The 72,089-nt window shown below is 31.5% G+C and overlaps 1 protein-coding gene across 1 annotated transcript; it reads right to left on the reverse strand.

The window, feature by feature from the left end:
- Nucleotides 1-26,139: 26,139 nt before the first annotated feature.
- Nucleotides 26,140-49,399, reverse strand: LOC127733169 (homeobox protein Nkx-6.2-like). Its single transcript, XM_052242520.1, has 3 exons — nt 48,750-49,399; nt 44,567-44,736; nt 26,140-30,246 (listed from the first exon to the last, which is right to left on the reverse strand). The coding sequence occupies exons 1-3, from the start codon at nt 49,186-49,188 to the stop codon at nt 30,061-30,063; spliced, it is 795 nt and encodes a 264-aa protein (XP_052098480.1). The 5' UTR covers nt 49,189-49,399; the 3' UTR covers nt 26,140-30,060.
- Nucleotides 49,400-72,089: the final 22,690 nt, after the last annotated feature.

The raw sequence follows: 72,089 nt of genomic DNA on the forward strand, positions 1-72,089 counted from the left end.
AATATCCGTATTTACATGTCAGTACCAAAGTACTGAAACGCTCAGAGCAAAATGGCTTTGTTTGTGATACTTTGTCTTTAGAAGATACATTTTACCATGAAATAGTTCATAATAAATACTGTAAATCTGTGCTAGGACTGAAAAAAAAATAATGCATGTAATATTTCAGTCAAAACAGAACTAGGCAGATTTTTAATGGCTTCATTTATTAAAGTTATGTTATATTTCTGTAGATTTCATACCCATGGTATTAACCCGCTGTGCATTAAATAAGTCCCGGCATAATGCTGGTAGTCATAGTTGTTAAAGTTGCATTTAAAGAGACAGAATTAGATGCTGCAGATTTTAAAACCTATGATAAACCATATAGTAAAATTAGATATTCCATAAAGATGAAGTTAAAACAGATAGCACATGAAGTCTACACATAAAAGGTCTTAAATAAACTTTCTTCTATTAAAGATATTTCAAAATCATTTCTTTATAGCCAAAAAAAAAATCTGATATACAAATAGAGGACAACTTGTTAAAAGAATTCAATTTTAAAACCAGACAGTAAATCTCTAAAAAATTGAAGTGACTTTAACCTAGAAGTTGAAATTGGAAGATATAGAAATATAGCCAGATATCAAAGGTTATAAAAATTTGTAATAAAATTGATGATGATTACCATTTTTTCTAGATTGTAGACTTAACACAACTTTAAGAGATCAGTTATTATAATATAGTAATATAAAACCTGGTTATACAAATTCTCAATCACTTTTCAAGCTAAAACAACTATTAAATCCTGAATATGAACTTTTGACAGCAGTTGGGGACCTTATAAAACAATTTTTAGAGTTGGGAAAATGAAGTCCATGGCCATCAAAATATACATTATCATAACTATGCAATTGTTTTATGTTTAAACTTGTAATTCTTGACTGTTGTGTCAGTTTAATACTGTTATATTTTTCTTGACCAATATGGGAGTATTTTGCAAATAAAGTTATTATTATAATGATGACTTACAAATTCAGTTTGTGTTTCGTTTCTGTTTCTGAATTACAGCTCGTGGACACGAAAATTTGCCTCCCATATTTTCGTATGTAATGTCTGGCGATCTGCAGCTGAGTTTCTGTACATTATTGTAAAATGATGACTTAACAAGTCGGATAGTCTGGACCATATTTTGTGCGTTGTTGTTTGTCTGTTTGTCCGTCCGTTTTAAAGGGGAGTCGGGTTGGTGGTTTGTATAATCTGCTCTTCTGTCTTTAATTATTGGTAATTCCTGTTACCCTTTATGTCCGCATTTTTCAAATTGCCTGTAGATGTCGAGCTAATTTTTAGTACATTATTGTAAAACGATGACCAGTGGAACGATTTTTTGCTATTATTGTTGGCGAAGGCATTCATGGCGTAACGGCATATCAAGTTAAAACTTGCGTGCCTGATAATGAGCTATGTTAATTTTTTCAAATTTTATATGAACAACGTCATTCATTAAAGTTGGATGGTATTAAAAACTTTTTATTTTCTCTCTCTACTTAATACCATGTACAAAATGTCTGTTTCAATTGACGAAAAATTTTCAACAATTGCTTAGTTCTAATACATGAATTCATACTGCAACTTAAAATGTTTGTTCTATCAAGAATTGTAAAGGCCTATTGCACTTGCATGACAAATATGTTGTTATGTTGTTCCAGCCGACAAAGCCTCGAAAAATATTGTTATATATGCAAAAAAAACATTATTAAGAATGTCTAACTATATATCACGGAAGTCAAAGCAAAATTGGAAATCTCACATACTAGTATACATCTACATCATTCAGGAAACAGAGATTTTGAAAAATCACAAATCCGTTCTTCTTTTGATGAAAACGAAAATTTCCCGTTTTTATATAGGATACCTAAGCTTCTTAAAAAAATCTTCATAAAAAATGCCATAGCCGGGTCGTCAATATGTTCGACTAAACATCTTTTTAAAGTTCTCACCACCATTCTTTCTACAGTTAAAGATGGCCTTCGTGAAAATTATGATGTGGTTTGTTCAACAAACGGTGTCATCCAGAAGTGGCTTTCAAACAATTCTAAAGATCTACTGCAAAATTGTAAAACGTTACAGTACTATCAAAACTAATGACTTTTCTACGCTTTACATTACAATTTCCAAATGCTTAATTGAAAGATTGAATAAATTGTCGAATTAAATAGAGCTTTTTCTACAAAAATGCAAACTGAAGATGCAAATTTCTTGTGTAAGGTCATGAAAAATCTTACTTTGTGAAGGACCGCACTGATTTGAAAAATAAATACTCTAAAGTTGATATCATCAAAATGCAGGATTTTTTTTCGACAACATATTTGTTGAGTTTGGTGGATTGTATATTTCAACATATATTCGGCATTCCAATGTGTACTAATTGTGCACCCCTACTGGCCGACTTGTTTTTGTACTCATATGAAGCAGAATTCATTCAAAACCTTCTCAAAAACAAAAACAAAAAAGTCTGGCATACAAAATTTTAATCCTAGTATCTATGATTAGTTTTTTTGCAAAATTCTTTCATTTCACTATCAGATATATGGATAAAGTCCAGTTACTTAATAGCCCACTTTCAGTTTGTGCTAGCAAGTCATATATCAAACTTATATGAATCTGAGATTAAGGATGCTACCAAAACTTCATATCTTGATCTTTTCCATGATATTGAAACAGATGGACGACTTCAAACTAGAATAAGTGTGAGCAAGTCAACTTTCCAATAGTAAACTTCTAATTTGTCAGCATGCAGTAATAACATTAACGGTAGCAGTTATTATGCACCAGATGCGCATTTCGACAATTAATGTCTATTCAGTACTGCTCGAGGCCGAAATATTTGAAATCCAAAACCTACTAAAACGATGGAAGAGCTAATCAATACAAAAAGGACCTAAAGTACAGCCAAATCCACACATGGAATCAGAGCTTTGCATGAGAGATGTATTCCTTAATTTAAAATTATTTCAAAAATTTTACAACATCTAATTTGTCAGCATGCAGTAACATACCCTCTGCCAAATTGTATGGCGTTTACATATCTTAATTGAAACGTTACATGCTACATGTTCATGCTATACAGACTTCATTAGCAGGAGTATGCTCCTTTCACCATAACTACTCTAAAAGAGTTATGGGGTAAAGCGACTGAAATAAACACTATAGAAGAGTATCATCATGTTAACGACATGTTGTCGTAGTCGTAGATCTTTTGATACCATAAAAGTCGTCTAAACTTTAATTTTATCGATTGTGTACTTCTCCAGATTGAGAAAATTTTGACTGGCTGTAGTGGCAGATGATGCATGCAAAGCAGGAGACCCTTATCCTGCCAAAGAACCTGGTCTCAGTCCTTTTGGAGTGGTTCTCTAAGTTTTTGTTAGTTACCTTGATTTTTCTTCTTAATCGATTTATCAGATGTTTAACACCAGTAAACTATTGTTGATATCATAGATAAGCAGAGCTAATATCTAAAAATAGGTTTGTTCCTATTTATCTCTTGGTGATCAATTTCAGTCTATGGTTGCAGGAAAGGGATGTCTTTAAGCATTTACAGAACACTTTTGTATCACCAACCCAGTAGTCAGCACTTCTGTATGAATTACCATTAATATGGTAATAATTATGAATTAACTGATGTTCTACCCCAGGAATAGATAACCTTAGCTGTATTTGGCAAAACCTTTCAGAATTTCGGGTCCTCAGTGCTCTTGAACTTCGTACTTTATTTGGTCTTTTTAACTTTTTTTATTCGAGCGTCACTGATGAATTTTTTGTAGACGAAACACGCGTCTTGCGTTCACAATTTTAAGCCTGGTATAAGTTTATTGTACGTTTCTACGCATTTATACAACTATGACTTTCATGTTTAGCTTTTAGCGGTCCTGATATAGTTAAACCAAGAAAAGCGCTTCAGAGGCCTGGAATCTGAAAAGTATTATCGTCGTAATAAAGCTATGATTTCTATTATTTACCCTTAGCACTGTGTCGGTAACGCAGCTAGTGGACTATTATAGTCATCGGTGGTATCATCAGCTCAGTAGTTAGTGCTTCGGTACTAACATGATTTATTGTCTACTATTCTAAAATTCCTTTTTGATAAAATAAGAAATTATTGAGAAACTAAGGTTCAAACTTCCTAAGGCATAGTCGACCTATTATGAATTTGTCCCATTGTGTGATATGGCTCTTCCTATTTATGTATACATCCATGTAATTCAAATGTTTAGGTTTACGCGTTCCTGATGGGAAAGCGCTATATTTACAAACTGTTATTGTAATCTTAAAAATAAAAGGAATCGCAGCTTTTTCTTTTAATTTATTACTTACAATAAGCAGGTATATATAGATTATTTTATATATACGGATATATATATGGGGTCATTTATTAATTTAATATTCGTTGCTTGAAGCGCATACTTTGGCATATTGGCATGATTTAAATGATCCATTTTGACACTTTAATTTCAGTTATTGTCCTAAATTAAACTTAAAATTAAGGTTACAAATCTGGCATCTTTGATTAGTCTTTACAACCACTGGGTCATTGCCACTAATGGTGGATGTTTCGTCTTCGAGGGTATCACCAGCCCAGTAGTCAGCACTTTTGTGGTTTACATGAAATATCATTGATAATTTTATGGTAATTTTTAATGCTCTTCAACTTCGTATTCTGGCTCTTTTAACTGTTTTAATTTCGAGCGCCACTGGTGAGTCTTGTGTATATGAAACGCTGACGTACCAAATTATAAGCCTGGTATCGTCGAGGAGTCGTTACAATACATTCAGACACAGTTGACCATACACAGTTTTGGATATTTTATTCAGGCTCTTTTAGGTACAATACCCACAAAAGTGTTATATATATATATATATACTGTGTAGCTATAAAAATGTTTGGTATTAACGTACCTGTTCAGGGTTATTCAAGAGACTCGTGTCGCACGCATTAGACTCGATATCATTCGTTAATTGTGCTATCAATATTGTTTGTAAAGATTAACAAATAACCGTAATTCTGATATCGTTTTTTGTTTGTGGTCAATTTCTAATTTTGAGAGTAGCTTCGTTTAAATATATTTAATAATATATTGTTAACTTGAACTTTGTGAAATATTTCTAACAAAGTAAATAAAATGTCTACCTTTTGAAATTCTGTTTTTAAAACCATAAATATAGATATATACCCATTATTACAACGACGATAGAAATGACCTCTTGTGATAATTTTATCTACAGTGATTGATTCGTCCTTCTGGTAATCTGCTATATTCAATATTAGATCAGGCTACCGGAAGTTGGTTACATTCCTGAGATAGATCAAATATTGTAATCATTCATTGATAATCATCAAAAGGATGAACATGTTATGACGATTGTTTGGACTAAAGTTATAAGAAATCTTAATCCTTTGGCACGCGTTAGTTTTCAATATCCAATAAATTCTTATTAATACATGATAAGTCTGATATTAATAGAGACCTGGAGTCCATTCTTAGCTTAAATGTGACTTAACCAGGCGGGATTTAATTTGTGTATCTTGTTGAAAGAGATATAGTCAAAACGGAGTCGCTTTATATTTACACGGCAAATAAATTTGTTAGCTTGCCTTGTAATTAACTTTCGCTCTTAAACATTCAATTTATAACTGTACAGCCGATTAGATAATACCTTGGTTGTCACGAATACGGAGCGACCCTCTCCGGATACGATTTCCAAAGTTATGTTAGATATGCTATAAATCGCTGTTATAACACTTTATATTTGTTCATTAATCACATTGGTGTCTAGGGCGGGAAATATGGCTGACAAGCTAGAGAAAGAGACATCTGGTGGCCATGTAGACTTTAGTTCGAAATCTTGTTCATCTTGGCGCTTTTGTTATTTGTTTTCATCAACAAACATAGGTCGTTAGATTTTGACAAGTGCGTCAACACCACGTTATCATTATCATTATTCAATCAGACATATTTTTGTCTCTTCTGGAAATGTTTCAATATCCGTCTCATTTTAGTTGACAGGAAACAAATTTATCATCCCTCCCCCTATGTTTGCATATATGATACAACCGAATTAATGGAATTATGACAGCATAGATAGACATTGAATCATTCACTCGCGTATCGGGAGGACAATCATAACAATAATAAGGTTAACCATAATCATTAAATTTGAAATTGAAAAATACATACTTTTGATACAAAGTATACCGGGGTTATCCAATAAATGCACAATAATGTATCACCAAATATAACCAAACAACTTACAGACACTTATGTCAAGGAGATGAACAACAATTCGGGCATTAACGAAATAGTAAAAGATATGTTGAAAAGTAATCGTGTCGGGTGTATAGGTACTTTATTATGTCTCGTTGAATTATTGGCATTGCCAGGCAGTACCAATATATTGTATAATGTTTATTTACACGTTAGATAGTTTGAATTTACAACTTTCATACACTAAATCCATCATACTTGCTGAAATGTACGAGGAGGTCATTTAAATAAATATTGAAAAAACTAGGATTAAATGTTTTCCCTTGTTTCTATCTGTCATTTTTCAATTTCATATGTCATTTTAAAATGTTGATATTGTATATCAAGGATTTGATTACTGATTCTTTGTCAAAAGTATCAACATTCAAATTTGATATGAGTCTAAATGAAGTGTTTAAGTGAAGTTGTAAGTTATATTCAGAAAAGGAAGGAAATTTCATCAAGACTAAAACAAAATTCATGAATGCAAAAGTTTGAGCAGTTTTAAATTTATTTCAAGCATATGATATACTAGCATAAAAATAGTAATGTACTTTTTTTCAAATAAAGCAGTGTGTGTGTTTTCAGTTAAAACGGTCTATATTTAAAACTTCATTTACGTGATTTACAAAAACAAAACATTTAATTCTAGCACATAACAAAGTAAATGTATTGTCTCCTAATTTTTTTTTCTCGTTTCCTATAAGGCATGGATGTATGAGATTGTCAACCGACATATAATACGTAAAAGCATGGAATAAAATGTATTACATCAACATTTCACAAACACATATATTGTATTGGAATGTAAAAATACAAGACTTAACTATCAATAATAATGGTATTAAATTGCATCAAACAAAATCGTCTATGCCGATTATTCAATTTGAATATGACAAAAATTAATAGCAACATCGCAAAACTCTCAGACCAAATGATGGAATGTAATTTGAACGTATTTAACCTATGGTCAAAGAGGGGGAAACAAATATAATGAGTCTTTGTTTAGCTAAAAGATGTGTAAATACGGAAGACATCGTCTTAAATGCTAAATTACCCTCAATATTTGCTTCGAATAATGTTTTCAATTGAGTTTGACAGATATCTTGATGAGCTTGTTCCATTTCATTTTTATTCAATGAAATGTACATTTTTCAACGTCAAAGAAATAATCTTCTGTATCTTTTTGTAAATTGTTTTGAGATGAGTTACAAATACCATGCTTCCGTTAACACCACAGCAAATATATTTGACAATGATAAAATGGAATTTTATAACGTGAGCAAAAACAAGGCGAACCATAACATATTGAGATGATTGAAATTTATCCTTCTATAGAAAATATTTCAATTGAAATAATTTTCTCTCTAAATGCTTTGAATACATTATATATATTTAACAAATGTGTCAAAGTCTTTGAAATAAGTCTATTGTGTGTGACTAATTCTCTTATTTATCACCTATATAAAAGTAAGTTATGAGTCTGACATTGCCTTTTCCCTCTTTAAAAAGAATAAAATTGAAACCTATACAGCATCTATACCAAATTTGATTTATTTTTGTATTAAACACGTGCTCGTAATCTTTTTACAACAAACAAACTCACGGTCCTTTAAATGTTTTCTTTAGTATCATCCTAACATATTAGATAGATCTTGGTGAAAGCAGCTCTTGAGAGCTTTGATATTATCCGGAAAGGCAAAGTAGTTTTTGATGTTTTTATTGGTAGGAAGAATTTACTGTGAGAACCGAAAGCAGTTCATTGTTATGTTATTTTCTGTCCAATATTTATCATAAAGTAAATGAAAAGAAAGGTAAAACTTATCGGCTGGTGCCGTTTGCTAGGTAACTGACTAAAGCCGATTGAGTATGTAGCTTTTCCGTCATACATAAATCACCTTCCGTAAATGTTATCTCTTATTCATTTGTTTGGTTCAGTGCTTACTATCATTCATAATTGCTAATAAACATCTGGAGGGTTTGTCAATTCAAATTCACGACGATACGTGAAATATTTGTCCTCACCACATGAGATTTTTGTCCATTGATTTTTCACAAGAATTGATATTCATTGGCTTTAATTTACAAAACTATATCCTTTCATGCAGATAATCTAAACTTTTCTCTTTTACAGTAGTATTTTTGTATCAGAATAAAGTTTAAGAACTACAAAATTCATACATTTATATGAAAACTTAAATCTTAAACACTTAAGTATTGAGGAACTATAGCTATTTAGTACGATCTATCCATTTAGAATATTTAACAGGTTTTTGATATATTAACACGTTCATGATCTTATTAAAAGCTTATTGTCATTTTGTTGGCTTAAATGATTAATATAGGTTGATTGCCATTTAGTTGGCCATTTTACCTTTTCGATCAGCTGTGAAAATTATTCTTGCGATTTGTAATTACTTCTGAATTTTCCCGCTATTACTTTCAGTCGGTAGAACATTTTCCATCTATGACACTTCTTTAAAAATTGTGAAAGTAAGTCTAAAACTTTGGTGGATTTTCACAATAACGATTCATTGCTTAGTTTTTTAGCGGTGTTCTAAATAATTTTATAATTTTCCGGTGAGGTTCTATTGCAAAACTAATTTCCTACTTAGAAGAAGATCTAGATTTAACTTTGATACGTCGGCGGCTATGCCAAGAAGACTCGGTGAAATAAGTAAAATAAAATTAGGAATGGAAATGGGGACATATAATAGTTTTAATTGGTTCTTTTTACCGAATAGTTCATTCTTCAGTCGACAAAAAGAGTCCATGGTGGACTTTTATGGACATATTTTGTATTCAAATGAACGCAATTGAACTTTTTGCTACATATCGACCAACCATTCCATCTGTGAATTTTTGAAGACTTTACACAGGACACTTGACTGTCACTCAGTGATATCGAAAGCTGATATTACAAACATGACACACGACATATTAACAAAATGCTATACAAGTAATGACTTGGATAATGTAAAGCCGTCGGCGTATATTCGGAGGCCCAACTCGCTTCTTAAAAATGACCCACTAATTTTGCAATTCATTTAAGGAGAAGTATAGAAGTACAGATACACTTATGTGTTGTATACGTCAATGAGACAGTAACATCCATATATTAGATGCATACATTTGAAGGAAATAAGATATTCGGGGCTTATTTTTACCAAACATACGACTAAAAACCTAAATACCTAAATGTATGGTACTAATTTTAGTATGCAAGACATCTACATGTTTCCTGAATAATCTTCATGAAGTACACTAAAAGACCAAAAGAACGGGAACAAAAAATACAGAACATTTTGGAAAATTAAAAAGGACATGAAATACCGTTTAAGTTGACTTTGCATGAGAAAATGTAATAGAAAAAGCTGTTATCAGAACGTTGCAGTAAATTACAATTGCTGAAATCATAACATTCTCACATTATTAAAATTCGGTGACCAGTATGATTATTTATAGCCCCTGAAATTGCAAAAATTCTACAATCGTTTAAAATTATATTAGTTTTAATGTTTATTAATAGGATGATATATAATCTCGACTTTTTTGTACAGAAACGGTCAATTGAAATTGACAAATTTGACAAAAAAATACATGTAGAATATGTTTAAATCTAAGGTTATCATCCTCTCATTGTACAGTTGTTCATTATATGGCTCTTTTTAGCATTCATTTTGGTATTATGTTTGGTTTCTTGTACATCAACGATTTACATAGTTTCGGATTTTCACTCTTTGGTGTTGGGCCCAAATGACGAGAAATTAATTTTCCAAATGCATATTAACATTTACATAAAATTCCAGTATCTCGTAATTTAAAATTACTATCATTTTGACGATTTGTTTTGTATATTTCCATGCACCGACGTCAAATTGCTAACTGCATTTAAAAAATAAAAGTTGTTTTCATAAGTATGCACGCAGACGATTATTACAATGCAAATTTAAGTAAAAATAGACAACAATAGTACAATTTTCGCACTTTCAGAAAGAAAGATAGAATATTTAGTAGGCTTTGTAGGCGTGGAAAGTCCATAATTTCGAAAATCAATTTTTAGCCATGTTAAGGGCGAAATAATATGTCTCCCCCTTGTCCTTTAGATGTTATATAAATTAAACATTGTTGTTTCAAGATTTTCAGTAACAATTCAAAGCTGAATTGTTACAATATTTAAATGCAAACCTATTCTAAATACTTTTCGTTGTTTAAAGACATTAACAAAGAATTATATTTTAGACGAAAATCCATAAAAAGCGTTAAACATGAAAAATGGAACACAAAGAAAGGGGTCAATCTTTAGTAGTGATGAATATTCATTATTTTCGCATTATGAAATTACAAAAGTCATTTAAAATCCATTTCTTGTGCAACAAATGTAATATGGTTATAACGAAATATACTTCTTTATTATGTTTGTATCAGTTAATAATAATATTGATCTCTTTTCAGTGAAATGCATGCCATTATTACATTTATAATATGTGAAGGATAATGCAAATCCATGACAAATTGATTTCAAAAGCTTTAAATGGCCGTTTAAGTCATTTACTTTCTCACTTCATTGAAACAAAATCTAAAATTTATTCAAAACAGTTCGTTATTTCCAACAAAATGTATTTCATAAAATATGAAAGCTCATTCTATCTGTTAAGAAAATATTCATTAGTGATATAAAAATTTTCTTCATGACTTTTTTATTCAGTGTCATTGTACTTGTAATTTGTACAAAAATATTGAGCACTGTAGGTATCTCAAAAGACACATTAGAAACCATATAGAAAATTCTCAATTAATAAGATCTGTTGTTTCTATCTAAGTTTCCCATTAAAAACTTGACCAAAAGAAAACTTTGTGGTGATATGGGTCATGCTTTATAGTGTTTTGTTATAACTTTTCTGCTTTTCTGCTGTTTCATCATGTTCTTTCGTTTTGTATGCTAAATTGTATCTTTCCTTAACTCCATGCACTCTGAATGGATCATTCCCATCAAAGTCCACCCAAAATTCATAAAAAAAAAATCAGGATCCCATTGAAGTCCGTCAAGGTTTCCGATCAAACATTTCTATTCCGTTGTCATTGTCAATTTGTAATAAAAAAAATCTTTGACCAAGTATTCTCGATTAAAGAAATCTTGCACATTTACAACAGGGCTTTGAATATAATATAAAAATGATATTTACGAAATGAATGCTTCTTTCGTAATTATATTGGGGTGTAAAAGTGTTGACCGAAGCACATTTTGTATTTCCGCGCTTCATTCTAAAAATCTGTGCACGATCAACACTTTCACACCCCAATTAAATTACAAAAAGAAGCATTCATTTCTTATAAATTACATTTTTATGCTAATAAGACCATGAAAAAAAGTTTTATCAAGTTTTCTTTTATTTACCTGTGCACTTTTTTGTGGAAGCACGTGTCATCACGAATGTAACATTTCATTTTGATATGAAGGTTAATTTTTGAATGGCGCGCGACTGTTGTTAGCCAATTAAACTAACGGATTCTCGGGAAACATACATGTAATGTAATTATATACATATAACCTTAGTTAATTTATTAATGATTGTATCTATATGAAATATTTTGAGGTCATGAAAACAAGCAGAGCCTAAACAGAACACAAAAATACCCATAAAAGGTCAACTGTGCTCGATGTAGTTGTAACCTCAGTTTCAGTGCTATTGCATAATTAATGAAGTATAAAGTAAGAATGGCCGAAATCCCCACTTTCCATGTAAAACAAAAATAGTTTTAGAACATTATAAGACTCATGGTATCTCGCTTTATTGCTAATGGTCATTGACCATTACTGTAATTTATATTTGAAGAAATCTGATAATAAATTATCCGACAGAGAAAAGACGATTTAAGTATTTACTATTTTCTTTATTCAAATTATGTAACATTTTCTCTTTTTTGTCAGGTGGTATTAGACAGCTTTGGCTTTTTCTTTTTTTAAACAAAAATATCTATTTCTTTTTTTTTTTTTTTCATTTTGTTTGTTTATTGTTTTTTGTTTGTTTGTTCTAATTTCGTATTGAATTTCTTTTTATATACAATTGTATATACAAAATACCTTTATTTATGAAGTATGCTGACTAAACAGAAATTAAACACCGAGTCAGAATTTCTTGGTATGTGTAAATTCAGCGTCAGCGAGCACGACAAATCCTGTTAAAACAATAAATGTAGACAAAAGGATTTACTGTAATTCGACCAACTAGTGTTATGCATATTGTAGTTAAAGTATCTAACAAAAGACCAAGTCTGTATAGAATCTTCAACAAAAGGTTACAAAATATTTTTATTCTATTTATCATCAAAACCAAACGGGCTCAAATAAAACAGCTTAAGCCGTTTAAAATTAGCATTGCACGGGGGAATTGCAGCATTAGTACATTCTTTTCAACTGAAAAAATTTAGCTTAAAAAAATGGGCCAATCGTCGAGTTGCAATTCATGCTTTTTAAACAACGAAGAATGAACATGAGTATTGAAATAGGTAAAAACTGAACTCAATGATGGGAGGCGCACAACTTCAAAAGTTTCTTTTTTTGCTGAAAAAGTATGGAAAAATAGAGAAAAATTTACCAAACAATTCCGTTATAGCAGAAGCACAACTTCAATATGTGAACAGTCCGGGAGGTTTCAATAATATGGGCTTAAAACTGAAGGATGAGTTGATTACACAATATTGTTCTCCTTCCTTTGAAAATGTCATGAGAAAAATACTGACTTTCAAAGAAAGAAAATTTTATAATATCAGTTCCACAATCTGAATATGTGAGCAATATTTCTGTGTAGTTTCAAGGAACTGTATTAAACCCTGAAAGAGTGGTTGAGAACACAAAATAGTGACCCACTTCTTCCCATCTGCAGACATCACCATATATTAATAAACACTTCGTGCAACCCGGTCAAATATGCATCATTGAATCCGAAACCGTATTGGTGTCTTGCTATGTTTTCCTTAAAGGCCCGTTGTCACAAAGTTTTCTTCGGGACGAATTTTCTTGATCAAAGTTTTTAAATGATTTTTTTTTATAGTGACAACCGACAAAAACAAACTTTGATAAAAAATGTTGACGGACTTTGATGAATTAAAATCTCATCCTATGTTTCTTGAAACTTGGATGGACTTTGACGGGAATCAGTCATTTATAGTGCAGTTTAGGAGTGATTTTGTTTACAAAACGAAAGCACTTGATTAAATTGGCGGGGAAAGCAGGATGAGTTCCAGTAAGATTACAGAAAATTGCTGTGGACAAATGAAGTGACTTACATTTCTATTCTAAAATACTTTTTGAATTAAACAGGGTCCAACTATGAAGTTCTTGAAGGAGTGTATAAGAGGTACTTTGTCTTCCCCATAGCAATCATTTTCTTATCTACTTCTTCTCCCTCTCAAACGATTTCTTATTTTCCATCTCAAGAGAGTAAAACACAAAATACACAGAGCTCAATGCAGTTATTATGTTTGAAGATTATTGGAGCCAGTTTTTTTTCTTTGTAAACATTGAACTCCAACCTGAATTGTCTTTGACCATGTTTTTGGTGATAAACTTTGATAGTGACAGCAGATGACTTTGACCAAGTTTTCTTAAAGTTTTCTTTGACCAAGTTTTTGATGGAAAACTTTGATAGTGACAACGGGCCTTAAGTGTTTATTAAGCGTCTCTCAAAACGTTACTTTGTATTAAAGGATCAAAATTATATTTTCCCAGTGTATGTTACAAAATAGATTTAAGACTAAAGAGTCATTTCATCATGGCCACAATTAAATGTCCCAAAAAAGACATGGGTAGAGCGTATCTGCTAAAGGGTATTCCAGATGTAGCCCTCACCGACACCATGCCACTTTTTATTACATATGTTATCACTTCAGACAGTTTTGCATCCACAAAAGTGTAAAAAGGATGGAAAATCTCAGTATTCATCTAATGTGCAGATTTTATATACCTTCATTTGATTTTGGGGATTTCAATTTTGCAAAGTGTTCATAACCTTAGATCATAAAATATTATTTTTGAGTTTATATTTTTTTAATTTTCTGCAGCGCTAGCTGTAATTGAATTGGCCTTCCAATCGTTTTGATTTGTGCAAAATCACACGTGAGTCTTATGCTGAAGAAACGCGAATCTGGCGTAGAATATTATAAGCCTTGTATCTTTTATGACTTTTAAACTACCATAGCCCAAATTTATAATCCACGCCCAAATCTACAAACGCATAGACAACAGGTTGTGCTCGTATCAAGCTACGCGGGACAGTTTTAAATAGTTCATGATTGTAGTATAGTCAGTGTTCAAAAAATCATTTTGTTAGTTAGATTTTCACTGTTTTGTCATATTAGATAGATATAAGTATAAGCAAGGAAATTGTGTAATACGATTAATTTTAGGGTCAGACCTTTCACGAAAGTTACATTTCAATGAAAAGTATATTAAATATATTTCGTTCCGACATCTGTTGTTCACAATAACCAATGTCGAAAACGTAAACATTTGTTTTGTTTCATCATAAAAGAAGTTTTATTTTACATAATGCGTGTAACTATTATGAGCTTGACAGAATGAATATCGTATTGTATTACTATCGATAAATTTTCTCATATAATGCGAAATATATTCATATTTATATCAAAGGAAAAGACTTTTCAAAAATGAAAATTATACGGATTAATGAAGAGAAAAAGGAAAAATAATCACAATAGATGCTAAAATACCCGAAAATTGAATTGATGTGAAAATAAAAAGAAAAAAATGAGTTGATCAAAAGAGAGATTATTTTCATAATGTATCAATTTCCTACAATCCTCTCATTTGGAGAAGAAATAAAATGGCCAATATTAACATTCTTGGTTAAGAGAGGCGTTCCATTTGGGCTTTCATGTCAAATGCATGAAAAGAAAGCTAAAAGTATGTGACATTGCCATCAAAGATAGGTACTGTTTTGGAAACGTAGTTACAAATATGTGGTCAAAACAGATGTTCATCAATATCTGCAAAATCAATTATAGTGTTCAAAGTATTTCTACTATTTAAAAGTACATGGTTTCAGATTTGTACACCAGTGCACAATACACGTTTAACAAACCAATAACGCTTTACAGCTTACCTGCAAGTGACCTGTTGGGTGTCTTGTTCACTAAAAAAAAACTGTCTTTAATTTATGGACTGTTCAATTCTATTGCACATAAGTATTTCAGTCTTATTCATCAAATACTATTTACTACAGACTTGAACCCAATATGAGTCGTTAATTATTTAAACATCAAGATATCACGTTCTGGTTCCTGTTTACTTGATGCCAATGTCTGTTGCTTTGTATTGATTCTTCGTGAAAGTTTCTATTACAGTTGGAACCTTTAAAGACTGAGTAGGAGATCTGACATTGAAACACCTGATTCGACAAGACAATTTCCAGAGGAATGTATTTGTAATTTGTAGACAAATATATATATATATTATATAAATATTATATTGTTTTGTTTTTTATTTGGAGGAGGTGTGTTTAACCTTGACATTTACAGCATTCGTTGTTTAGCATTCATAGGCAATAAGAACTTTTTACCTGTGGAAAACCTTAAAACTGAGCAGGCATGATGCAAGGCACAAGATAATAGACCGGTATATATTGTATCCATCGTTAAAATATATCTTTTTACATACATACGTACATATAACTAATAGGAAGACTTTGTTGAAAATTGGAAAATGTTTGAAACGAGACTTTCACCAAAAACGGTATTTTTGTACAAAACAAGTGGCTCCTTATCTGATTGTATATAATTAGAAATTGACATAGTCTTGTCACCAATAATTGACATCTCTCCCTGATCTGCATAGAAAGCACTATCAGGAACGACCACATTTTATCCGCAAGAAATTGTATATGACTATTGTGTAAAATTCGAATAAAATGAATCAAATAAACTGACAAAAGGATCATTAATTTAAAGTGTTAGTGCATCAATTGTAATGGAAACGTTGCTAAATACACTCTAGAGGCGGGCCATTAATTGGCGCAATTTATCCTCAATAAGGTCAACGCATTGATCATTAAAGAATATTTACAAGAGGAAGGAATCAATCATGAATTTTATCGTGGCTAATATGTATTTTAATTTCATTTATTACCCCGGGGAAATTAGTTTCACGAAAAACGACCAAAAACAATCACCTTTCAGATTAAAAACAGAGAAAAAGTTTCTCAGCGGAAAACAATTGTTCATAAGGTCTTGTGCTTAACATGATGTCGACTGCTCTTTTGTTGTCGCTCTTGGACTTTAGACATCTACAACATGTCTGGCAGATGATGGTGATATGCAGAATGTTTAACTTATATCACTCTGATTTAAATACAAACACTGTGTCCACGCTTCGCCTTCAAAGGTCTGACAACGCTCTTTTTTTACTTTCTGCATGTTCTCAAAACATTTTCGAGATTCTCGTGTTTTGTTTTAATAATACACACCTTCAAAGATTTGGAGGCAGAAATTACATTGGTTGACATAATATTTTCAGAACAAAAGTATAACAAAACAGATTCGAACCTTGAAAATTTCCTCGTAAAATATTCGAATGATTCTGTGTTTCTAGGGACAGTTGTTTTTACAAATAGAAAGGGGTAATAAGTTTGGCAAAAAAAGAACTGAATATCAGAAAGCTAACAAGTTTGACAATAAAAGTGCTGGATATCAGAAAGCTAACGTTTGACGATAAAAGAGCTGGATATCAGAAAGCTAACAAGTTTGACAATAAAAGAACTGGATATCAGAAAGATAACAAGTTTGACAATAAAGGAGCTGGATATCAGAAAGCTAACAAGTTTGACGATAAAAGAACTGGATATCAGAAAGCTAACAAGTTTGACAATAAAAGAGGTGAACATCAGAAGGCTAACAAGTTTGACAATAAAAGTGTTGGATATCAGAAGACTAACAGGTTTGACAAAAAAAAAACTGGATATCAGAAAGCTTACAAAAGATTGACAATAAAAGAGCTGGATTCAGAAAGCTAACACGTTTGACAATAAAAGAACTGGATATCAGAAGGCTAGCAAGTTTGGCAATAAAAGAGCTGGATATCAGAAGACTAAAAAGTTTGACAATAAAAGAGCTGGATATCAGAAAGCTAACAAGTTTGACAATAAAAGAGCTGGATATCAGAAATCTATCAAGTTTGACGATAAAAGAACTGGATATCAAAAATCTAACAAATTTGACAATAAAAGCGCTGAATATCAGAAGGCTAACAAGTTTGGCAATAAAAGAGTTGGATATCAGAAGACTAACAAGTTTGACAAAAAATGAACTGGATATCAGAAAGCTGACACGTTTGACAATAAAAGAGCTGGATATCAGAAGACTAACAAGTTTGAAAATAAAAGTGCTGGATATCAGAAGACTAACAAGTTTGACAATAAAAGAGCTAGATATCAGAAAGCTAACACGTTTGACAATAAAAGACCTGGATATCAGAAAGCTGACACGTTTGACAATAAAAGACCTGGATATCAGAAGACTAACAAGTTTGAAAATAAAAGTGCTGGATATCAGAAGACTAACAAGTTTGACAATAAAAGAGCTAGATATCAGAAAGCTAACACGTTTGACAATAAAAGACCCGGATATCAGAAAGCTAACAAGTTTAACAATGAAAGAGTTCTGAATATTTAAAGGCTTACACATTCATCTATAAAAGAGCTGGATATCAGAAGACTTACAAGGTTGACAATAAAAGAAACGTATATCAGAATGCAAACAAGTTTGACACGAAGACTTACAAATTTGACCATAAAAGAGCTGGATGTCAGAAGGCTAACAAGTTTGACAATAAAAGAGCTGGATATAAAAAAGCTAACAAGTTTGGCAATAAAAGAGATGGATACCAGAAGACTAACAAGTTCGACAGAAAAATAACTGGATATAAAAAAACTAACAAGTTTTACAAAAAAAGAGCTGGATATCAGAAAGCCAACACGTTTGACAATAAAAAAAATGGATATCAGAAGACTAACAAGTTTGACAATTAAATAGCTAAATATCAGAAGACTAACAAATTTGACAATAAAAGAGCTGGATATCAGAAGACTAACAAGTTTGACAATAAAAGAGATGGACATCAGAAAAGCTAACACGTTTGACAATAAAAGAATTGGATATCAGAAGACTAACAAGTTTGACAAGAAGACTTACAAATTTGACCATAAAAGAGATGGATGTCAGAAAGCTAACAAATTTGACGATCGAAGAACTGGATATTAGAAGAATAACAAGTTTGACAATAAAAGAACCGGATATCAGAAGGCTTACAAGTTTTACAACAACAGGACTGAATATCAGTACGCTAACAAGTTTTGAAAACAAAAGTACTGAATATAAGAAGACTAACAAGTTTGACAAAAACAGGGTTATATATCGGATTCTTAAGGCTTACACGTTTGACAACTACAGGTCTAAATATTAGAAGTTTGATAAGTTTGATAACAACACTTCTTATAAGTTTGAAAGGGTGTAAGCATTCCTATGGGGCTAATTGCACCCTTTAATTGAAGACTTGTATAGCGATACTTATATTTTGGCATTGCACAAGGTCATGGTTTTCTCTGACTGTTAATAACGTCTTTACGTTAAATCCATTGGACTGATTGATATTTTAGTCTAGTCTTAGATGCATGATGTTTTTATTATTTGTTATTTTTATATTGTTCCTGTGTTGTTATGAATAACAGTTTAGGTCCAACTTAACAAATATTTCCGTCTACATTACAATTTATTGATGAATTAAAAAAATACTTACTGTTATCTTGATGATATGTTTGCTTTAAATAATCAAGAATTTTCTAATTGTATCGAGGAAATTTACCTAGTAGAACTTACTTTAAATATATCTAATACAAACAGCAATAATTGTCCTTTTCTGTATTTGAATATTTCAGTTTCACACGGGAAACACAAGAATTTACTATTAAAAGAAACGATTTTTAGTTCCCTATTGTAAATTTTCCCTTTTTGGACGGTGATGTTCCTTTGGCACCTTATTGTATCTGTAGAGTTCTTATTTAAAAAACGGGATATCACAAACTAATTTGTTTATAGATTCGGTAAATTTAGATACAACACCGTCGTAAAATATTTAGATATTGCTTTTATCGGTAATTAACAAAAATAATGTCAGAGGCTAACAAGTTTTCCAAATACAAGGCTGAATTTCAGTGACAAACCGCTTGAAGTTTGATAACAGGACTGAAAATCAGAAGGATTAACAATATTGACAACAACACGTCTGAATATCGGATCGCTAACAAGTTTTATAACAACAGGGCTAAATATCAGAGGCTTACAAGCTTACCAAAAAACAAGGCTAAAAGAGAGACGAAAGATACCAAAGGGACGTAAAGACTCATAAGTCGAAAATAAACTGACAACGCCATGGTTAAAAAAAGAAAAAGACCAACAGACAAACAGACAAACAGCAGTTCACAAAACATAACATAGAAAACTAAAGACTGAGCAACACGAACCCCACCAAATTTGACAACAACAAGGCTGAATATTAGACAATGGTCAAGTTGATACAATCGCTGTCACCTGTAAGGCATTACAACAGTCTTTTTGTTGTAACACATAGAATGAGATTAACAAACTTTAAAATCAAATTATAACAAGGAGTTTGAAATGTTTTATTTTTATCAGAGATGTTGAAAGTGGCTGACAATTCTTTACAGTTAAGAAGCAAACTCTCCAAGATTTAAGGATAGCAATTATAACTCTAGCAAAAACAACAATCAATCAATGAATGTAATTTTTATCCGTCAATACCTATGGTTTTGGAAGTTATTGCCAGTAACTCGCAGTCGTTTGCAGTTGAGGGACGACTGAACCATATATTTTTTAATAGAACAGATTTATGATAAAGGATGTCGGCCAAACTAAATTCTAGCCTTATTATGGATTCATTGCCTTCTGAATTACCCTTCTGAGATTATTACATTTATAACTCCCTATTCATTTAGGCACACTACTATCGGTTGTTAAAAATGTTTAAAAAACTTTATTTTCACCTATTTACCTTCAAATAACATTGACTGTGCAGTTATAAAATTGTATTGTCATGATTCAAATGAAGTCTTTATGTATGACAATGTAAGTATTTTTTTCATGTCATCAAATATTTTGTTGTAAAAGTATTAATTTTTTTTTTATATACAGTTTTAGTAAAAAAAAAAACTCTAAAATAAACTTTTTGTATATTTTGTTTATTTTCTTGCATTAAATAATTTTATAAAGCATTGAACTATTACTTTACTATGTTTACAATCAATGCAAACATTATAGCCAATGAAATATGACTTAACCTTAAAAGTCAATGAATTATACAATATTTATGTGTGTATATATGGAAGCTTCACATCTATGTCCAACATTAAATATATGTCATTTCCTCGGATCTGTGTCATATTTTATATAGCGTCATAGACGTCACAAATCTATCTCCCTTCTTGGCTCAAATGTGTGTCTCTTTTAACAATGTTCTGTGTGTTGATGTCAGAGGAAACATTTGTGTTGTCAAAAACATCAACATGACTTTTATATTCGAATTAAATCGATATCACTCAAGAAGGCCATTGAAATGTTGATGCGTATTGGATTAGGTACATCGGAGCTTACAATTTATTGCAATAAAAATTGTAAATAACTCATACTTTTTGTCTTTTAGTCGGTTATTAGCCTTATTATGAAGCTTTTATTGTTTTAATCAAACAAATATTAGTGAAAACTTTCAGAGTAAAAAAACTGTTATTTCTCTCAATATAGACACGTTAGTCATAAACGTTTTTTAGCAATAACGTAAAGGATAAACTGTAAAGTTAATTTGATTTCTCTTAGATCAGTCATTTGAGTCTTATTTTATGTCTTTTAGTTTGTTAAATTTTGAACTCTGTGCCGATCTTATGATACAAGTACTTTCCAACTAAATTTTACAGTTTGTTCTTATGTTTTATTGTTACCAAATTGTACCAGGTCAAGTTGAGCGCTTTAACCCCGATGCCTTCTATATGTGTTTGTCTAAAGTCACGTTACATTGCTAAAAAACTACTTTATAAAAAAAAAACGCGGATTTGAATTATCGAAGGGTCACACATTTGAGTTCCTTGACGTCACAGGACACAGATTTAAGGAAAGGACACACATTTGAGGCTAGACATGAATTTTACTATTACATATATATGTTATTAAAAAAATGCAATACATGAAAAATGCCATTTTGGTCTAATTTCAACACGAGAAAAAATGTTTTTATTGGTATCATTAATAAATAAAAAAAAAAGTGATACCGTTAAAATTTGATCACAAGGAACCGAATGTTTATTAATGTTCTTCATTTCAAAGTCACAGTGAGGCCTTCAACATCGAGAAACACTTTCACCTTACTGCAAGTTCAAGGCGGGTCACTAAGTACCAGTTTGAGCTAGATGTTTTAAACGGGCACTAGCTGTCAAATTCATGTTCACCGATTGGACTCAAATTCTCATATTTGATTTATAACAATGTAAAACATTTATCCAAAGTATAAAAAGTCTAAAATAAACAATTTACAGGGCATGGGCTCGAGAATATGTAACTTCGTTTCGTGTGTATTTTAGTCTAGACGCCATCTAATTAACTATCGAGTTGACCTACGTGGACCTCCGATGGTCATATAAGCGATATAAACACAAATATAGATATAAATAGAAAGTGAACTCGTGCAATTGGATTTTTCTAGGTCTGTTTAATTTTATATTATAGATTAAAAATATATGTTAATCATTGTTTTTACCTGTATAAGAATGATGTTTTGTGGATCGAATCAGTCAATCAAATGATTTACCTTTGTTTCACTTTCAATGTTGACATTCTTTTCCTTTAAATAACTCAACACGCACAATGCATGCGTTATCCATCTCTAGTTAAGGGGTTAAATTGAAGTTCACATGAATACGGATTCAATGAGGTCGAATTATTCAGTTGCAATTGAACAATTCATCATCAATGTTTCTTAGCTTATTTTGACAAAATTGAACAATATTGGTCGCTAAAAGCGAATAATTATTTCACTATTTCACTTTCATTAATGATTGAACAAAAAAAAATCATATTTCAAATTTTTATATATCTCGTAGCTAGTGCCCCTTTAAAAGCACGCTACATATATGCATCACAAATTAGTAATTATACCTGGCAAAGAAATCCAACAAATGCTGTCATAAATTGACGACAATCTCAATATATATATGTCGAAGACATCTCATGGTAACATTTGGTTTTGATCAAGGCTGTTGCTCAAATCTAAATGTCAATTGGAAGGCCTCAATGATAAAATTTTCACTTTTGCAGTTTTTTTACTTAAAGTTTTAAGTTTGAAGACCCGAAACAGATATGAAAGGCAACGTTTAGATATATCGAAGGAACCAAACATTTTCTTATCGCAAACCTTCACCGTTAGCGCATGTAATAGTACATTGAAATCAAAATGTGTCGATAAGATAATAAATCAAGAGAACCAAGATAGATGTTCGGATTGTTCAAAAATGCAATATCATTGGCAACCATACCACGTCTTCTTATCTTATATATAAGCATCGCTTTTGTCTTTTCGAAACCTGCTACATACATGTAGATATTTTTATACTCACAATTTGAAGAGTTTTACCTTAACTATTTTACTGGATATACTCCTGATTTAAAAATTTGATGTATTTTTTCTTTATTTCATGATTTTTGCCATATTTCTTTGTCTTTATAAAAGCAGTCATTAGAGTTTAGAAAAATGAAGTTCTGTCTTATACTGTATTTTGAATACCTGATAGTTTTTAACATCTTTCATGTTTGTTTTCATAGTATAATGTTTCAAAGTATATGTGCTTTTGATCTTGTAGGAGTAAATTTAAAAAAAAAGACAAATCATGTGTCAATCGTTATTTAATATTTCTTTTTATCATTCATAAAACGTATTATAAAGTTAAATCATGGAAGTAGTATATATATATATATATATATATTAATATAATACTTCCATGACAAAATCAATAATTCTTTACCAAACATTTTTAATACAATTTACATGCAATTATCCTTATAAAATATACAATTACAATTACAAATATAAAAAAAAAACAATCATGAAGTGATTGCATGAGTACAAAAAAGTGTAATAACAGGAAATAATATTCAGTTTTTTTTTTAATATAATCGGAGGTGACTACGTGTAAATAATTCTGATGTTCTGAAAACAGAATAAAGAAGTAGCCATAGACCATTTTATATACACCAACAGCTTCAATGGTATAAAAAATGAGTCTAAAATAGTCCCGTGTGATTTTCAAATGACAGGTCTAAAAATATGATTTTCTTTAAAAAGACATATTTTGAGAATTTTGCAATTGGCGGGAAATAAAGTCATGGAAAACGACCCAAGTTTATGTCGTCGACGTAATGTAGCAACATATCTCAGCAGTATCTTGTAGATAAAGAAGTGTATACATATGAACAGTAACAAATGATCTGTCTGACAGATTAGAAGTGGGTGGATGGCATTCTCCTGCCCATTTATAGAATATGATATGATTAACTAATTCCGCTGACTTGTGTTTATATGATTATTGCTTATATGACATATAAGTCTTTGATGTAAACTTTAATATTTTCCAACTTTTTTCATGTTTAACTTTAATTGTAAACGTTGTAGATTTCGATTAATACACTGAAATATGTCTTTGGTAGCAAACTTGATGCTAGGACCTTACAGCCTGTATCCGTATGCATACTTAATGTTGTTTAGGTGACAGGTATAAACACTGTGTTCATTAGGAACTTAATATTTAAAAGTTTATTGTTGACCTAAAGATAGAATTCTGTTCTAACTTGACAATATCCTGGACGCAGTGACACGTCAGGTCGACCAGTTATCTCCGTTAATAAAATGGCCATTGTTTTTCTTTGTATTAGAAAAGTCATAATGAAACTTTCACTGATCCTTTACAACTGTTTAACATCAGATTTTGACTAAAAATCGAATGATTGATTTCTATTATCTATATCAAAGCATTTTAGTGTTGTTTGTTTCACCTTTTGAAGCCAATCTCAATACGTGATCAGCACAATGATTTGTAACGTTTTAAATTAACCCATCTATTAACTCAATCCCGTTTCTTTGTGCATCTTCAAGACTTCTTAGCTTAAGAATTATTGCGATAACAATTACTTACTCTATATAAAGAGATAAATACTAAGATAGATAATCAATTTATGATTTATAGACGCCTTTCATGAAACCAATATCGTTAATTAAGCTCTATAAATCATGAATGATAAGGTGATGAATTCAACATAACTTCAATCTTTTTCACGAGTTAAGGGCCCCATTTTCCTTCAATGGTTAAATTGTCAGTTATTAATGCACTTTTGTGTTGTATTGTCGTTCTTCTAAAGAATGGACAGAATATAGATTTCCTACTTCTAAAAGAGAAGAGTGACACATAGAGAAATGGCGACAGAGGTGATATGGAAGAGTCATGATGGGACCCAGAAGATGTTTGTTCATAAAACAGTCTTTTGAAATGGAAACCCGGACATGACATGTTTATAATCTGTAATGTTAAATGGAAAAGATCGGTGACATATAGTGAGACAGGATTCATCTGCCATGCTATATAAACAGCCATTATCAAATGAGATCAAAGTGTAGCAGCTATAATCTCGTAAAAGGAATGAAACGCCATATCTTTTCTATTTGTCATTCGAGGTGCAGACATGAAAACAACGTTAACATAGATGCGCTTGGGATTTTCATTTGAATGAGTGGCGACCTTAAGCAGCAGGGCAAACTCGAATAGCCTGTAGACCATGTTGAGCACGTGTAACTGACACAGCCTTTTATGGCTAAATAGATGATTGATGACTTCAAATTGACGATAATTAATTGGAGGCGGCAATTGATACAAATTAGAAAAGTCAATGGCGAAAATAAGAAATTGATATGATTATTGATTATACAGTTAAGGATATTCGATCAGCTTAAGAAGTATTTAATGAAAGATCATAAGAATGCATGACTAAACGGAGACTGTTGTCTTTATATATGTGTTTTTATCTTTGTTATGTAATTCTTGTTTCATATAAAGCTTATATTTTTTATGGTTACTAAATGGTCTCATAAAATAAATGTTTTAGATAAGACTTTATTAATCATATATAATCCCAATGTATTGCACTATGCACTATTCCAGGAGCTATCTAATGTTATTAGGTTCATTTACAAACGACGAATAAGGTTCTCTCTCTCTCTCTCTCTCTCTTTTCTGCGTGTGTGCGCTTTTTCACAGATTTTGTTTAAAGGAGGTGCACTGAATACATATTTCTTAAACGATAAGTAAAAAAGAGCTCCAATTTATTTTCATATGAATTTTTTTCATGAAATTCTCTAAAACGGACACTAAACTGAATCTAGCAAAAAAAGAAGAAAATGGTAAGCATTCAGTAAGGTTTAATGATTTATGATACCGATTTCAGAACACACAACCCCTTTTACTAGAGTAGCCTTCACCGGGTACGCTGAAGACCAAACTATGTTGTACTAGTAGACTGTGCAACTAGATCTTTAATACTAAGCAATAGTTTAAAGTCACTTTAAATTGGCTTATGTTCGGAGTTGACTTTATTTTTTCTTCCTTCAGCTAAATTGTATATCTGTAATACTGTATATCATTTTTTTACTTGCTAACCGTCAAGTGAAAAATAATTCGACACGATGCTACAAGTACAATGAAACTTTTGCAAATACATCACTGACAAAAAATAGTTTTAATAAAGTTTTATTTTACATCTGTCACATATACATTCATTTTTTTCAAATAAAAATATTTAATATAATTATTCCCGCTGTATATATTTCTTCAACAAGAAGGTTCATTTAACTGCCAAAATCATATTGGCACTGCCTTGTATCGTACTTCTGTAGTATATTAGTATAATACAGATCATTTACCTGACAAGTTGAAAGGTATAGTAGAACTAACTTTACGTACACATCATCATAAGCCATACGTATTTGAATGAACTTAGAAATGTTTCTCCAATAGTCAAAAAATGATGTGGAAACTGCAGAACGTTGTCTCTTATATTTGGATGAAGAAATTTTTATTTCCAAACGATGATCTCTTTTAAATTAATTTCTTATATTCTATTGTTCTTTTATAGTCTGTTTACAATATTAGCATCTCATGTTATATAATTTCTGCACACACTCCTTGAATTTCAGTCAAATGTTGAGTTTTTTAAACTACCGATCAAGGATATTTATTTTATTTGGATACCGAATGAAAATGTAACATTTGACTCATGAATGCTAAATATTTATAAAAAAACAAAAACCCTTTTTTCACTCAAATATAAGAGACAAGGTTATAATGTCTTCTTTTAAAAACACAATCAATAAACTACATGTAAATCTGGGAAACAGGTCTATGAAAGATCTGAAGTCATAAAATTCTTATTGCTGATATTGCACTACAAATGAAATTCATTATCCCTTTGTTTTCTAACATTTCACATATATAAGTATGTATTTTTATAAATTTTTGTTTCTACAAAGAATAGTAACCGAGGATTATTTCACCATTCCTTACGTACTAATGAGGTGAGATATAAAAAATGCTATTAAATCTTGTCAATTATACAAATATTTTTTTTAAAGAATTGTGATTAATTACACGTAAAATTCTTCTTTTATCCTGTATCTAAACATTTGTTATCCTAAAAAGTTCTAGATGAAATGGGATTATTTACACGTAACAAATGTTTTACGGCTACTATAATTTCTAAAATAGTACAAATAAATTCATTTACGTATTTTAAGCAATTTTTCAAAGTCATTTTGAAAAAGTGGCAAGATTTGGACACAGCAAGAAATGTATTTCCTTTCTTTATCAAGATAACAACCTAACATGGCACATTGCACATTCCTCGGGCACCGTTGAAGGTGGCGAGAGCTAAATAAGCTTTTGATAACAAAATCCTGATTAATGATAGACTAATGAATATAAGCTTTCCTCTGTCAATATTGGGTGATATATTGAAAAGTCGTGGTTGTTATTGAACAACCGTTTGAATAGAATTGTCCCTACTAGCGTTCTTTGGTCTAGCATGAGGTTAAATCTATTTACAGACTTTAATTTCCTTAAAGTTCATTGTATGAAAATAAAGTACCAACGTTTAAAGGGTCGACCTCTTATTGGATTTTAAGGCTTAAGGTACAAATGACTATATGACGTTTAAAATTGATTACTTTTTCTCGTTCCTGGGCCTCCCATTTACTTACCTTTTTAACTCGGAGAAAATATTTCAATAAAAAAATATATTTCCGGGTTTGCTTATGTTCCTTTTATTAGAAAAAGAGAGGCAATACTCTTGCTCTTGCTATCTTTTTAAAATGTGATTTGTCACATTTTTTTTTTTCAAATTCCAACTATATATAAATTAAATACAAATCTTGATAATAAATGTTAAAAAGTTCAAAACTGAAAGGAAACAATAGCAACATAACATAGCCATGTGCCGTAATGGTTCAACTAAATTATTTCTAAAACATTGAAATCTTGAAAAAGGCAACTATCATGACTATCCTGTCAAACTAACCTAAAATATAAAATTTTAGAAAGCTATATTATATCGATAGGCCGATTAATCTATTACAATATAGAAAAAATCCCTAACTTCCGGACTTACAAAACAATTTTTTTCAAATAAAATTGTCGCTCAGAAAAAGACTTCAAACGGTATAGATAAACAAGAATGTACCTGTAACCTGTATCATGTATAGCTTATCACAGATTTCGAATAACAGAGACGAAACAGGTATATTGGCTAAAATAAGGATATAATTAAGTAAAAGGCAAACATCGAACCGAATTTAAAAGACTATTGGGGGATTTACAACACTTAACGTTTTGGTGAAATGTTCGTTGGAATCATACAAAGATAAAACACAGGTGGACCATTGACGAAATAGAACATAAGTCGCATTTTAATATTCAATCCAGGGAATGAAATAATCAAAATACTGCAAGTCATTTGATACAAATAAATAAACCATTGAAAAAATGATGTTTTCAGATATGGATGTAGTACTTTAGTTCTCTTTCGATGTGTATTCAGTACTTTCAATATTGTACCTAAAGATCTAGACATTAACTCGAGTCATACTATATGCATGGTTAGTAATGGAATCTTTTACCGTTAAATATGTCCTAAAACAGAACTATGGAAAAATGATATATTTAGTATCGAAACAATTTTTAATGGTGTCTTGGGTTTCATTCATTAAGATCACAAAACCTAATACTATCTTATCTTATTTAAAAAGGTCATATGATGAGCATCCCATACAAAGTCAATCTATGAATATATTTTTTAATTACAAAAGAATAATACCTAAAACATCAAGTTTTCAATGAATTTGTAAATTAACTTCGCCTTTTGAAAAGAAAAAAAAATAGAGGCACCAATGGGCTAGCTCCGTTCACCTGATTGTTTGTAGGGAGTGAATCTGAATAGTGACCTCTTTAATTCAAGAATGATTGAGGGAGCCTCGTTTTTCATCATATAGGAACAAAATGGAGAATTTTTAGGAATCCATTATCGTTACATGCATTATTATTGCTTTTTCTTAAAATATAAATGCGTGTGGCATTATTGTTTCCCAACCGACAAATGGGGAATCTTTGTAGTGTGTTGCATAATCGTCATGTTTGAAAAAGTCAAGTCTATTTGGCTTTAAAAGTTCCTAACAGAATCCAACAGAGTCGAAATGAAGCGGATTTAAGCAACTATTGGTCACAGTACGGCCTGCAACAATGAGCAAAACTCATATCGTATAGTCAGCTATAAAAAGTCCCGACATGACAAAATGTAAAACAATTTAAACAAAAAAACAAAAACAAAAACACCAACGGCCTGATTTATGACAAACCAATAAAAACTTTGTTCGGATTGCTTATATAATTTTACAGGAAAACATAATTGTAAAAAGAAGTTGACTGTCGGCGGACTGAAAGCGATGGTTGTAACTAATATTATGGGCCAGATGACCTCACATCAATGTCAACATTTAAAATTGTAGCTACTAAAGTTATCTTAAGTTGCAATATTGTCTATTTGTTTCTCGTTAAGTTAAAAGAGGGAGTTTAACTTCATTGTGTTTTGTATTGTGCATTCAAATGAAAGCATTAAAAGACTTTGGGTCGATTGTTTTCATGAAATTTCACAGACAGGTTTTCACTCCAACTAATTGTAGGCATGTTTGGTTAAGGAGGAAATGTTCCTCATAGCTAATGAATATTTATGGCAGTGAATTAAATATACACCTCTCACATATACTGAAGAAATAAAATAAAAATGTACATCTCATAATAACACCAAGAACAATAAATACAAAGTGAGTTCATATGACCTTTACCTTAAAGGCTAACTTAATAACTAACATGTCAACTTTATTACGGTCTTTCTCTCTGCTAGCCAAATACTATTGCAATGTAGAAAGATCCAGCCAGTGTCCACATATAGCATTTTTTAAAGAAAATCACGTGGTATGATGTGAACACATGGCATATGATAATGTTATTGCAACTTTGTTAATTTATTCCACCATCAATAGTTGACGGATCCGTTTCCACATATAGCACTATAGCCTTGTCATTGCAACGTTATATGAGATTCATATTTACGATAAATTAGAATCAAGGTAGTCACTTAAATGATCGTTTAGTTTTCCGGAACTGTCCGACGTGTCTTCGTCCATGTCCGAATTTCCTTCCATATCCTCAACTTGTTCTTGTTTCTTTTTAGCTGTTGCCATTTCAGCAGCATGTTTCTTTCTCCATTTTGTGCGTCTGTTTTGAAACCACACCTGAAAATATGAACATTGAATATTAGGGAACATGTATTGTGATAAGATTCAGAACTGTCAAACAAAGAAATGAAACAGGTATTCATTCTCAGTTGTTTAAAATCATAGCGAATTAGATGTTGCAATAAAGTTCAGGCCTGTGTGCATTGAAGAAGGTGTTATCTGGTGACCATTTTATAAAAAGATATGTTAATGAATTGTAGATTTCCGTTATTGTGTTGCTGTTCTCTCTCTCATCACAGTCCAATATATGAATATACGACAAACTTATTTTAACAAAAAATAAGAAAATGAAAGGTATGTCTACCCACAATAAAAGTTCAACAACGATATAATTTTCACAACACCACAGTCAGTAAAGATAATTTAGAAAATACGATTATTCAAAAATAATTCACTGGCAACTCCATACAAATTAATTGCATTAACAGATAAGCAACAGAACATACAACCCAGATACCATCAAATTTTTTCAACACAAAAGTACATTCGGAAACCCATTTAATTTTCTCAACCACAAAAGTACAGACATGAACCATTCAAATTGGTCAACCACAAAAGTACAGACATGAACCATTCAAATTTGTCAACCACAAAAGTACAGACATGAACCATTCAAATTTCTCAACCACAAAAGTACAGACATGAACCATTCAAATTTCTCAACTACAAAAGTACAAACATGGACAATCAAATTCTCTCCAACCACAAATGTACAGACATGAACCATTCAAATTTCTCAAGCATAAAAGTACAGACATGAACCATTCAAATTTCTCAATGATAAAAGTACAAACGTGAACCATTCTATTCTCTCAACCACAAAAGTACAGACTTGAACTAAGTCAGGAATCTGATGTTCAGTAGTTGTCGTTTGTTAATGTGGTTCATAAGTGTTTCTCGTTTCTCGTTTTTTATATAGATTAGACCGTTGGTTTTCCCGTTTGAATGGTTTTACAATAGTAATTTTTTGGGGCCCTTTATAGCTTACTGTTCGGTGTGAGCCAAGGCTCCGTGTTGAAGACCGTACTGTGACCTATAATGGTTTACTTTTATAAATTTTGACTTGGATGGAGAGTTGTATTATTGGCACTCATACCACATCTTCTTATATCTATTGAACCATACAATTTTCCCAACCACAAAAGTGGAGACATGAACCATCCAATTTTCTCATCCACAAATTACAGACTTGAACCATCCAATTTTCTCATCCACAAAAGTGCATACAAGAACCACCCAATTTTCTAAAACACAAAAGTGCAGACATGAACCATTCAATTTTCTCAACCACAAAAGTACAGACTTGAACCATCCAATTTTCTCATCCACAAAAGTGCAGACAAGAACCATCCAATTTTCTAAACCACAAAAGTGCAGACATAAACCATCCAATTTTCTCAACCACAAAAGTACAGACTTGAACCATTCAATTTTCTAAACCACAAAAGTGCAGTCATGAACCATCCAATTTTCTCAACCACAAAAAAACAGAGTTGAACCATCCAATTTTTCTAAACCAGGAACAATAACACTACAGTAAAGTAGCCTGAAAAATATTGTATTTTCTGTGTAATGGGAAACCACGAAACAGTAGTCAAGACAACATCAAATATTGCATGTAGACTATACGAGAAACAAACAAATGAACTCAATGAGGAAATTATGCATGTAGACTACGAAAAACAAAGAAATTAATTCATTGAGAGTATTCATCATAATTTCTGAAAATCGAAAACTCTTTCGCCAATTCGTTATCAATATAAGGCAAACAATATACCCGTTTACTGCCAGGAAATCACATTGTATGGAGAAAGAGCAACAACACTACATTTTCCAAACAAAGGTAAACAAGAGAACAGTATAGTCCCGAAAAATAAATTTCTAAAGAAAAGCTCTGTTGGGAAATCGTCACATTTAAAGCAGACATAGCAGTAATCCGTAAAACCATATTTATTCTACACCAAGAGAATCAGCAAAACAGTAAACCCCAATTTTCTGTACAAACAACGTTACAGTACAGTCAGAAAACCACCAATTTGCTACAGATAGAAAAACTATGCAAATGTGCAGTTGGAAAAAAACATCATATTTGTTTAGACAAGTATGAAAAGACCTGGAAAATGGTAAAATATCACCTACAATATCTTTTTACTTTAAGAGATTTTAAGGCTAGATCGTCTAAGCAATCCAATAAATCTATCTTTTTATTCAAGACATCCAAATCATATTAGTCCTGATTCGTCTCTGATCAGGTTTTATACCAATACATCACGAATACAAACAAAGCTATAATTCTTAGTCAATACAGTTATTTGTTGAATGTGTATCATTGGAACTTAAAATGAAATAAATTAAAATATATTTTGCAGATATAGCTTCCACTGATTGTCTTTGTAAATAATAAAAGTTGATTTACATACAAATGAAACAGTTAAAATCTACAGCTTGTTGACATAGAATTAATGTGATTGGTAATTGTGAATTGCTTTTTGACAAATTACTGATAAACTAAATGGTAAATTTCTTATAACAATGAATTGCATTTTTGCAAGAATATACAAAATGGAGATGTTTTTTTTTATTATCGTACTTTAAAAGTCCTTATTTTAAGTGCTATTCTAAGTTCGTATGCTAAGTCCTATTCACAACTATCGACATTTCAATTTGCAAAAAAATCCAGAAAAGAAGTGTTTGTCTTCTGTTTTAAAAAAAAATATAAATAAACTCGGTATGACATTCCAAAACGTTTGAGTCGTGAACGTATAGATCCTCGTTAAAACATAGTTATGCCAGTTTGTTGTGTTTTTTTTCTCAGGAAAAATCGAGGGAACCGTTTCTAAAAAAAACAGCACACACACAACGAAACCAACAATTGTGGAGAACAGATAAAACAAAACTCATCTTTGCCACGAAAACTTCTTAATTTATTTCCAAATGATATTTTACGATAGCAGTTGTTAATCCATGTATTTTTTTTACTTACATACATATAACAAATAATATAAACAGAACAAAAACAAATGTGCAAAGTTCAGTTATAAACTTCTTTAATAGGAATCAAAACATGGTGTAATATTGCAAGAACCAAAGAAATTTATTGTGTTTATAGGAATATAATTAATACGAATAAGCGGCAAATTTGTAATTTAGCTATTTGATTCTATTATTTACAAATTATATTTCATCAGAAGTGAATTTCTTGTATATGTTTTTCAATAAAGAAACGATTTGTGTTTAATTCGGCACGATCCTTAGCGGCAACAGGTGTCCATAAATATGAGAAATTCATCTTATATACTTTTGAACACAACTAATTATCCATGCGAATGGCTTCTCCAAATATATCTCGATATGTTTCAAGTAAAAATACAAAAGTCACAAGTTATGTTTGCAAGTAAGAAAAATAATTATTTGCCGGTGTTCTTTGAAACAAAGGTTTCAAAGTGTGACGTGTACAATTGAAACTTCAGACAAACGAAGAGGTAAATGGCAATGACTAAATATTTTACTAATACACCATCTGAAATAAAATATATTATCAGTATATATAATTATAATAAATTTGAATTCCGATGATATATTAGTGGAACAAATCATCGGTTGAGAGTGCTATAGCACTGGAAAATATGTATATTGTATCGTCATTAAGTTGCACGATTTATATTCCCGATGAGGATCCGCTGATGGTATATATATAAAACTCTCAAATATGTACTTCAGATCCAGAAATACGACAGTACAACCGTTATTGTAGGACGTGTGCATCAGAAATATTTAATTATGATTGACTTAGAATGAGCCATGAATGTCAGAAGGATCTATACAAAACAAATGGTAAAGATGGAACCTCATGAATTGTAGATTGGTTAAGAGTACAAAAACACGTACATTTGTACATGAATATAGTTAGCAGAAAACGTAGTGCTCAGTCATTTGTTCTAAAGAAGAAAGAAAAAAATTTATTCAGATAAATTGCATTGCCAGAGTTGAAGCTATCAAATTTGCAAATTAAAATTGTTACGAGCGAAGTGATTTACTTGAACCTGTCTCGTCTCATTTTTACAATGTTTACGCAGAATTTTGCAAAATACAGAAAACCAATAACAAGGTATAACAAAGAATGTAAATGATGTTCAGGTACAGATATAACATTTGATTGGACGAATCAAAACAAACTATTTTTATATGCAAATAAGTGCACAACGCAAAAATGAGACAGCATTTCAAGCATGTGTTGTTTACAATTCGAATGCTACTTTCACCAAAGCTTCCAACAATGTGTATAGTTCCCATCAAAAAGTTAAAAATACTTAATATACTTCAATTTTAATTTCAGACTTACTTGCGCCACTGTCAAATAAAAGACAAAATGTATGCACTATAAACATACAAAGATTACACAGATATATAGGAATTACTTAAAACTCCAGTTAATTGCAACTAAACATAACACCCAGTAAAGTTTTCATAGCCAAATTGTTGTTGAGTAGATTTATTCTTGTTTTGTTAAATAGATAGCGATGATAATGACGATGTATGTACAGTTTGCGGAACAGTTTGGTCCAAACAGTGGAATAATAAAACATTTTCATCTATCTAGACGTCCCGTGTCGGCTCCGTGTACAGAATTTTTATGTATATATGCAAGATAGTCATTAGTATATGATGTGCAAAGGGGATTTGTTTAATCTGTCATAATTGTTAAACAAATTAAAGAAGGTATAAATATTTCCCGACGCTGACACAGTGCATGAGGAATTTCCTTCAAAACCTCCAGTCACCATAGTATTACAACTATTACATGTACAATCTGTATTGATTTCAATTCATTATGTTCATATATTTTGTGCTAGACTTAATATAACATGCGAAGGGTATTACAGCTTTAGAAGTTTTAATTTTATGTGACAAATTATCATAAAACAAGCGCGCATTCCCACATTTTAGCACGAGCTTAATTTGCCGTTAAAATTGGGTATATATTAAATGTATAAAGCCATGAAATGGTATTTGAATAATTCACACAAAATTGGATATACAGTATGACACATATGAACTAAACGAATCTATACCACCAAACTTCTTTTTGGTTTAACGTCGTTTTTGATGGTAAAAATGGGGCCAAAGAAGACCAGAATACGTTTAAATAAAGTTTTATCAAATTATGAAGCCCACATAAACAAATCACTAGTATCGCATTTCCCTACCCCTTTATTGAGAACGGTATTCATGAATATCTTCCCATATAACGGTTTGTGACGTAAAATTATTCGACTTGACGTTGATATCTGACCTGAGTCATTTTATAGATGGCGTTATATAACGACTGAAAAAATCAGGATCAGAAGAAATATCTAAAACATAAAAGGTGATAAATGAGTGCATTTCATATTATGAGTGATACGAGGAAGGAACTCCTGTTGACTTTATAGAATGAAAGATAAAATAAATATGTGTGTGTGCTTATATATAGATATATAATTATTCCTGATTAGGTCGTTCATCCGTCTATTAAATTCTTTTAGCGCTATAACTTGAACCGCCTGAATGAGTGTTTGTATTTTTGTTGATCAGCCCAAATTAAGTGGTTTATTGATGGTGGCTAATGTCCTAGACCTCAAGCAATCACGTTTTTCTAATTCATGTGAACTTTCAGGACAACACGGTGGTCTTTAACAATCACTTTCTCTAGTTCAGACGACACGGTCTCCACGATAAACTTTTAAATCTACAGGCCCGGAGCTCAATTTTTGGAAAATTTTAGTTAGATTCTGTTGGCCTGTAGAGATGATTTTTACAGGCTCGAAAGAAATTTTGCAAGCCTGTGCTGCTGTGCCTGTGGATGAGCGTGAAGACTTGCCGGACATGCTATATTTTCGACAAAATACCTCAAAAATACTAACAGGTTTTCTGCATATCGATATTGTCAATTATTTAACATGGGTAACAATATGCCCAGTCGTCTAATTAATAAATCTTGGTTTAACAGTCAGAAATATTCTTTTTCTTAGACTCCACTTTGCGTCTCCAAGTAAACTCAATTTGCGACGGTAAAATCAACGATGCACGTATCCAAAGCAAATACAACAAGCATTCTGAGAGTATTGCATGGCAATACATAGTCCCCTACCGATTAAAATTTCATAATACTGGACCAAATTCTATACTTGATCTATAACTTGTCATGGTGTAAACTATATAACAAATATCAAGTTCAGGCATGATGAAAAAAGGTGGAAACTGATTATTTGAGTGAATTTTCCAAGTCCAAGGACCATAACTCTGCACAAACTCATCAAATCGGAACAAAATTCAAACTTGATCTGTAACTTGTCATGATAAAACTATATACCAATTATCAAATCAATATCCTCAAGCACGAAGAAAAAAAGTGCGGAAAACTGAATATTTGAGTGAACTTACTAAGTCCATGGACCATAACTCTGGACAAAATCATCAGAACGGAACAAAATTCGATTTGGTTCTGTAACTTATCATGATGAAAATATATACGAAATATCAAATTAATATCTTCAAGCACGAAGAAAAAAAGTGTGGAAAACGGATTTGCCGGACAGACAGACAGACAGACAGACAGACAGAGTGCAAACCGAAAGTCCCCTTCGACTTCGTCGGGAGGGGACTAATTACAGTTATCATCTATATTGCTCTTTTAAGAAAATTTGTCCGATAGAAACTGAAGAAAACGGTCTTATTTAACACAAAATTACTATAAAAAATTCATTTGTTACAAATGAAGTATCAGGATGGATTAGTGTAGATGATTCGTATTTATATAATATCGATACCAATTTTAGGACTTAAGCAGAGGGATTTAAGTAAGCTCGAAATATGAACGGCCAATTGATATTTTTCATGCTCTTTTTTGAATAGATTTGAGACATTGAATTAAAAACTGTGTAAATTCGAGAAACAAAAGAAATGTTAAAATTCGAAAATACAGAACATATGCAAGTTACATAAAAACAACGACTTAAAATGATTGATTGATTGATTGATTGTTGGTTGCTTAGCGTCCAACGACTTAAAATGGATACATGCACTCTTTTTGCGTGATAAATAAAACATGCATTCAATAAAAGCTTAAAAATCTAACTCGACAAAAACAAATAATAATATAAAGTATGATTATCAAATGAAAACGTGTCGCTGGACCTTAAGCAACCAACAATCAATCAATCAACACAACTATAGCAAGCAAGTATAAGTATTGCCCTTCAAAAATGTTTGACTAATAAATTTATTGATAAAGGTCAAATCATTGCGTCTGATATTTTGGGATTAATTTACATATTTACAGTTTGAAACATCGTTTTGTATTTCAGTTTGAAACACGACGTTTCAGTTATTAGCTTTTTGACTGAATTGAAGTTTTGAACACAAGTTTACTTTTTGGTCATCGCACAAGATTATGTGTTTTCTCTACTATTTATAACGTGGCTGAAAACAACTGCAGTTCTTATATGATAATATATTTATGTGTTCAACGAAAAAAGTACGCTGTAGAAAATACCAATGGAACAGTTTTGTATAGAACTTAAGAAAGGGGTGAGAAAAATACACTTTAAAAAATCCGATAGTAAAAAGATGACTCAATATACCGTTGTCAAAATCCATATTGAAAATAATTAAAATAGCATGCACATCACTGCATGTACCCGGATCAAACCAAGTTTTAAACGTTTTAAACTGTTTTTTTATTAAGCATTTATTTCATTTGAACATCTGTATAATTCAATCGTCATAGGTTATTAAGTATGAACGCAGAGGTGTCATATTGCTAAATACATTGTAGTTGACTTTGTAAGCACTAAGCTCTGTAAATGAAATCGTTCATTTATAGATTTTAAGAACAAACAATGTTCTTGAAATTTGCTCAGGCTTTGTATAAACGTGCATTTTGCATCTTGTTGGACCAACGTGTCGTCACTTTCATTTCTGTCGTAGGACCTATCTGTGATCAACAATTACCTTTCGTTAAATAGAGGAAATCTAATTAATAAAATATCAAACATAAATTGTTTGATCCTTCCTCTATCATAAATGTTTCAATTTCTATTTCAAACGGCTAATTTATAGTTGCTTTTTGCCAAATTTCCATAATCCCTAAAAAGTCTAACGAATACAGAGGAAATTAACAATCGATGTAAACAGATAAATAACTGGGCTGTAATGGACTCTCATTATCTCACGAAGACATTAAGCCTTTATAATTATATAAAATCTTCAGCATTATTGTTCTCTTCCCATACACCGTAAATGTTCAAACACGACCGTTCAATCTATTAACAGCCAAAGTCACAAAGGAACGAATTATGACGCAGCCAAGATAATGATCCATGGAGATCGAACAATAAAAAGCCACTTGGCTGATTTGTAACTTTGCAGCTTCAGAAATTAATCCAATTCGAATGAACGATCATTTACCATAGAAATATCCCATTTATTGAAATTCGCTAGTCGAATTTATTCAAACAGCTTACGTTTGGTGTGTTTGCTAATAATTCATCTTCTTTCGCTTTAATGGCTCTCCCCACTTCATCACATAATTAAGAGACTATATATTCGATTGTTCCTAATGAAATTTCACACAATTCTTATATTAATTTCGTCTTCACTGTTCATGCTTAGTCAATCGACAGTTGCCCCTCTATTTTCATTAGTTTTTACGGTTAATTGCCCAAGCAAGATAGAATAGTGACGAATTTAACCAGAGACCTTGCCTGGCGCCTTTTTATTTTCCGATTGGACTCTTCAGAAATTGATTTAGAGGTATTCTAGTTAATATTTCATATAAATGTACTTTTGTTTAATGCTTAAGAAGATGAATTAGTTTACAGATAATTCTTGTAACCATGTTGTATGAATTTGTATATGAAGTGAACATTATTACAAGTGCACAATAGCTGAGTACACAAATCAATTTTTCATTTTCGAAATTTCTAATATATAATTATGGAATAAAAAATTCATACCAAATCTGGCTCTATACTGTTAACATTTATAGTTGCAATGTACCACGTCGGTTTGTTCAATTTTTGTTTTTATTGCACATTAAGACGAAGCTACTTCGGACGAATAAATAAACCTTAAAGTTTTATAGTGCAATTTTTACTATTATTCCATTTAATCTTAAACCGGATGGGTTTGGTGCATAATTTGACCGAGGAAATGGCAAACGGATATGTCTTGTAAAACAGCCAAGCAACCTCAAATAGTGAATGAAAAATTTATAAGTAGAAATTTAGAAGTAGTTACTTTGCAAAAATTGTCGAACAATTAAGAGTTAATACCTTTCAATAAAAGTTTATTCTTATGGTATTTAGTGGTTTAAAATCTATAGAATAGTACTAAATAGTTCATTTCAAGGGATAAAATGAAAAGAAATGTCAATCGTCGACGTACAAATGGCGCTTTGGCTTTGTGGTGTTTCAGACATCTGTGTGATAAGTTTACAAACGCTTTGATGACCAAGTTTCCTTTAATCGTTCAAATTGATGCGAAAATGAAAGTAAATCTTGTGAGGATAACATAAACATAAATTTTGTACTCAAGATCAATCCTGTCAATAAATTTTATGACTATTAGTATGAAATATACCTATTGCAGATGTTACGGTGTCTTAAATTAGAATTGTTCATTTTGATAGTTTCATATTTTCGCTAAAGGAATAATCCATGTAGAAAAATTCTTTTGAAAGATAATCATGTTTATTTTAACTATGATATTGAATGTAATGTACAAAAGAGACCATTTTCACAAATTCAACAAACAAATGTTATTATTTGCTTTTGTTCTATGCTAATATCCTCCGCATGAAGGTAAAGCCCGATGCTTTCATAAAACAATTACCATTTTTTAGTAAAATAGAGAAAAATGATATAACTGGGCGTCTCATTTCGCATGGATAAAAGATATTATATTGGTCATAAATGTAGCATTTTGACATTGTAAAAGGCTGATTGAAAACATTATTAAGAGTAATTGTTTTCCTGATATGTATACATAGTCATCTAAGTGAACCCAATTGATGCATAATATTACATATATATAAGATTTTTTAAACTCATAAAAGGTCAATATCCTGACCTTTGAAAACGCAATTATATTAAAAAATGGTCCTGTCAAAAGGGGCAAATTGTCAAATGTTGCAACTCTGGACACCCATCTTTTATTTTATTTTTATTTGGTGGACCTTATTAAATGGTGTAATATGCATATGAATACATTTTATTTTATTTTTTACTGAAACTGAAATTAAGGCATGGTAACAGAGCACGGGGGCTAATAATCCCAAGAGATAACATTTTCATTTGACCCTCAAATAAATCCAATTATATAATGCAATCGATTTTAATTTACTGAAAAGGGCGATTATGAAATTTTACGATAATCATTTAAGAAATTGAACAATAGTTAAGGATACAGACATTAAAGTGTGATAACTAAATTAAATGAATCAAAGAAACCGCCTGTAGGTATGTAATGAGAGATTAAAGCTGTGCTTAAGATGTGGTGAAGGAATCAATGAGGTTTTGAAAATCAAAGGATCAATTTCAGGTAATTGTCGAGGTATCATTTCCTCGTTTTTGGAATTTTATGTAATATAAACCCAACCCTCTTTGATAAGCTCAGGTGCTTACTTTCCGTTCAAAATAAATATTTTAGTCAATTGTTTGACCGAATTTTTGGTCTCCTTTAAGAAAATTGATACATGAAGTATTTTCAAGCAGGAATCGTACTTAAATTGTCTTTACAAATTTCAAACAACTTGATGCTTTTTCAGGTTAAACGTTTCGGTTGTTATATTTACAAATATATATATAATTGTTAGGTAATTTCAATAAGGATTGGATATTGTACAAAAAACACCTTATGTATCAAAGTATATATATATATATATATATATATATATATGATAAGTTTACATGCGCACACTCGTCGCGAGAGTGTTTATTCTTGTGATTATTTTTTTCATAATTAACATTTATATTGCAATTTCAAAATGAGAAAGATATAAAAGAGATATCACAAAAAATTCGCAGCGACAAATTCCTTAATTTTGAAGTAATAAATTCTGATATACATGAACTCTCACGTGTACATCAAGAAAAGATGAGGAAGCATTAATTGAAAATTATACCTCATCATCTTTTATAAACAAAAATAAACTTTCATTGATGTTCGTTTCTGTGTAAATAAAATAAGAAATTGACGGCTTTATCTTAACGATTGTTTAACGGGAGCTGTCTCATAAAGTAAAATGTAATGGACATTCGTTTGTAATTAAGACCATTTTGTTTAAGATCTGTTTAATGTTCTATTAAATCTCTATTTTCTGCAATTAGAAGAAACGGCTTTTCACGCCAAATTAATAAAGAAAAATATTCAAATATCTGCCTTGGGATTAATTGTAAGAACTTTGTAATTGTAAGAACTTTGAACTCATTTTAGTTCTTTTAGAACATAGAGGTATTATATATTTGAATATAGTATACTTCTATGTTCAAGCCAGTTTTCCTATATCGATGTTTCTTTGGAAATTATTTGGAAAGAATGAAGGCCAAGATTAGATGCATTAACAAGAAGGTTTTGTTCTTAAAAAAAATCTCATTGGCAGTAAAGAACGTCAACATACTGATCATAACGGAATTTAAACTCAGAACAAAGAAATTCAATTATGGTTCAACATCAACAAAAATTTACTCTATCACTTTTTCATTCCATGATTTTTTTTCTTGTCAACTTTTCACCCAACTCTTTCCTACAAGTATCAAAAGTCACAAAAACGGCATTCGTTTATGCGAATTAATTATATGTGTACTCTCCAAAACGTACTGGCATGTTCTTTTGTGCTGATTCTGTTAACTCATAAATACGTCATCAAAATGTGTTGTCTGTTTTAGAAGAATCATGGCTTATTTTTTATCATTAAAGTGCAAAAAAATATATTTTTGAAACGTCTAGAATATACTTGTCTGTGATCAAGAGTTATACTGTAGATTTTTAATTGTGTCTCCATTCCTTATTTATGAACCCAACCTAATCAACAAAAACTGATAGCGTAGCTTTCATAGTGAAATGAACTCATTTTTTGAAGATTCGCCAAAATGTATGTTGTATAGATATGTATTTGACCCCAACATGTTACAATTTTATTTAGATCATGCTGTAAATTATATTTATAAACCATTTATTTGTAAATACCGCATATCTGCTCACTGTTTGAATATAGAAACTGGTCGATTTTATAATATTTAGAGACACCTGAGACTTTGTAATATGTGTGATAAACAAGTAATTGAAGATGAATATCATTTTATTTTAGTATGTGAAAAGTTTAATGAACTTAGAAAGAAATTTATCAAACCATATTATTGGAGAAAACCTTCGAATTTTAAACTCGTACAACTGCTATCTGTTCATAATGTAAAGGAACTTAACAATTTAGGTAAGTTTTTATTTCTGGCCGAGAAGGCACGTAATTAAATTCATTTATAAATGCTTAATATGCCTTTGTGTTATATTTTATCATACTCTGCTGTACTGTTATATGGGTATACTAACTTATATGATTATTTGACTAATTGTTTAAATGTAAATATATTTCACTGATGTAATTGAATATTTGTAATATTTATATTCTATAAGTTGTATTGCTTACGAATAAAATTTTATTATTAAACGCTGTAAACTATTTGTCCTGCTAATACTTTTAGAAAAGGGATGGATTTTTCAATAAAATACATTATTTTGCTTTTTTGAAATTACAATCAACGATATTTACATTTCGATAAATTCAATCTAGAAAGACTTGAACTTTGGTGGATAGTTGTCTCATTGGCAATCATACCACACCTCCCTTTTTCATATAATAAGTTTAATAATTGCCAGTAGAATTGTTCTTTTTTTTTTTGGGGGGGGGGGGGGATTAATTATACTTAATACATTCAGCATGCATGCCGCATGGATTTACTGTAAAAGAGAGGCGAAAGATACCAAAGGTACATTCAAACTCAAAACTCGAAAATAAACTGAAAACGACATGACTGAAAAAGAAAAACACAAACAACAAACAAACAACAGTAAACAAAACACAACATAGAAAACTAAAGACTGAACAACACGACCCCCATCAAAAACTGGTTAAATATTTCTAAAATTGGTGATAAAATGTAGAGTTGGATTTACATTTATAATTTTTTCGTTAGACCTATATCATAATTCTAGTATTTAAGTCAACCTAAATATACCAGAAACTCCCTAAACGACGAAACAATATATTCAAAGCAACACAACAATTTTTTGTGACTATCTTACAATATTAGATATTTATTATTTATTTTTTTTAAAGAATTGCCTTAATGTTAATGATGCATCAACACACAAGCTGTGTTTTCACTTTTATCTTTCCTCTTCACCGCCCATTCTCTCACTGTCGCACAACTCTTTCATGAAAATCTGCGACATCAGATTAAGCAATCAACGGTCCCCGCAGGTGCACCATGGGAATTGAATTTATCAGGCAACATCCGTGACGACATAATGAGATGAAATTAACGACCAATACAATTATCCGTTATATCAGCCGTTAGATCAAGCGCTAAATGATGCGTTCACAAACCAAGATTTATTGAATTAACAAAAGAGGCTTATTTAGAATATTTCTTATAATTAGATAAGTCTTAAGTACCTGTGGATAAGGGGATATAAATCACTTAAGCTATTGTCATCTTTGTTAACCAAGATATACAGTAGCAGTAGGTGGTATCTGAAAACGATTCGAGACCGTAGCGTGTCATGTTAACATACTATGTGTCTGTTAAGATATACCGGCGATATTACTAGTTAAACACTCTGGCATTCTGGGGTTTGTTTTGTTGTTTTGGTTGTTTTATTTTGGTGGGTAACGGGTAGCCGAAACGTTTTAATTATAAAGTTTAAAAGAAGTTATGAAACTATACATCTTGGCCTTTAAAACTCCTCATATCCTAAGATTGAATCGTTTGCTTGTCCTGGGACATGTTATATTAGGTCCCAGGCTTGTCTAAAAAAAATATACACACAAAAAAACTATGTCCTTAACATTTTCTCTCTATCTCTCTCTAAAGTACACCCGTCGCTTATTTACACTGAAGCTGAAAAATAGTTTTTTTTAACATCGTCAAACATTTTACCACTATTTGTTTCATAGTCTGTCCATGCTGTGCAAGGGTTTCGGGATTCCGGCAAAACATTTAAAAGAGATTTTTCAAACTTTTAAAACTTCCAACAAAACTATTAAAATTAATCTTACCTTGACTTGACTTTCAGACATCCCAAGCGCATAAGCAAGTCTTGCCCTTTCTGGACCCGCTAAATACTTTGTCTGTTCAAATGTTTTCTCTAAAGCAAATATTTGCTGACCGGAAAATGTCGGTCGTGTGTGTTTCTTTTTCCCATCCTTGTCCATGACAACATTCGAGCCTACAAAAAATCGACAAACACAATCTCAATTTCTTGACAAAATTTTGTGCATAATTCTTTCTTGAAGTATACTTTAGTAAGTATAATTTTATCATGTATAAATTATAACCTGGTTTTCTATGTTTAACCTCATCACTTCCGTTTTTAATTTGCATTACTAATACTAGCAACATATTTCGTGTTTTACTTAAAAATATCAATAGTAATTGAGTAAGCGTGTTATTTTAGTGAGACTAAATAAGGAAAATATGTTTTGAAGAAATACTGTATAAATAAAACCTGCATGCGAAATAAGATTTATTTGCATAGACCAAACAGGTTTTGTAGTTTTGTACTGGATATTTTCTACCGACCACGCGAGGGCTTCACAACTAGACAAGATCGTTAAACAATCCCGTAGAATGAGATTTTCTCCTACTATTCCTGTATTCTCATGATAAGAAAAAATATTATTATTTGGCTAAAACTCCCAAAAAATGAAAAATTTACTTTGAATATTTTTTTCATATAATTCATCGTGTTCTTTTATTGCTACATTTAAACTACGAGTTACGATAAATTTGAATTTGTAGCTGTCAAAAATTTTACAATCGAAATTCAGGTAATCCGTTTTATATTATCTTAGCAAGTCTATACGCCGCCCATAAATAAAAGAGCAAAGAACTTTTTTTTAAGTTGACATTTTGTCAGCTATTTTAACCAAAATGGGGACTAAGTGTTTTGCAAAATGCTGAATAAATAGATTTATAGATTTTCTGTCGTTTTCTGATTCCCTACAAAATGGTTTAGAAAATATAACAACGGTGGTCGATGAGGTTGTCTATACTTATTTTAAACCCTGTATCTTTCTGTTTGCTCTTAGATTGTACAGCACAGGAAGTCAAACGCCTGATACGATTAAGATACAAGGATAATAAATCAGTCAAAGTCTCCAAAAATTGGATCAGACACGTATCGTATATGAACTAAACCTGCAAGAGGAGACCTTATTTCATGGGACAGAATATTTCAGATTCACAAACGAAATAAACTGTCAAGTTCTACAAGTCTTTGAATACATGGTTAATACGCATGGCGAAAATCTGTCTTAATGCACTTGTAGTGATTTGTTAGGTACCTTAACAAAATAATAAAGCTTTTGGTGAATAAACCTAATAAAATAAATTACGGCGTCTTTAATCTGCTCATACCGTATGTAGCCCCACCACCTTTGACTACCACCATTTTCATATTTTTCATATTGCAACAAATCCTCTTTATGTGGCGGCGAAAGAAGCGGAGTTAGGTGGGGGCCAAGAATATTTATTTTACAAAAAATAGTTTTGCACTCCAATGTTCCAACGACTATCTGTTCCATCCCAAAAATTCTCGTGCTGCGTCTTTAAACAAAAACTGATCCATCTCGTGATCCAGTTGAGATTAATGTAGCATACATACGGTTTCGAGTTTTTTGTTAAAAGAAGCAAAACTTCAGGGACAAAGCGACCTTTTTAATCATGATTTTGTATAAAGTGACGGCAAAGGTTCTAACCTCCTTGGTTCGCTCATGTATTTTCTTGTGTCTATCTACAGCTGTACAAATTACAAGACCGATAACTCTGTTTGCTGATCGCCAAATGTAATTAGAAACCAGCATACAAATAATCCCTTACAGTAGCTAAATTAGAAAAATATCGTATCAATTTTATAATAATCAGTTATATAACTCTATCAGTAAATAACACTGTTTATAGTTTATGATATCGGATTATAATTTTGATCGATCAATTTCCGTACAGGATTTGATCAGTTATTTTATCAGATAACAACCATTATCTGGGGAATATTTAACAGTTTTAGTTGGCATTAGTCTTATTATTTTGATTGTGTTATTAAATTTAGATAAAAGTGAATGTTGGGGCATAATATTTTTGGACTTTTAAATTGTCTCTTGTGAACCAATCTGAACCGACTTTTGAGTATCATATTTTCAACTTCAATTCCTACAACGAAACTGCATTTTATCAAAAAGGTTAGCATTTCCTTTACTGAATTTCAGAATTTTTAAATTAAAGAAAGATTTCATTCAAAAATATACAAAATAGAATTTACGAGGTTAACTAGCAAACTTACTGTCCGTCTAGTGGCCGTTTTAGTAAAGCTCATTCTGTAGAGAGTAAATTTACAAAAATGACTAGTTAATGAGCTAAACGACTGAGTAAATTAGCTAGAAAGACTGAGTAAGATAAACAGAGTGAATTAACAAATGTACCAGTTAGATTTTTTTTTCAGTTTTCTATATTGTGTTTTTTGCATTAGTGTGTGGCTTTTCGTCTTTTCGTCGTTTTTTCGTTTTATTGCCATGGCATTTGCCAGTTTGTTTTCGACTTATGAGTTGGAATATCCCTTTGTGTGTCTAGATTAATTATTAAATTTGCTTGTAAATAAAATATTTTTTTATTGTAATAGGTTCAATAATATTTACCAAACAATATGTTATCCATTGCATTATGTTTTTTTATTTACTTGCTTTGAAATTTAGATGATAAGATGTTTTATAATAACAGCTTACTCCTAATAGTTTTCATATAGACAAATGCTGGTTAATTTATTCATTATTTTGTTATTTATTTATCTAATTATTTCCAAACTTGACGTACATTTCTTATATAAACTTTTTTTTCAGTTTTCAACTGCCTTATGTTATTTGCAGTCATTTTACTGAAATTTTGTAAACGATACGGTTTTAAACCAATAGGCTTATATCATATTGTTGTGTTTTTTTCTTTCTTTAAACATTGCGTTTTTTCGATCCGATAGTAAAAAAACATATGCTGCAAAATTTATACGTTTGTCTCAAAACATAGAAATTTTGCAAAAAATAAACATTAAAGAACATAATTACTTTTGAACCATATTTTAAGCGTTTATTATAAAAACAACATGAATAGAAATTAGTTTTTCGGATGTCTACATGAAGTATAGTATAAACACTTTTTAATACAAATGTTAAAATCATTATTTCCACATATTTATGTCAACACAACAGCTTTATAAATGTTTTTTTTTCCTTTGAGTATGCAAGCATGTACATAGTGCACATGCTAAAGAAAACCACAATTGCAGTAATTAAATTAAAACGAATATAATTTAAATAAATATATATATATCATATCGATGGCATACGACTAAGTTCTGTGTCATCAAAAACTTTTAAATGCGTTCAGGCGGTTTTATTTAATTCTTTTTTGGCAATTTCATATCGTTCTAATATCGTTAAATATCCTCTAAGTGAGTAGTTATGAAAAATGTACAAGTAAACATCATTTAAAAGTCAACAGTTTAATTTGATTAGTTGTAAACAATCAGCACCTTTGTGTTACGTTAAGTTCTCCACAGGAAACAAACATGGGGATATAAGACTTCCAACTGGACGACTGTGAATTTTCAGTGTACAATACGAGGCTACAAATTGATAGTAAGACCCATACGCTGTTTCACGTTTTAAAGATTGTTTGCTAATAAATGTGAACTACATGTATACAGTTTGATAAGTTGGAATCGCCTTTAGAGTAACGTTCATCAGGACTCAAAAATATTTTTAAAAACTAAATTTATTGCCTATATTTTCCTTTTTTCAAGAATCAAAGGTGTCACACATTTTATTATAACTTTCCTACTTTTTTATGGAATATTATATTTTGGGGAAGATTACTAATTCTTATCTTTTTAAAATAAAAGTAAATAAAAACCTTATTTTTCAAACAGTCTGAACAACTTTTCAAAACTTTTATATGTTTTCATATAAACATATGTGAAATTGCTTTTAAATGAGAAGTCCAAAGATGAATATTAAAATACTATCAAATTTTTCTTTTGAGTCAAAATTATTTATTTTTTTCCTGAATTTTTATACTGTATAAAAAATAAAATAATAATCATTTATTTACAATTAATAAGTCGAAATGCATATTTTGCCCATGAAGTGTATATTTTAGTATATTACTGGATAAGTATATAATTATATATTTTACCTGAAGCTCTCCAAGGATTTGGTCCATTAAATATTCCGGGCCAGTATATAGGAGGTCTGCCTGGAAGTTCTGCGAGTTTAGGAAATCTAGCTCTAGGGTTTAAATACATTCCTGCAGCATTGAAACCCGCTAGTCCAAGCGGTCTACCCAAAATGTCATTTATACCATGAGGAGTACCGTTGTTAAAAGCATGTTTCCAAGCTGCTGATGCGGATCCATTTTGTGAAAAAAAGTTTGATGATGATGAAACTGGGGTCTTCATTTCTGTCATATTATGTAAAGCAGCTAGCGGTGGACTACTTAGAACAAAAGCGGACTGTCTGGAATTTTCCATCGCCACATTTCCATTCATATTTAGAATAGAAGCCATACTAGGACTAGAGTTTGCTTGGTAAGCAGCGTTTCCGTTATTGTCATTCATAAAGCTATCCAACAACATGATTTTCGTTTTTAAAAAAATGGAAAATTAAGGTGTTTTTTTTTAATTCACTTGTGCATCTCCATTATTCGATAGTGTGACATGACTCTGGATAATGTCAAATAGTTCGAATATTTCCTTTGACAAATAGGTAATGTCTCTTTCAAAAACTGATACACATAGAATAAAATGAAAAATACGTCTGTGATAATTCTGTTTTCACTGTTCAATTTATCACACGTTGACCACTTAGATTTACAAATTTGTTTAGAACACATGGAATGAAAGTTAAGAGTTATCAATCACTTGTAATGCTACTTATTATCAAGTTTCAGTGCCTCTTTTTTAATGTCACGCCTTCGTCCGTTTTTATTGGTTAAAATCAAAATCACGACTGAGATTTTTTTTCAGCGACTGCCTCCGATTGGATGAGGTTACAAACAAAGTATGTATTGATATATTTAAACGGAATATTTTACCATATATTATAATAGACTATTATGCTATATTTCAGAATTATAAGTTGTAATTCGCGTATGATTATTACCAGAAACATGTTTTATTTAAAGGATTTTCTTTGTGTGTTGTTTCAAGTATGGAATAAACTAAACAGACCACTTTTAATGTAATAATAAAAATTAAATAATATAAATGTATAAGCCGTTTTTAATTAATGGTATAGCTGACAAATTGCTTGTGGAAACGCACACTCCTAAGAAGCTGGTTTGAGGGCGCTTGAAATAGCATTTCGACCAAATCAAATATAAGAATTTGTCAATTGTGTTGAAAAAAGTAAAGCGAATTTGTTCGGATAAATCACGCCCCATCTATAAAACTGTCAAGAAAATGAATATAAATGTGTTTATAATTCCAATAGTACACGGACAATTAAAAATGAGACATTTCTATAAGTCTTGATTCAGTTTCTATGGAGACATAATGTTTCCGCATTTTGTGACATGACCCAAGATTTGGAAGGGTCATTATTTCTTTAAACAACATCCTGATGACCGAACTCGACCTTGGTTATTCTGGTGCTGAAGTCCCATTTTAGAGATAAATGGACAAATTTTCAAAAATTATAAGTACAAAAATTTATTTGAACGTATTAAACTCAAGAGGATATCGTTTTAGCATAGTTTTATTATAAAATAAATATAAGTTGTCTCGTAATAATAATATGGCTTTTTAATAAGTCAGTTTTGTAAAAATTCAAAGGAAATTCAAATTATTATTTTGGAATTTATTTATTTTATTTTTACTGATATTGCTTTAAACTTTTTGAATAATTTTAATTACGTATGAAAAAAAAATTAACATGTCTTAAAATAAATAAATAATTTATAATTGAATGCACATGCATGTGTTGCAAGAAATGAATTTTAAGTAATTTGTGCATTTGAATAAAATATATAAAAAATGAAATTGCATATTTGATTTCAATATTTATTTTGATGTGTTTATTGTATATTCCAATAAGTTTTAAAATGTAGATTACTATAATAAAAAATCGTCTGTGTGGAATAAGAAAAAAAAATCCTCGATTATACACAGATATCAATTAGAATATCTATAGGACCACGTATGGTCAAAAATATATTTTGAAAATTGGTACATCCTTGGAAGTATTATATGTGCATGTATCAGTATCATACTTTCATGGTACGACTGTTAATGTTAATAGGGTATCAATGCGTTCAATGTATGATAATAACATATATGATAACAAAAGTAACAATAACAATAATAATAATAATCAAAATGATAAATATATATTCATCATCATCAAGATAAGATATAATGATAAAAACAACAATGCCTGCCATAGATGAAACGCGTTCCGTAATGGATCTTTTACTTCAAATTTTTGTCCAGAGCTGAGGGAATCTGTTAAGTCTAGCTATTTTTTTTTTTACAAAACAATGAATAGAAAAGAAAAGATTTCTTTCAAAGTCCATCTGGTAATACTTTTCGCCTTTTTTGGCCGAGATTAAGTCTCACGATAAAGTATCAATCGGCATTATATTGGATCTTTTACTCTCCACATATAGGCAAATCTGAGACAGTGAGGGTGTCTATCGAATATAAAGCTTCTGTATTATTTCTATTGATTTTTTCAACCATAAAATGAATTCTATTCTTCGTGTTCTTGTGTTATTTCATAAAGAAACAAAATAAAGACAAAATAGTTAGCAATTGCTACTGAACGTCCAGTAGAAAATATCTTGATGATGCATAATTTTATAATAGGACGTTACAAATTCTAGTAAGATCCCAAAAAAGGATGGATAGGATGAATGGACGATAATTTTGTCTAATTGCAAGAGTAAAAATATAAGAACAGGTCATATTAATAAAGTTAGAAGAACAAGTCATCTGAGTAAATTAGAAGAACACAGGGCTGATATGCGTAAAGCCACTTAAGTTAAGATATCCATTCGTATATAGTACTAATTTATCGTAGGACATGTAGAAAATGCTGTCCGTTCGGAACAAATCTCAACTTAAGTAGTTTTATGCATATCAGCCATGGTCATCTGAGTAAATTAGAAGAACAGGTCATCTGAGTATAAAGTTATAATACCAAGTAATCTAGGGATACAATCGAAAAGGTGTTGAATTCATAAACGTGCAGACACTGAGAAATTTTCCAACTACGCATTGGATTTAACTGAAGCAAAATCAGACTTAACTTTACATAAACTCGTATAATCCAGACTTTCAATCCACAAACTAAGATTGATTGAAATGGAAAAATCATCGACAAAATTCGCAGGTTTTGCGGAGATTATTAGTCGACTTTAGTAACACAATTGATATCCCCATTATAAAGAGTTGTTTCTAGAATTCACTTAATTGAAATGAATGTGGTTTTCTACCATGCAGCAAATATAAAAAAATAAGTCCCAAAATCAGACCTGATGTGACTGGACATTTATACATCCCGCCAGACAAACTTGCACACCTTTGAAGTAGTTTTCTACTGACGGTAGAAAGAAGTCCATGTTTACTTTTATCTTTATTCATGCTTCATGATTTGTGATGCGTCCAAAGGGTAACTGGGGAATATAGAAATATAGTCACTTTGGTCTTCTCTAAACCGGCAGTACAACCCTGGTCAAAGTGGGGCTTCCGTTTGGCTGTGCGGGATGTATAAATACGCAGCCACGTCCGTTCAGAATGTGGACGTTAAGAATCCTTGCAACAACTCTTCGAGGGGTCCGTGGCAAAGTTTCTGTCCCTATGAACAATACCATAATTTGCCAACAGTCAACATTTACCCTAAATCCATCTCGGACGGCTTCTATTACAGGACCTACCAATTGTATTTAATGTATTTAGTTTGTTCTTGTCCGGAACATGCATGAATTATTTTCCACTGGACGTTAAGCCAACATCAATCAATCATAGTGTGTGATGCAAAACAAGAAAAAAAGGATCGGTATATTGCGCTGGTTCTTTTTACGCAGCGAGTTTTGCATGCGTCCAATACGTGTCTCAGAGTTAAAACTCCGTCAAACCAGTCAAACTAGTTCTCAACCTGTATATGAACTGAACAAGGGTTCTTCGCGTACTTAGATTCTGTGGTACTTCTACATTTCATTACACTAGTCCAAATCAGACTGAACGTTACGTCGTAGTAGTACGAGGTACTGGCGTCACAGTCGACTATGGGTCACACCAAAATGACTAGCATAACATATCATACTATTACATGAATTACAGGCTTCTGACTTGGGACAAGGAACAGGAACACAAGAATTTGTCGGGAATAAAGATGTTTGTTACCGCTCAACCCTCCTCTAACTTGGAACAGTGGTGTAAAAGCGTAACAAAACTTTTGAAAAGTCAGATCACAAAAACAACTAACAAAGTAACTGAAAACTATAGTTTAAAGCTAATATAACAACTTTAAATAAATCATGTTCTTCCAGACTAAATTATCAATCAGAACATATCCAACGGATTTAGTGTAAAGACGTCATAAATAGTCTGGTAAAAACATAACCTTGTGCAATGAAAAACAATAGGAAAAGCTAGTTTTAAGTAATTCATGGAAACGAAATCCCATAATATACATATAGACAACATTCATTGAAATATAAAAAGTCCCAACAGTCACGGACGTAGAAAACCGGTTGGAAATATGCACAGCGTAAAAAAAGAGGTGTAAAATACCAAGGGGACATTCAAAACTCAGAAGTCGAGATAAACTGACAACGGCATAATAAAAATTAATGTCGATGAAAAGGCAAATAAATTCTCAAGATTTCATTGACAACTAGAGACTGAGCAACACGAACCACACCAACAACTAGGGGTATCTCAGGTACTCCGGATGGGTAAGCAAATTCTGCTCAAATGGTGGTATCCGTCGTGTTGCTCGTGAAAAAATCAAGTTCAGGTATGAGTCTCATTCGGTGGTGTAACAAACGAGGAAAACAGAACATATAAGAAGGGACCAAAGGAACATCGACATCCAAAACAAATGAAAAAATTAACAAAAGTAACGAAAGATCGTCTCTTATAACTTGTCGTAAATTTTGCTTTTATTTTCCCGTGAAAAACTGAAATATCCAAATCTGGAATCTGATTTTAATATTAGATTTGGGTAAATTTATACAAATAAATTAAGAGAAGTCAAATTAGACTGATGTTTATAATAATATAATTTCAGAAAACTAAGTTTAGCGCTTGGTATAGTCAATTTCTTTAAATATGTACACAGCATCCACTCTTTTAACCCCCCCCCCCCCTTTTTACCCTTTTACCCCAACCCGTTTATTTAATGCGTTATTGATATTTTCACCAATAAGATTAACTTCATTTGTAAAAGATACATATAGATTCCACAACACTAACCAGTATATCACGATATTTATCCACTAAATAGTAGAATTTAAAAACATTGAAATCGGCGAGGTTTTATTATATACTATTTTACTTATTAGCTTATACCTAAATTACTTAACAGTTGATGAAAAATAGGACGATTTTACTCATATTTATTCAAAATAACACCATAGAATCACTCTTTACAACAGATCAGGTCTTTTTTTAGATTAAAAAGATACATTGAAAATTTTACGCCAGACCATTTAGACTAAATATGTAAAACAAAACTTGGGTTAATTTATGAAATTTTAGTTAGGAGAAAATTATATGAAATAGGCACATAATTCCTGAAACTCAAGTATACAGCGATGCGTGATTGTATATCCGTCGGGGTTTGAACAAATGATACATGTCGGTTGGTCAGTGTGTTGAAAGGCCAGTTCTTTTAAGTGCAGATAGTATGACACAAGACAGCTGAACCATGTTTTAGCGCGCTTAACCTCCCATGCAGTTGAATTACATTCGTATCTTTTTAGTGTCGATTTATCCATGGATCTAAAACACCACACATTAAGTGACAAGAATTTATTTTTTAAATTTCAAAAGAATTTTTTCAGTGAAATCCATTACATAGGGTTGTTGCTCGTATCCCTTTACCGTTTAAACAGCAAAGAAGTCATCAAGTGGAATATTATATATTTATTTCCCGTGCCTGATGGAGATATGAAGATTTGTTCACCCAAAAAAATCATACTTCCCGAGGGCATATCTCCCTATAAGCCAAGGGAAATGAATGTTTTATGTCGCTATCAATATTTACATACAGTGGAATTATACCTTCAGTTCCTCAAATAGTTGTTGCCCTTGAGGTTCCTTAGTATGCAGATAACGTGTAACTTTTCCATCATACGAGTGGGCATCGTGTTTAACGTCCCATTTCCGACCAGACGTGACTGGGTGTTTTAACATCCAGCACAACGTATAGTAATTCACCGATGTTCAAATCTTCTAAATCGATTTTAGGAAGAGACAAATCAAGGCAACAAACAAGAACTGAGGGAATCCAAAAAGGAGCGAGACCAGGTGCGTTGACAGGGTTACAAGCGTCTCCTGCTATGCATACATCACCAGCCATGCGAATTTACAAATCCGCCAATATGTCATAATCGGGAATAGGACATAACAAGTAAAATTAAAGATCAGACGACTAAACTGAAATCTTAAGATCTAAAACCGCGAAACAAGTCGCCAGTGAGACACCGACATATCGAATGCCCCTCTTTATGGGATCGGTTTTATTGCCGATTGGAGACGTTCAGAAGAACATATATACCCTCGCCAACTTTTGGAGTATAATTTTAATATAAATACTTCCATAAAGAAATTCAAGTACTTATAGGTAATAAAAGGATAATGACACATTTTAAATCTGGATTTAGTAAGAGTAAGATAGATAGTTTGTTAAAGGCACATCATCGAAATATCATTTATAAAGTATAAGACAATTTGACTTTTCTCTTCTTTCCGTAAGGTAACGAAACCTATAATTTATCGCTACTAAAACTAGTATCATATGCATGTGAATTTTAAATATCCACAAACGACTAGCTAATTTGAAACTATTTACATTTTGTCAACTTTCGTTAATTTTTGAACAACCTAAAAGTTTAATCTGTCTTCCAATTTACAACTCCTCGGGCAAGGTTGACCTTAGATGAATTTGGCTATTATTTTTAGGTCCCATTTGTCATATAGCTCTCTAACGGTGTCGCTTCTTATACATCCTTAGCTTTAAAATATTCGGCTTTGAGCCTTCTTGGTGTAGGTAAATCCAGAATAACGCTTCGGCCGCATGACATTTATAAAGTGTTGTTTTCATTTCTTAATCGAAGCTTTGTATTTACTCTACTTAAATACCATATATTTGATCAACACTATTTTCTTACGTACACTTAAAACGTATAACATGGACAAAAATCCATTTGCTTTCTGGTAATATTTAAAATACCAATGTTTTCAGAAAACATCTAATTACATGTGACGTGTGTTTGATTGGTACGTTTTGGTCTGCAAGAAATTAGTTTATAGAATATAAAACTATTTATTTTAGAAAGCGGACAAAGTGAAAGAAAATCGCTGCATGTTAAATACCATTAGATTTTAAATTTAAAAAAAACGTGAAGCTGTAACCCTGAATGAATTTACTTTTAATCTGATCGAAATCAGCGCATTTACGAATGGGGTTTTGTTGGAACTGGATGAGTTACACAAACATTATGGAGCGTTACTTCGTTATCTTCTTTTGCATGGTCATTTCAGCTTCTGTCTTTTAAAGACGACTTTAGTGATAACAATATTCGCAAGCTTAACTTTGGTTTGCGTAAACTTTACAATAAAAATTGTACTTGTCCAAAACTAGAAAAGTACTTATAACAAAAGAAAAAAAAAATTTCTGCAGCTATAACCGAATGAAATTCTTGATAACAGCAACGAATCAACAGAAAAATAGTACTGTCAATTGAAAAATTCTTACAAAATTAAAAAGTAACAAAAACAGACAATAAAAAAACTCCGGATAAAAAATGTCGGCAGAGAAAAGATGCTACAAAATTTAGAGAAAAATTGAAAATATCTAGAACTGGAAATACATTTAACCGTGAATCTATTATGAAAAAAAGATGCAAAAAATAATATGCAAGTCAAAGAAATAAATCCTTAGGATAAATGTTGATGCTTGCAAAAAGGCATACTGAAACTGTTCAAATCATATTCAGACTGTGCCGACTATACGGAATAGGTTTTTCTCATTGTTGAAGACCGTATGGTTGCCTATAATTGCTTACATCCACTTCATTTGAACTTTGGTAGATAGTTGTCTCATTGGCAATCATATCACATCTCCTTATTTTTATGTAGAAAGAAATGCTAAATGGAAAAATTGAACATTGGGAGGGTTGCTATTAAAGCCCGTCATGAAAAGCTATAACAGAAATAAGTAAAAGAGAAAAAGAGATACAAAAACTGAAAAAGATCAAAGGTTGACAAAGATAAAATTCAAAGTCATTAAAAAAAAGTGCATGAAGAAGTACAAGAGATTAATTATATACCAGATTTAAATGACCGTTTTACTATCGAATCCAAAAATAATCAATACAATTTTAAAAACAATCCAACAGATCAGTGTGTAGTGGAACTTCTCGGCTGTGGTCTTTCATTTGAGAAAGTTAGTACAGCAACCAAACTTATATTCCTTGACAAATTATAGCTGTGACAGTATAGGTACTAATATTTTTTACTATTCGTTAAAACGTTTGTCTGATTATCTAAACTTCTAAATAAAAAGATTTAAAAAATATTCATAGAAAATATAAATCAAAGATTTGAACTTTGGTATTTGCTGCCTCGCCGCTAAGCACATGACTTTCCAGAATAAGCACAAAGACATGTTGGCTCGGAGTCCGTTTGTTACCTTGTGATCGATCAAGTATGTAATAAATCAGACTCCGTGTCGTGTAAATCGATTACAACGCAGGGTGCATGCATATTCTTATCACATAAGTATGTTCCTGTTCCGATATGTGTTTAATATTTGCCACTGGTCGTTAAACACCGAGCCATCCATATTTGTCCAAAAAAACTTTGGACTCTGTTGTACCTGATGTTATCAAATGCATAGCCACATCTACCTGTATGAAATGAGGAAGTGTGGAGTGGTTGCCGATAAGACAGACACACAACCATATACAAGCGAAGGAAAGAAAAAAAACTTACTGCATTCATATAAAAAAGAAGATGTGGTATGATTGCCAATGAGACAACTCTTTACAAGAGACCAAATGACACAGAAATTAACAATTATAGGTCACCGTACGGCCTTCAAAAATGAGCAAAGCCCATACAGCATAGCCAGCTATAAAAGGCCCCGAAATGACAAATGTAAAACAATTCAAACGAGAAAACTAACGGCCTAATTTATGTACACAAAAATGAACGAAAAACAAATATGTAACACATCAACAAACGACAACCACTGAATTACAGGCTCCTGACTTGGGACAGGCACATACATACAGAATGTGGCGGGGTTAAACATGTTAACGGGATCCCAACCCTCCCCCTTTAACCTGTGACAGTGGTGTTACGGTACAACATAAGAACGAACTATAAAAATCAGTTGAAAAAGGCTTAACTCATCAGATGGATACAAAAAGAAATACATCTAACAAAAACATAGAGTGGACGTGGCCGGGTACTTGTACATCCCAACAACAAAAAGACACTAAGTACAGATCTGAGAGCACTCGTAGTTACTGACAGCTAGTTCAAAGCCAATAACAACTAATAAAAAAAATCACGCATCTAAGACTGTATTCATGACTATATGTATGTTTAATATGATATTTTGTGGAGCTAAATCAGTCATATCAGAAGAGCAAAATAACCGATGATAATTTTATAAGCTTTTTCATAGTAACACCTGACATGTTATATAATTGTTTTCAAGAACTTCACTTGATAAATGTGATCATTGTTACATTTTTATCCGTAAACTTTTCTTTCCTTATGTAATCAAAATCTCATGATTTCTTATCATATTGTGGGTAGTCATCGAATAAAAAAATGAAAAGAGTTACTTCCCATGCAAGACTTGATTTTGCTGAAAGTAATAAATATTTAATGTTGTTTACTAGTATGTTTATCTTACACATTATAGACTTATTTTTGTGTATGATTGGTAATGCTTTAGTCAAATACGTGTGCTGTATAGTTTTACAGTAAATTGAAGTATGGCAGACAATATATATAATTTTATGAAAATATTGCCAATGTATGTTGTCACATGTCAAACAAGAAAATAAAGACGTATGCCCCATTCAATTTGTTTCACATTGTAAAATCAAATAATGTGTACTTTATTATTTGATTTATGTATTACTTGATTGTTCCATTTTACTTTTTAGTCTTAGATACATGTTTTTTGAACTAGCGTTCAGTTCATATGATGAAGACATAATATTTCGACCAGTTTAATTGAGGTCGAGACCTGGCATGTTAGTTACTGCCAGTAGTCTTTTGTTAATTTATGTTGATCACTTTTATTTTGCCCAGTTTCTTCTGTTACCTATCCTAACATCAGACTCGGACTTCTTTTAAACTGAGTTTTACTGTGCGTTTTGATGTGTGTTAGTTTTTTTCCACATTGGCTAGAGGTATTCGGGGTGGGGGTTGAGATCTCACAAAGTATGTTTAAACCCGCCACATGTTTGCGCCTGTACCAAGTCAGGAACCTCTAGCCTTTGTCAGTCTTGTTTGTTCTTTTATTAATTTTGGTTCATATGTATGTTTCGGTGTTTAGTGTGGCGTCCATTTCGCTGAACTAGTATACATTATTGTTTAGGTGTCAGCTGAAGGCCGCCAACGGCTGAGTGATTTTTGCTGCGTTGAAGTCCAATTGGTGGCCTTGGGTTGTTTTCTTTTCTTTGGTCGAGTTGTTTTCTTTTCTTTGGTCGGGTTGTTGTCTCTGACACATTCCTATTTTCCATACTCCATTCTATTCAGTATCTGCGAGTACTCTCAGATTTGTTGTGTCTTTTGTGTTTATGTTAGGATATTTGTGCTTTATATCGATCTGATGAGTTAAACCCTTTTCAACTGATGTTTATAGTTTGATCTTATGTTGTACTGTTAAACCACTTTCCCTTGTTAGGGGGAGGGTTTGGCACCAGAAAACATGTTTTACACCGCCACATTCTTATGTGCCTGTCCCATGACAAGTGCCTGTAATTCAAGGGATGTCGTCTGTTGCTGTATGTCATATTTGTTTTTCGTATATTGTTTTGTGCATAAATCAGGTCGTTGGTTTTTTCTTTAGATTGTTTTACATTTGTCATTTCGCGGTCTTTTATACTATGCGGTATGGGTTTTGCTCATTGTTCAAGGCCGTACGGTGACCTATAGTTGTTAACTTCTTCGTCATTTGGTCTCATTGGCAACCAGACCACATTTTCTATTTCTTATATTCATGTATATTTATTTCATTTGAAAAAAATGCCACAGAGTCTCTACAGATTGACCTTGTGTTACTATTCTGCCACAATGATACCTTGTTTGGCAGAAGGCTCTAATATTTGGTAGGATTGTTGCCATCAAATGTTGGTGGTCATATTGTACCGTCATTTTAATTCAACTTTTTCAAAGGGAGTTGCAGGATTTTTTTTGGACTATACCGAATCTATGTTATTGTTACATACAACTCTATACTTTACACATTCTCATTTACACAGCGACCGGGGACATCTTGTGATGGATAAGCAATCTTGTTTATTTTCGGCAAATTAAAGTTCGGATCATAACTGTTCTTTTTTTGCATTTAATATCATTATCTTAGAATTACAAGAATTTTTGCAAAGAAATCAACAAAAATCAATGCTTCACACGTGTATGTTTACCCAAAATGAACTTCCTGCCCGAAACGAAGAAATCCGAAACCCCTACTTCCATTCGATATTACAACTGTGAGAGCTTCTTCATAACGTCTGCTATATTCCCCCTTAAATTATTGTCTTGGGCCATACGGTAAACAAAAATATTGAGTTTTTTTTGTTGTGTCATAATTGTGTTATCAGAATTAAATTGATCAAAAACTTTTATTTTCATTTCCTTGCTAGTGTTTTTTTTTTTATTTCATAGGCCAAACCTAAATTTGCAAGGTTCTCGATTGCCTTATATGCATATGGTCATGGTATGTCTAAGCAAAGAAATTTTCAGAAACAGGAAAACATGCCCTTATTATATCAACTAAACGATCATATGGATAATTACTGTTCATGGACATTTGTTTTTAAAAGAAGAAGGAAAATTAATGAAATTAAACTAACAGGTAATATAAATGGAACCTTATAGTTGTGACCCAGAAAAATTTATTTGCCGAAAATTGATTCAAAATTTCCCGTTTACTAAGGTCGGACGGCTTCGATTTACCAAGTGGGATAAACAAGCATTGGGACAGGAACTAACCGTTCATGTGCAAGGGTTGTGGTCCCTCACTTTCACGAACGCATATTTCTACCAACATAAGATAATAAAGTGGTACATTTAAGTCTAGTTACTCCTGAAGCGTTTTTGTGTCGTAACTTTTATTTCATTCATGTGCCTATGCCAGAGAAGTGGTGTGGGTTGCTAGAGATATTTTCTCGCAGCGTCTTAGCTTACTGTGCTCAATCGATTATTTATAAAGTTGAAAGAAGACTGTCGGGTTTACAATGTGTTTAAAGAGGCAACACAGAACAAAAACGGCATTCACAATGTATAAAAAAGAGTTTGATGTTTTATGAATATGTAATAACAAATCTATAGTAAGTGACATTATGAGTATACATTCATATGGCTCACATGATTGATAGTTTTCCTTTGCTTGATGTTCAGTGGCATATGTTTCATGAATAGTTAATACAAGTCCATTATGACGGCAAATGTCAAACGTTGTAACAGAGTTTTAACCTTAGCAAGGTCTTCATTAGTCGACATACCACCAATTCAAGATTCCTATATATTCAACGAAATTTCTCAATTTTCACAGCTCTCTAAATATATATTTTACCTTAAGTTTAACTTCTTGAAAATCATGCTGCCCTTACACGTCCGGTCTGTGACTTTGTTATTTGTTTTTCTGCTTTGTATCGATCTGATGAGTTTAGCCCTTTCCAACTGGTTTTTATAGGTTGTTCCTACGGTATGGAGAGGGTTTGGAGCACGCATACATGTTTAACTCCACCACATTCTATTTGTTCCTGTCCCAAGTCAAGAGCCTGTAGTTGAGTGGTTGTCATTTATTGCTGTTTCTCATATTTGTTTTTCGTTTAGTGTTTGGTATAGTTTGTTCTTGTGTTGTGCCGTTATACCACTGTCCCGGGTTAGGGGAAGGGATAGCGCCTTCAAACATATTTAACCCCGCCACATTATGTATGTGCATGTACGAAGTCAGGAGCCAGCAATTCAGTGGTAGTCGTTTATTGCTGTATATCATTTTTTTTCGTTCATTGGTTTGTACATAAATCAGGTCGTTAGTTTTCTTGTTTGAATTGTTTTACATTTGTCATTTCAGGGCCTTTTATAGATGACGATGTGGTATAGGTTTTGCTCATTGTTGAAGACCTAACGATGACCTATATCATTGTTGTTAATTTCTATGTCATTTGGTCTCTGGTGGAGAGTTGTCTTATTGGCAATCATACCACATATTCTTATTTCTAAATTATCCTGAATTATACTGAATATGTATCAACTTTCTACATGCCAATTTTCAACCAATGTTCAAAGACTACTAGTGACACATGATATTTAGACTACTAAAATAGCATGTTTGGGTAATGAAAATCTATATTAGAAAACTATTGAGCACAACTACCCTAAAGTTGTGGTGCAAGTTCATGCACAAGTGAATATATGGGCTCATAATGATAAATACAAATACTCAATCAGAAAAAAGTGATATTCATGTTTAAGTAAACAACAATATCAAAAGCACATTTTTGTTAGAGTAGGGCTACTTTTACATATGTTTTAAATTGGAGTGGGTGAATGGGTGTCTGACACAATAAGGCGAACTCGCCGATCAGAACAGACCGACAAGAAATCTGCCTATCAAAAAAATTATGACGGAAAGCGCATTATTTTTCGATGGTGTATTTATTAGTTTGTTATTACATGAATTACATCGATCCATATTTTGATTGTCAACTTTACGTTTGTCGGATTAATGGGGTGTCGGGCAAATATGTAGGGTGTCGGACAAAAAAAGGTTGTTGAACCAGTAGGTTGTCGGAATATCGGGGCGACCCATCTTAAGACCATATTTGCCATAATAATAAGTTTATTTGCCCAATTTTTCTATATATAAGTTTATGACTACAATAAGTTTCATGTAGTTATAAGGAAGACAATCATTTAATGTAATATCAACTTCATTTGTAGTAAAATCGAACTCTGTGCATTCAGCTGGTCTCCCAATAGCGTGATCTCTTCGAAGTACCATACCTGGGATATGGTTTGTCATATATCTCGGGTATTTGTCAAAATTAGGTCGAAAGTAAATGATGAAAGTTAAGTGGTTCATATAAAAAAAAATACCTTGTCAAACTAAAATCATGATAAGTTTGCCTCAACAACATTGTATCATCTAAAGATCAATATATATTGTTTTTACAAAAAAACTAAATACTGCGAATCCCCCCTTCTTTATTTGATACAGTTATACACTATACATAACACTAGTATCCAACAAATGCCAAGATTTCTTTAGAAGTGGCATAAACTTCAGGGGACAAAATATCACTAAAATGTTGATCATCCTTTTAAAAAAACCATTCACATTCCAACTGGAAATTGTTATTCTTCTTGCGGGTTTAATACACATAAAAATAAATCAAATAAAAAAGTATATGTGCCTAACATCCTCAGACAGGATATTGTTATCCTGATTAAGTGTTAAACATTTGAAATCAAATTAAACACACCCTTTCACAAAGTGAAACTGCAATATTGAAACACAAAAACAACTACAAGAAACCCCCAAAAAATAAGTTCTGTGGTAGTACAATGTATATACAAAATGATATTTTTATGACAAAGTACAAAATATAATTTTAACTGGAAATTATAGTTAGTTTATCTAAAATTCCCGAAAGCACCAGCAACCGCTGTTGCAATGATATATATAGATACCGGAACATTTACGTGTTTATTTGAGTCCTGTCTTTCGCTTTTTTTCTTCTCTATAAAATGATTCACTGGGTTGTCCCAACGACCAGACCTTCCTTGATTTGACAAGATGTCTCAAAAAATTAGATATCATACGAACATCAAAGGATGTATAGTTGTTAAATTATTACTCATCTAAACGCCATATTGCATAGAAACAGCGAACCAACTAAATTCTACAAGAACAGACTGCTTGGTAATTAAATTTATTGCCATTTTGCTTATTGTTGTTAAATAGGTTATTTTGCCCATAAATGGTGAATTATCTTTATATGTTTAGGCCTAAGAAAACACTTATTCAAAATCAAAGAGATTTGAAACACTTATAATCTTTTAGATTCGTTGAAATAGTCATAGCCAACTTGTAAAAATAAAATCGATGCAAATGAGTTACATTTTGTTTTGGTCTCATCTCCGTTTGATTATTATTAACGTTCAATGGAAATCTAATGAGCAAATAAAATGTCATTAACGAAAAACAATTCGTTATGAACAAATATATTTATAAAATATTATATTACATTTGTACTTCAATAAACACTCCTTTATTAATATCAATAGGGCTTTTGCATACAAAATGATTTGCGAACATTGAATGAAATCTTGTACACATCAAAAGTACAAATGTTCTAGCAAATCGATTGACAAAACACATATAACAGAAAAAAATGGATATGGGGTATCTATCCATGACACAAAAATTAGTACATGCACAGCAAAAAAACACACACAAAACAAAGGAACAGGGCATATGTGTGTAATGTACATGACATGTAGTGACAACTTATCTGCTGCAGTATCGCATCCATACACAGAAAATAACCATGGTTGTCAATGATAGGCACTGAAAACTAGAACTATTTTTGACGGTATATTAGGACTAAGACATGTCCTAAGATATATTGTCATCCTTTAAATGATGTTTTGAAAGTGTTTCAAGTCAGGGTAAATTCTAAAATTTATCGTAAAGTTGATAGAAAAATAACATCTTATGATGATCTTGGGATAATCATAAAAGTATTTCCTTACACTTTTGCTATACTTAGCCTGTCATGCTCATTGTAATAAGACTATATATTGTAAAGAAAATAAGACTTGGAGTACTGTCAAAGCCATCTTATGTAATGTACCGGTATATTTTCCTTTTAGTGTATTGTTATGAAATTGTCGTGCAAGCAGTACGTGTAAAACTGATCCAACTGAGTCAATCTAACGGTTCAAGACAAACATTTTAAAACATGTAAATGGGAGTTGTTACTGGCATAGAAGTAACATAAACAATGGTCAATGAATAGTTCACTGTTGCTATATACCATTAAAAGAGCACATGGAAAAATTGATAACGCCGCATACAGATATATGCGCATGCACGACTTGCAAAAATGTGTATTAATCCTAGAACCATCCTGATTATGGCTATACAGGACAGCTTTGTTTTACAGTCTAATACGTAGGATGGTACTATGGTAGTTCTGAAGTATGTCATAAGATGTAAATTAAGACGTTTCTTATAATATTTTCGAACACCAGGCCCTGTGAATTTTTGATAGTCAGAAAAGTTGACATACAAATGGTCATTTGCGAAATTATGGTATTATTCTGTTACACTTTCCAACACGGAACTTCAGATTACACGTCTATAATTCGTCGGAATGATATATATGCGTAATGTAATATACACATGCTCACCATGTTTCGGTGAACCTGAATATTTAAGAAACATGTTTTAACAATCCTGGCCGTATATTGTTGAGACTTAGGGAGATATGTTTTGGGGTTCAAAACATGAACCTCGTTTGTTGAAAAAAAAACTTAAAATATCTTGATGATTTATTTTCATTTATTTCAGAAAGATTTATAACTACTGATCGAATGATTTATTTCAGGAAGGCGCATACAGTTCGAGACATAAATGGGACTATAACGGACAGCTATAAATTATATACAATCGAAAGCATATCATCTGCACTTTCTGTTTTTAATATCGTCCGTCACCTTTCATTCATTGCTTACCTTAGGATCCCGTGTTCTGTTAACAGAGGTGTCTTTAAAAGTATAATAATAAAATCATGTCTTTTGACACATCTTATTATCATCATAAAACGTGTTTGAGACAAAATTGTGAACAAATATATGATGATCTTTTCTAGAATGGTTTTATGATAGTCATGGATCACCATAATAAATACTAGATAATTATGATGATTTTGTTCTGCATTTAAAAAAAAGTAACTTTTGTCATTGTCATCCTGACCAAATATGTTCCTGTAGACAGTCAAATTTAGGTAGTTGTTTAAAAAAAGTATAGCAAAAAAACCGAATTCCCGAATAAACTTTAAAAAGGGGAAGCCCATAAAAACTGGCAAAATCAAACTTGAGACTGTTTTGAATTTGTTTTTAAATTTGATAAGCTGTAATATTAAATTCCTAAATAATGAATACATGACTATATTAATGCGAAAAAAAATTTCTAAAATTGAATGGCGTACACGTTGCATCGAATACCCGAATATAACATTATATAATATTTAAACAATAAGTAAAATTATTTCCAAATGAATTTTCGCAATTTTGTATTTAGATTCGATTTAAATGTGTTTTGTTATTCATAGGAATTGTTCTTTAAACGCTTCGTTTGTTATTCAAAACTGGTTTAGGAAACATTTTAGAAAAGTTTCATAATAGGTATTTGTTGGCCAGTTTAATCATTTCTACGCAAAACAAATAAATATTTATGGTATAAAACTCAGCGTCGATTACACCTGAGTATTCCTGTCACGTAATGTTGTCATTTAAGCTGTATTTTTAACATTGTCATATAAGCGGGAGGTTTGGCTAGCCATAAAACCAGGTTCAACCCACCATTTGTTCTTAAAATGTCCTGTACCAAGTCAGGAATTTGGCAGTTGTTATAAAATAGCCCGTTTCTATGTTGGCTTTTGTTTTTGTTGCAGTTCAGTGTTTCTGTTGTTCCGTTGTTTTCCTCTAATAGTTGATGTGTTTCCCTCGGTTTTGGTTTGTGACCCGGATTTGTTTTTGCTTAATCGACTTATGACTATTGAACAACGGTATACTACTGTTGCCTTTATTTATACGGTTAGAATGATCAAAAGAAGAAAACAAAAGTATATCAATTCTTTTTTGTTTTTGTATGATGAGCAATACTCGGCGAACTGGACAGTACCTTAACTGTTCATAGACAAAGCATGATATAAAATGCAAGTTGAAGCAAACTATCATTGCCGTTCAACCTTAAGTGTTAACATTCTTTGTTCAGTTTTCGAACGAATTTTTTGGACTTAGACATATCTTAAGTTTATTTTAGATATAACTCATCATAGATACCAGAATTAAAATTTTGTCTACAGCAGACTCATCAGTGACGCTCGAATAAAAAATGTGAAAAAGGCCAAATAAAGTACGGAGTTAAAAAGCATTGAGGACCCAAAATTCCGAAAGATTTTGTCAAATACAGCTAAGGTAATCTATTCCCATGGTAGAAAATCAAAATACATGTTTATCTTAGTTTCAAGATGATTTTTTAAGTGTCAGGCTCATGGAAAAGTATGTCCTATAATCTGTCAAAGGATAAGACATCGAGATAAATGTCTACGGATAGTGTTTTTGATTATCATAGGAAAAGACGTCAACAGCAACTTATACATTTGTACATATTTTCCTTTAAATGTGTGCCCATATAATTATCATTTAGGATTTCCATACCTGTCTGACTGAACACGTGTAACGGTTTGAAATCAAATGTAAGGTGCATGTATGAAAGAGTTGTAGGAAAAGAGCATTAATTAAGCATTAGTATACCTACTGGCTATAAGTATAGCCCTCGCACGGTCGGTAGTGATAATGGCTGCATTTATTCCCATGTACGATATCTTTTTAAACCTAACTTATCACGGTCGCATAAATGTAAAACAGAAGACCTCAAATATTATATCATAATTATCCAAGCACATAACTTTTCAGTTCATCAATACATTCATTATAAACAACTTCACTATTGTTTCACTCTACGATGACTTTGAAATTTTACTATCATTAGCATTATAATTATATGAATGATTATTGTTTATACTATAAAATTTATAATTACTATTATTAGTAAATCAAATGTATTACTTCAATGTAGAAAAAGAAAGAATGCATTTAAAGAAAATATTCTTATAACTTGGGTCATTCATAAAACATTATATTAGAACAGTTTTAGTTTACAGTATACAAGATATATATTGTCATAGTTCTAAAACAACCATTTTACATATTTTTCGGACATTTCTTATGATACTTTCGTCGTCCATGCCCCTAAGTTAAAGTCGATGTATTGAATATAATCATATTTATTTAACGAATATTATTAAGATCATATTTTGTACTGCTTTTAAATATGTTCAATTAAACTTTTTAAGAATATGACTGCATTTGTACAATAAAAAAACTTCTAATTTGAAAAACGATAACGAAACAACTAAAAGTTTTTTTTATACTATTTTAGAAATATCATCATTATTATTATTATTATAATTAGTGATATTATATGATTATCATTATTATCTTAAATGCATTGAATGTAAGACAATTTTTGAGAATTATTTTTTTTCAATCCAGAAAATAATTATGTTGAGAATCCTTATATTCTGGTGACATGCCAGGATATTTCAATAATTCAAAATCCTTCAAATAGAAAATCAGGTAGATTTATTGCTGTAAAATATCTTCTATAATAAAATATAAGTAGGGGATTACAGCTACGCCTTGGGAAACGTCTGAACTTTGACAATATTATCGTCTGAATATTCAGTTCTTTATTGCCACTGACTGTTTGAATTGATGATACAAAATAAACGTCGTATATTAAAAAAGGTAATTGCATTACATTTGGATATTGTTACAATGAATTTAACAAGCAAAATACATAATCTTTAATGAGAAACATTTACAAATAATGAAATCCTTTCTTACTCCAACACAAATGGATATTTAACCGTATTTTATTCTTAAACTGTATTTCATTTGAAATGATCCAGTGCGGTTCGATTGTTAAGAAGATCCGATTTATTTCTCGATAAATTGAAATAGGAACCAATGAAAATGGTTGATTTAACATTGCTTAGTAAAAAAGTGGAGTCGAAATATTATTTTGATGATAAGGGCTGACAAAATTTATTCTTAATTCTATTAAATAATGTTTAAATGATCTTGGTGTTCTTCAGATTTATTTATTTCTTTCATTATTATTGGTTTTATACCAGCATTCAGATTAGAAAATAATTGGAAAATATCGAGACCGATGAGCGAAAAATATTGGTATAGAAAAGGGTTAGAATAGATATATGTGATTGTGAAATAAGCTGACAGACACACTGATTGGGCTTAATTGTCCGTGCGTTTAATTGACGGAGGTCTTTCCGAATGATTTTGTACGGACAATCAGAGTCATCAAATAGATTATTATAATGATGTAGCACTGAGGTGGAAAAAGAATTGAAAATTTGGAATGTAACATGTGGGAAACAACCAAAATCTGTTCAAAACTTGTCCGACGTTTTTATTCGAGACTAACAAAATAATCTATTATGGTACGCACAATATACTTTTTTCTATTCACACGAAGCATGGGCTTCTTCAATAAAAACATTCAGGTTCTTATGTAGGTTTGGTTTATTTTAGAATTAACAAAATACCTGTTGCTTTCTTATGCCAGTCTTTGAAAAGATAGTGTAGTAATAACAGCCAAAAAAAAATTGATCAAGTTGTTATGCTTTAGATTTTGGTGGGGTTCATGTTGATCAGTCTTTTGTTTTCTCTTTTCTATGTTGTGTTTTGTATACTGTTGTTTGTCTTTTGATCTTTTTGCCTTTCTGGCATGGCGTTGTCAGTTTATTTTCGACTTATGAGTTTGAATGTCTCTTTGGTATCATTCGCCTTTCTTTGATATACTTAGTGCTATATAAGGATTCATGGATTTATGTGCAACAATTCTTGAATATTAACCAATACTTGTAAGGCTATGTCTAAGATAAGTTTTGACGTTTGTCGCAAATAAGGACAACTTAAGTAACTAAGTTGATATATATCACGAAATAATCTTAAGACAAAGATTTGTCCCAAAACACTTTTGTTAATCATGTTCATGATTTCTTGCAAGGGTTATACGCAATAAAAATCAGAAGTATGCTAAGTCATTTAATTACAGCCGGCAGTTGTAGAGAAAAAAATCACCAAAGATATCAGGCTTATAATTTTGTACGTCAGAGGCGCGTTTCGTCAACAAAAGACTCATTAGTGACGCATGAATTTGAAAAACGTTAAAAGGCCAACTAAAGTGCGAAGTTGAAGAGCACTGAGGGCCATAAAAGGTTTTGCCAAATACATCTAAGGTAATCTACTCATGTGATAGAAAATCCTTAGTATTTCAAACAATTCAAAATTTTGTAAACAGTTAATTTATAAAAATGACAAAATCAATGATAATTCATGTCAGTACAACAGTGCTGACTACTGGGCTGGTGATACCCTCGGGACGGAAACTTACACAAGCAGTGGCATTGACCCAGTGGTTGTAAAAAAAACCTCATCAGTCTTATAATTTTATACGCCAGACGCGCGTGATGATATGAAATAAGCAAATTCTACATTTTATGTTATATTAAGATATACATTCACGTAATAACTAAGCTTTCTTGCATTTCTTAATTTTACTAAATCGACCAGACTGGCAATACATGACGATTGAAATTTCAATTTTCTGTTCATTAAATTTGGCCTTTCTGAGCTAAAAGTGTGCGCATTGTAAAATGTCAATAGACAATTTTGACTCGCGATTTCAATTGTTTAAAGCGATAACAGCATAATATTTATATTTGTTGACATATTTGTTTGTTTTTATAGTGATTAAGATTATAACACAATGTTGACTGCTGTACCCCTATTTTGACATTTTTACCTATTATGTCTGTTTGTTTTGTTCACACATTGTTGTCAATATAATGGAATTTTATGCGACTGTCATACAAGTGAGAGGTTAAGCTAGCTATAAAACCAGGTTTTATCCACCATTTTCTACATAAGGAAATGCCTGTACCAAGTCAGGAGCTTTTGATTTTACCATTTTATAATGGACTTTCCGATTTGAATTTTCCTTGGAGTTCGGTATTTTTGTTGATTTACTTTTTTTATGCACCAAGATTAAAAATTTATAAATGCGGAGACACATTTTGTATTAGATTTGAATTCCACACAAAGTTCAATAGTGTTTATAGAAGTGACACGAAGAATACAAGTTGTCTTGATTGTGTCATATTCATAAATCAACTGTTTACAAAACAAACTTTGAATTGTTCGAAATATTAAGGATTTTCTTCCACAGGAATAGATTACTTAAGCTGTACTTGGAAAAACCTTTCAGAATTTTTGGCCTTCAATGCTCTTCAACTTCGTACTTTATTTTGCCTTTTAATCTTTGGATTCGAGCGTCACTGATAAGTCTTTTGTGGACGAAACGCGGGTCTAGAATTGCAGACCTTGTATCTTTGACGAGTTTTTTAAATTATTATCTCCGATTGTTTACATTGTTACCAGTCTCTGAAGGTACAACCTGCCCTGCCTCGGTTCAATGTTTCGGTGCTGATGTAAATTAAACTAAACATTCATATTGCATTTTCAATAGATACATCGTGTAATTGCACAAAAAGTATGATTGCAACTCCCTTTCAAAAAGTTAGAAGGACCATGGCCAAATGCATATTGGGAACATACGTTTTTGATTACTTCTGACCAAAAAGCACATAATCCGATAATTGGCTAAGATTTCTTTGATCAGAATATCATTCATACGTTTAGTGGACCAAATCGGTCATATCACAGAATTTAAATTCATGCTCCTTTTTAGTTTCTTTGTCATATCATATAAATACAATCTATTGAGTGATATTTAGCTTGATAATATATGTTGTGTCAAAAAAGTATGGTCACATAATTCATAATAATAGAGAAACAAGTGGTATACTGTTTTCTACAACTTTCCTGTAATTTATTATCAAATTAATTTCAACTAGTGCTGCCAAAATGCCCTACAAATCCGGAAGAGACTATAATCGCAAGTTTTATACGTTACTACATGGATCAATATTGAGTATCCCTAGACCTCCTTAAAAAAAGAATATTGTTTTTCTCTTTTTTGTATCTAAAGTTGAAAGTCAAGTTCCCGCTTAAATCTAGTCCATATTTCACCTTGGTAGTTTAAAATGCATCTTGTTTTTGGTCCCTTTAACCTGGTTAAACTCATCTTTTGTGTATCCTTCTTGTTGAAGTTT

Source organism: Mytilus californianus, unplaced genomic scaffold, assembly GCF_021869535.1.
Source record: "Mytilus californianus isolate M0D057914Y unplaced genomic scaffold, xbMytCali1.0.p SCAF_3, whole genome shotgun sequence".
Classification (NCBI taxonomy): domain Eukaryota; kingdom Metazoa; phylum Mollusca; class Bivalvia; order Mytilida; family Mytilidae; genus Mytilus; species Mytilus californianus.

Bases quoted from the DNA above. Each gene is read 5' to 3' on its own strand.
- LOC127733169 (XM_052242520.1), bottom strand. From the start codon at position 49,188: ATGTTGTTGGATAGCTTTATGAATGACAATAACGGAAACGCTGCTTAC. The intron at 44,737-48,749 runs GTAAAATATATA...GATTTTTTGTAG, and splicing joins AAATCCTTGGAGAGCTTCAG to GCTCGAATGTTGTCATGGAC. The intron at 30,247-44,566 runs GTAAGATTAATT...TCATATTTTCAG, and splicing joins TGTCTGAAAGTCAAGTCAAG to GTGTGGTTTCAAAACAGACG.